Raw genomic sequence first — 68,088 nt, forward strand, 5'->3', positions numbered from 1 at the left:
TATACTAACTAAATTCTAGATGGATCAAAAATTTAAATTCTTGAAAAGAAAACACAAAAATATGAGAAAGAAAACACAAGAAAAAAATGATCACCTCAAGAATGGGGAAAGGCTTTCTGAGCAAGACAAAACCCAGAAGTCATAAAATAAAGAAAACTGATAAATCTGGCTTTGTAAAAATTTAAACATATCTAGAGTGTAAAAGATACCACAAGCATGTGATAAAGCAAGTAGGGTAAAATGTTAGTGGTAGAATCCAGTGGATGGGTATAGAGGTGTTCACTGTAAAACTCTTTCAACTTTGCTGTATGCTTGATAAGTCTGAAATAACCATAAAGCTAAAAGATAATTAATAAATATGGAAAATAAAATGTTTCATTCATTTATTCATTCAACACATATTAATATAACAACGGCTATGTGTCAGGCACTGTTCTAGGCTGTGGGGATACTGCTGTGAATGAAATGAAGTCCCTGTCCTTGTGAACTCAGCTTGGAACCCAGATCGTTTCCTTATGCTAAATGCCTCAGCATGAAGTAGCTGCTGTGAGTATTATTAAGGTTTTTGATATGGACAATGTTTTTTTCATAAATGCTTACTACAGGTATCCCTCAATATTTGAACTCTAGTCATCAGAATTTAAGAACTAAACAGATCTGAATAAATGTTCAGATAAAATCCTGAACTCTCTGATTCTCAGCATCTAAAACCAAATAAATCTGATTATTAAACTCTTACTATCTAAATTCAGGAAAGGAATGGATTTAGATAGTAAGGGATACTTTACATTGTCCACAGAGAACATTGACTAATCACTGTTCAAAGGCAGACACTGCTCATAATATATTTCTAAGAAGCTGGACTGAATTATAATATATGAGGATCTCCACAAAATGAGTAGAAAATGCCAAAATTGGCAGAAGTAGACAAAATGATAATCAAAAAAGTCAGGCCCCTTTAAAGGTGAGTTTTACTAAGCTTTCAAGGGACAGACAACTCTTATGTATGTAAGTTTCTCCAGAAAAGAAAAATTAACAAAAGTTGCCGGATACATGTCATGAGGCTACTTTGATGCAATACCAGATAAATAGTAAAGGATATTATACACCACTTCACTGATAGATACAGATGCAAATATCCTAAATACAGTATCTAATAAAATGTGAATGTTTTAAAACTATATGTAACATTGCCCTGGCTGGTGTAGCTCAATGGATGGAGCAGTTCAATTCCCCAGTCAGGGCACACGCCTAGGTTGTGGGCCAGGTCCCCAGTAGGGGGCGTGCAAGAGACTACCACACTTTGATGTTTCTCTCCCTCTCTCTCCTTCCCTTCCCCCCTCTAAGAATAAATAAACACTCTTTAAAAAAACTCACATTTAAACAATATATATGTAACGTTGGCTAAATAATTCTTCTGCCAAAAATTCATGAGTAAACATTAGAAAAACCCAAATCGAGAAACATCTACAAAGCAACTGACCTGTGTGCTTTTAAATTTATTTTTAAAATCATTTTTAATTATTTAAAAAAAATTTCAGTTAGTGTTTACATTCAGTATCATTTTATATTGGTTTCAGGTGTTCTGTAGTTAGACAATCATATCCGTTACAAAGTGTCCCCTGATGGCTACAGTACCCATCTGCCACCACACATGTCACTGCAATATTATCGACAATATTCCCTGTGCTGCGCTTTATTGACCCATACTCTTGAAACATATCAAGGTCATAAAAGACAAAGACTGAGTTCCAGATTAAAGGAGACTAAAATTTCAAAGTAGCTCAATGCAATGGACTGGATCCCGGATTAGGGACAGCTATACAGGACATTATTGAGACAAACATTAATGACTGAATATGGACTTTATGTAAGACAAAGTATTGCATCAAAGTTAAATTTCTGAATATTGATAAGTGTTCTGTGGTCATGGAGGAAAAAGTCCTTGTTCTTAGGACATACATGCTGTCGTACTTAAGGGTTATGTATGCCACTACTTCAGCTGATTGTCAGGGGGCAAATGTGGGAGCAGGGAGAGGGTAGGGGGAGGAGGAGGAGGGGAAGAGGAGAAGGGGAAGGTGACAAAGATGACAACGCACCCCAAATTAATATATAAATTCAATGCAATCTCAATAAAAATTCTTCAATGTTTTTGAGGAACTTGGTAAACTGTTTATATGAAGCTCCATAGATAGCTCAATCAACTTTGAAAACTAAGAGCAAAGTTGGAGCTATTAAGACATTCTATGAAGCCATAATAATAAAAACAGGAAGGTTCTGGTGTGGGAAAGAACAGTAGACCAATGAAACAAATTAGATCACTCAAGACAGACCCATGTACATAAGGGAACTGGACGTGAGGCGCCACAAATCAATAAGGAAGAATGGACTATTTAGGAGACGGTACTGGGAAAACTGCCCACTATGTGGAAGAAAATAAAACCAGAACCTACCTTATACCATATTCAAAAGTGGACTCTAGATAGATTTAAAGGGGAGGAAGAGAGGGAGAGAAATATCAATGTGTGGTTGCCTCTCACTTGGGCCCCACTGGGGACCTGGCCCACAACCCAGGCATGTGCCCTGACTGGGAATTGAACCGGTGATCCTTTGATTCACAGCCCGTGCTCAATCCACTGAGCTACACCAGCCAGGGCATGTTTCTTGATCTACCAGAGTTTAAAAATAACTGTAGGAGAGTTTTCCATTCCAAGACAAGTATCACACCAACCTCAGCCTACCCTGACCCTGAAATCTCCCACTATCTGACGTGGCTTGCCCCATACTTGTCCCAGCAAATTCCCGACTCTGAAGGCACCACTCTCATCCATCCCTTAAACCCAAAGCCACAGCTCACACCTCTCTCCTGAGAATCCACAGGCATTTACAACCCACTACACATCTCTCCCTTTCGTCCCACAGTGGTTGTCCAGACTGCCAATGGTACCATATACCTATCTTGGTCACCCAAACTGGAAACCTGGGCATCAGTCTCCATTCCTCCCTTTCGTTTGATCCCTTCCTACCCTTACAACCAACCACGGCACCCACCCAACTGTTCTGGAATCACCTGTAAACTGTGTGGTCTCCCTTGTGAGACCCTGAGTAAAGAGAAGCCTGCAATCATGTATGTGTCATTCACCATGGTACTCCCAGAGCCTGGCACATAGGTCCTGGCTCACAACAGGTACCAAGTAAATGCTGAAAAGAAACCAATCACCTGCTATGCTTTTTCCTCTGCCTGGAAGCCTCCTCCTAGCACCTTCCTGGGTCAATTCTCAGGGGTGGGGGGCAAACCTAGGCTGTTTGGTCAAGGTGGAAGCAGGTAACTCACCGTCTTTCATACTCCATGTCCTGATAGGGCCTTCGGGGGCTGCTGGGGCCCCTCCTCAGCCGCTGGCTCCGTTTTACTTCCCAGCCACCCCCACTGCTGCCACCATGATCTGCCAGCCTGGGTGACGCCTCCTGCAGGGACTCTGGGGAGAGAAGGAGGAAGAAAGAGGTCAAGGCAGTTGGGGCAGAGAAGGCCTCCTTGAGAAACCCTTATTGTCAAGGTTTTCTGCTGTCTCTTAGCCCAGGGACATTGTTTCTTAACTCCTAATGTTCCTGTGGACCAGAGCAGGAAGGCAGCCTCTACTTGGCCTGTTCTTTTCCTTTCCCCACAAATGTGAAGTCAGAGCTCACTGCTCTAGAATGAGCAAGGCTTTCAGCAGACAGGGAGCATCTCGCAGAGAGACCTGGTGGTGCCACTCATTCTATGAACAGGGCTTTGCCACCTGAAACTGGTAGACAGGTTCAAGCCTGGAGCTATCTGCCTAGGAAAGCTCTTGGTGCTAAAAGACTTTGTTAGAGATCAGGCAAGACTTCACAACAGGACTCCCAGGCACCTACCAGGCTCCTACCATGGACACCCAGGTGCCATTTCACCCTCCCAACAAGATGTTGGCTGTCCTGTACAAGACAACAGGAGACCATGAAAAGCTTAGGGCGTGAAGGGGCTAACTTGGCAATGAGACAGCTGCCGCCTCCCTGGGCTCCTGGCCAACACAGCTTTGGCCCTCACAGGGCAACTGGCTCAGTCCTGAGTCCTGTCTCATGCGCAGCCAGGTCCCAAGGCAGCTCTCTCCCCAGGGCTCTAGACCCAAGTTATTCAGAGGCAAAGGGAGTCCTTTCACAGGCTGTTCCAAACCACTGTGCAATTCTACTGGCTTAGAAGGGCAGTCATTTTACCCAACCTTCAGGGCTACTGTAAGATCCAAGGAAGTCATGAGAGCCATGTGATCTGGCCAGGAGTCACCAGGTAGTATCCCAGAATCTTCAGGCCCCACCCTTTGAACAGGATTTAGGAAAGGCCAGGTGGTAACAGCACCTGTCTAACACTGGGTTGTCACCACACCTTTCCTCCGTGTGGTGGCAAACACACCAATTTTCTCTTCCTTCTCAAGCCACTGGGAATGAGAGTTACCTGCTCCCAGATGGATAACAGTCAGAATCACAAGCAGAGTCCCCAGTGGATAAGAGTCCATACAAAACCCTCAGTAGCCTCTGACACACACAACAGATAGGGGTTAGTCACAGACATACGCCCTGAACAATTATGGGCCAAAATCACAGACAGGAACCAACAAATATGGGCCATAACCACACACTTAGGCTCCCTTTCAATGGATGAACGTCACAGTCACAGATAGATCACCCCTCAAGAAGGGTCACTAAGTCATGCAAACATTCCTTGCATTCCCTCCTTATCCAGGAAGCAGGTTAGGGCCAGTCGCAAGCAGACTCCCTATGGATAAGGACCTCTCCCAGAATAGTGACCAGAGTTAGAAACACACACTCCAAGGATAAATAAAGACCAGAGTCATACAGAGATTCTCCCTCCCTTCACTCCCAAGGACCTGAGCCACAGAACACTTTCCCACGGACAGATAAGTACCAAAGTCACAGAGCAGACAGCGCACCCCTCCCCTGTAGATAAAAAAAAATCAAAGTCGCAGACATCCGTCTCCCCACGGATAAAGTTCGGTGTCACAGACACCAAAGTAGCCCTCTCCCATCTGTTTTTCCCTTCCCCCAACCCGCGTGCACCCATCCCTGCGTCCCGATCGTGCACGCGCCTCTGCTCTCAAAGGGGTAAAAAAATTTTAAGACAACCCCTCCCAGGATCAGACTGTGCGCGCATCTCTCGGTTGCGATCCGCAGTTCCCCCTCTTGCCTAGTCTATGCACCCCCCGCCTCCGGCCCCTTACCTCCGCCCCCACGACCAGCGTCGACGCTCACCTTCTCGGCTCGGGCTGTCAAGGGAGGGCTCCCAGACATCACATCAGCCCTCTGTCACCTCTGCCAACTCTCCCAGCTCAGCCGGAGCCGGTCCACGCAACAATCAAGTTCAAGGGTGGAGGCAGAAAGGCGGAGGAAGGGGGAGGGAAGAAGCGCCAAGCGCGCTGCCCTCCCCGGGAAACCCACTGCCGCCTACTTCCCACCCGCCGCAATCACCAGCACAAAATGGCGACCAGGAGCAGGGAGCCGGTGCTTCCACTACCATCCACCTACCGAGGGAGCGCGCTCCGGCTGGCCTCGTCTATTGGCCGCCATCCGCCATCGGCCAGCCCCGGGCCGCTCTGATTGGCAAGCGGCTGCCACCTCCCCACGCCCCGTGCCCCGGGCGAGCTCCCCCCGCCGTCGTGGAAAGGAGTAGCTATTAGCCAATCCGGCGAGGCCCACTTTTTAAGCTTGGCTTCCTTCAAAGATGAAAGACAAACGGAAGCTCTGCCCCTTTCCCCAGAGGGCAAGGGAAATTTGTTGTGATTCGTTGGGAACTGAACCCCCCTTCCCCCAAATGTCACTGCTTTCTTCTGAGCAAGTAAAGGAGCAGACCGCTCAGGCGGAACTCCAATAGCTTGACCGAGAGGATCGGGAAATTGTTGCTCCAATGCGGCCGTGACACAGAGAGGAAAGAGGGCTGCTCAGCACCTTAACTCACTTGAAAACAAAATCTAAACAGATCCGAGACCTATTTAGTGCGGTGGGAGTGGAGCGACAATTATCCCGCTCGGGCCAGCTGCAGCTGCGCAGAGTCGCATTTCCGTCCCCGCCCCTGAGAGCCCGCAGAACGAGCAGTCATGGCGGCACGGCTGTTAGGTTTGTGCTCTCGCCGCCTTTTGGCAACAGCGGCGACGCGAGGGCGCTTAGCTGTCCGGGTTCGCTGGGAATCCAGCTCCGCCCGGGCTGTGATAGCCCCGTCCAGTGTGGTGGGAAAGCGGGCACCGGAACCGGCTACGCAGTGGCAGGAGGACCCAGAGCCGGAGGATGAAAACTTGTATGAGAAGGTGAGACAGAGGGGAAACGGGACGCCGGTAGGGTCAATCGGGGGTCGGCTGACGGGGCGCCGTTGAGGACTTTCTTAGGTGATTGAGGATTGCGCAGCTGGTGAAGTCGTTAAAAGACTTGGGTATTTTGTCTAGCGTATTTTCCTCCTTTCTCCCCTGTTATCTTCGGTTCAGAGCCAGAGGCGAGACTAGCTTTATTTTGCAGACAGGTACCAGTGGGCAGTGCTCAAGACACTAGTAGCAATATAGTATAACAATAATACTAAACACCGATAGGATGCTTGTTTGGTGCCAGTGTTCTAAACAGTTTTTATGTACATTAACTTATCCGATCCTCAAAAACAACTCTACATCGTACGTACTATTAGTATACTCATTTTACAAATGAGGAAACTGAAGCACAGAGATGTCAAGTGGCTTGCCCAAGTTCGCATAACTGAATGTGCAGCAGAACAGTATTTGAGTTTAGCAGAGGCTCTGAAATCAGAATGCCTGGGTTGGAATACAGGCCCTGACAGTTACTTACTTGCCTGTGTGACCTTGGGCAATTAACTTAACCCCTTGGTGCCTCAGTTTCTTTGTAAAATGGGGAAAGTATTAGGACATCTTTTAAAAAATAAAACACTACACTGCTTCGTGTAATTAAGCAACTCAAAATGCTCAGAATAACATCTGGCACTTAGTAAGTACACAGTATTAGAGGGTGTTAATTATCATTGCCACTTTCTACCTCACTGGGATATTGTGAAGTTTGTGTATGTGAAAAGACCTGGCACATAAGAGGTACTTCATCAATATTATCCTCATTCATTCATTCATTTTGTAAAATATGTATTGAGAGCCTGCTGTATGCCAGGCACAGTTCAGGGCCCTGGGGGTTCAGCAGTGTGGAAATCAGATAAAGCCCTTGCTCTTGTAGTGCTTATATGATAGTGGAAAACACAGAAAATAGATATGTAAAATATTTGAAAATGATAATTTAGAATAGTAATTGATAATATAAGATAACGTGATATAGAAGATCTGGGGGATGCTACTTTGGTAAATTAATAAATGCTAGAAAGAATGTTAAACAGGATAAGTGGATTGAGAGTGTCTCGGAGATAGGGAGTAATTTTATTGGGTTAAACCGTAGGAAATGGCTGATATGCAACCATTCAGATGTATGAAAATGGCAATTTCCTATAGTTCAATTTAATAGCCAAGGTGACTAGGGAATGCCTCTTACGAGAAGTGATGATGAGGCCAAAACTTTGAATGAGGAAGCAGATCCAGTCATGACGAGATTTGGGGAAAAGGCTTTCCAGGCAGAGGGAGTAGCAAGTGCAAAGGCCCTGTGGTGGGAAGGAGCTTGACAAGTGCTAAGAACAGAAACAGAGGGTTTTGGGGAGGGAGGGAAGATTGGTCCCAGGTGAAATTGGAGACCAGCTCATGCAGAGCCAGCATAAGGCTTTGTGGAGTGGTAGGAAGCCCTCATTGACCTCTTCTTATTCCATAGAACCCAGACTCCCACGGCTACGACAGGGACCCTGTTTTGGATGTCTGGAACATGCGGGTCGTCTTCTTCTTTGGCTTCTCTATCGTCTTGGTCTTTGGCAGCACCTTTGTGGCTTATCTGCCTGACTACAGGTGCATAGGGTGTCCAAGAGAATGGGATGGGTGGGTGCAGAGACAGGGATGCAGGTCAAAACCAGGAATCCTGTCCCACACCATTAAGGAATGGGGAGCTAAGGTAGGGATGGATATCTAGTGAGGCTTCCTCATGTCTTCCCCCCATGCTGCTGTCTCCAGGATGCATGAATGGGCCCGTCGGGAAGCTGAAAGGCTTGTGAAGTACCGAGAGGCCAATGGCCTTCCTGTCATGGAATCCAACTGTTTTGATCCCAGCAAGATCCAGCTGCCAGAGGATGACTGACTGGATGTCCAGTGGGGCTCAAGAAGCACCACCTTCTTTACCCCCTGCCTGCCATTCTGCCCTCCTTTCAGGGCACCTTATTAAAGAGACTGAAATTCTGACTGGCTGGTGTTAATTTTGTTGTGAGGGGAATCTGGGAGAGGGGGTGTCAGGTCTTAAAAGGGCCACTGCCACCTTTTCTGGGTGTTCTGGTTATCTATTGCTGTATAATAAACATCCTAAAACTTAACAGCTTAAAACAACAATTTAATATTACCTTTCATGGTCCCATCATTGACTGGGCTCAGTCAGGTGGTTCTTCTTAGTGCCAAATGGTGGCTGGGGCTGGATTCATTTGAAAGCTCAACTAGGCTGGACGTTCAAGGTGGCTTCTTCACTCACATGTCTGGCACTTCCATGTTCTTCCGGGTGGCCTCTGTCTCCAGAAAGTTTGTAACAATGTAGATGAGTTTTGTCTAGTTTGATACTTCATTGAAGTGCAGTGATACGTTTCTGCATCTGACTTTCATGCAACAGGATGTTTGTGACACAGGCCCACGTTATTACGTTAACAGTAGTTTGTCCATCTTCACTGCTGTGTTCTCTTCCCATTGTGTGAATAGACCACACTCCATCCATTCTTATGTCAGTGGGTATTTGGGTATTTTTCTCTCTGGGGCTATTAAGAATAATTCTTGGAGTGCCTGAGGCTATGAGTGAGATGCCAGTGGCCATAGGTCCCTATGGACAGTCCCAGCTGAGCTGCTTCAACCGCACAAAGGTGGACTTTGTAATGGGTTGCACCATGGGCATGGTGGCCGGCACTTTTTCCTGTCTCGGGATTGGAGTGCATGGTCAAGAGCTGATTGGCAGCACCAGGAAAACCATGATTCAGAGTGGCAGCACCTTTGGCACATTCATGCCCATCAAGGTGGGCTCCTGATTCTAGTCAAGGCAATGGTTGCCCTCATCTACCCGATTTCATAAGTCCCAGCCCATGTACTATAATAAAAAACTGAGTAAAAAAAATTCTATGAGCATTTTTATACACATCTTTTGATGAACATATGCACTCATTCCTCTTGGGCATATATCTAGGAATGGAATTGCTAAGTCATGGGGTAGACAGGTGATCAGCCTTAGTAAAGCATGCCAGTTTTCCCAGCTACACTTTCCCTTGTAAACGCTACATCCTCGCCATCACTCAGCATTCCCCATCGTTTTCATGGTAGCCATTTTGGTGAACAACTGACCTTTTAAGGACCACATTGGGATGAAGCAGTGGGAGTTGAGTTCGTCCTGTGTGTCAAGCCCCAACAGTGTGCCAGGCACTGACAGATAGCAGGGTCTCTGTTCTCAGGAATTTCCCAGGGTGAGTATGGTGGCTGGCGTGAATGGTCAGAGAGCATAAACATAATGCTTTCACCCTACTGTTTGACCACAAGGATATTTGAACCTTGATATTTTAGACTCAGCTTTGCTCCAGCAGCAAAACAGATAACCTTCATCCTTCCATCTAATAGAGCATTTCTTATGTGCAAGGCCCAGTGACCAAGACAGCCCCTGTAACAGACGCTGTCAGTTCCCTGTCCATGTCCAGGTGGCCTTACTGCTGCAGTGTGCCACTGGCCAACTGCCAACTTCCAGGGTCCGCATCTCTTCACTGGAAGGCTTCCTCTCAAGCTGCCTGTGGGCCTGAGTCTGGGAAGGCTAGGAAATGAACATCCCCTGGCAGCCACCCTCAATCAATGACTGATGAGAGTAGTAAGTACCCTTGTCTCCTTACCCCCTATATGTGACGTCTCCATGGTGGGTGTTCTCCACTGGCCCCCAATGGGAACATGCTCCAATTGCCCACAGCACTAAGTCACTTAATGCTCTTCATTGTCTCACTTCCCCACTGTTGACAGGTGCTTCCTGGGTCACGTCTCAAATAAGCTACTTGACTTCAATCATTGTCTGAGGGTCAGCTTCTGGAGGGACCTGAACTAACATATTTTCTGTTCTCGGAATTTACCTTAAGGCGGTGGGTAACACAGAGTACACAAGCACAGAAAAGAGATGACGTAAGTTCTACCAGAATGCCCGTGTGGCTGGAATATTGTGCTTGTTGGAATTACTGGAATCTTCCAGGATAACAGTGGCCGGAGATGAGTTTACAGAGGTGGTCGTAGGTCATAACCCTAAGGCCCCATGGGCCGTGCTTAGGAGGAGTTTAGATTTTACACACTACACCAAGCTGACCAGAAGTTTACTAAAAACCTAGCTTAGCAAAGCCCATCCCAGACAATTCTAGACTGTCTAAGGGGGATTGCTTACAGTTTTTCTCATAGATTACCAAGGAAATAAAAACAAACTATTTTACCAGCTCCACAAATACTACTGGTAGGCATACGCACCACAGAATAAACTGACAAAGGCTAAAACTGTAAACTTTAAAATATGTTGAGGGAGAACTGATGGAAGGATCCTATGTTCTCAACAAAACATGAACCTGCAGTTTTGATCCTGAAAAATTAGACTTGGGGAAAAGTAGCCACAAATAAAGCTCAGAATGGCAGGAAAGCTATTTATTCAGCAAATATTTATTGAGTGCCTACTGGAGTCAGGCACTTCTACAGGCAGTGAGGATACACCAGGGAAAAAAAGATTAAAAACTTCCCGTCCTCATGGAGCTTATATTCTAGCAGATTATAAGTACATGATAAATAAGGCAACAAATCACATTATTTGCATTAAATTACAAATAAAGCCAGTAAGGGGGATCAGAAGTGCAGAGTGGGAGAAGCTTGTATTTAAACAGGGAGTCAATTTAGGCCTTGTCGAAAAGTGATTTTTTAAGGGAAAAAAATGTGAAAAAAAGTGAGAGATTAGCTATATAGATGGAAGAGCATTTCTAGGAGAGGGAACAACCTGTATAGTCCCTGAAGCAAGAATGTGCCTGTGCCTGGCCAGTGTGGCTCAGTTGGTTGGAACGTTGTCCCATTCGCCGAAAGATTGCAGGTTTGATTCCCCATCAGGGCACATACCTAGGTTGTGGGTTTGGTCCTCAGTTGGGGCACATATGAGAGGCAACCAATCAATGTTTCTCTCTCTTTCTCCCTCTCTTCCTCTCCCTTCCTCTATCTCTCTCTGGAATCAATTTTTAAAATGTGCCTGAGCTGTTCAGGGAGCAGCCTGAGGCCAAGGAGATATCTGAGGCAAAGTTATAATTGCTAAAATATGACACAGACAAGGAAACTGATGCATGGATCAAAGCGTCACTGTAAAAATTAACCTGAAAATGATTTGTCCCACTGAAAACAATTTCAGAAAAATGAAAATGGCCAAAATTGGCTTTGGGTGAACTGCACCACTGTATAGCATTGAAGAAGGAATTCAAATAGCTCAGAAGTCACTCCAAGGCAAACTTTCTCAATAGAAATTCATCTGAGTTGGAATAATTACAATTGTAAATGTTAATATTCCTTAGCAGAGCCAATACATCAGAGGTCAATTGCATATGAGTCAGAGAGGCAAATCCAGGGCCAACCAGGATCCAGGCAAGGCAGGTGGGCATCAACCATCCTCAAAAAAGGTTCATTCACTCATTTGTTCATTTATTCATTTGTTCATCCAACAAATATTTACCAAGTGCCTATTGTGAGACGGGGGATAAAGCAGTGAATAAAACAGGCAAAAATCCCTGCCCCTCTTGGAGCCGACTTCTCTTGTAGGAGACAGATAATAAATGTGAAGAATAGCAATTTCGGGTAATGATAATTTATAGATAAATAAGTAAAATGTAGAATATGGTGATGTGTTAAGGAGAAAAATGAAACAGGAAAGGGTATAGCACATGTGTGTGTGTAAATGTTAGCTACAGTGCCCAGAAAAAAGGCCTCAGTGAGATGACATTTGAGAAAGAGCTAGAAGAAAGATCTAAATGAAGAGAGAACTTTGAAACAAGAGCCATGATTGTTAGAGGGCACAGATTCTAGAGCCAGAACACCTGAGTTCAAATCACAGTCCCCTCCATACCGAATGTGTGACCTTACGTTCCCATTTTCCTCCTCTATCAGTCGGAACTAACAACAGTAACAACCTCCTAAGGATACTGAGAAGATTAATCTGAAAGTGCTTATAACATTGCCTGGTTCAGATTAGGTGTTTATAAATATTGGTAGAATGAATCCTCATAAATATTAAAGTAGTGACCATTGAAGTTTTTAAATAAGTGGCCTAAAAATGAAGTTATGGTAATCATGGTTTGGGGGATGTTCAGATTGTGGATTTGGAGTAGAAGGGAGTTTTGGAACCCTAGCAGTCACTACTGAGAGGTTTTGGGTCTGGTATTAAAAGGGGTGGTTTCTGAAGACAAGGTTTGAAAAACTACTTAGGCCAGTTAAAGCCGTAAGTAGTAGTTGTCAGAAAAGCTGCAGGACTTTGGATGTCAGTTGTCTCAAAGGTAGAGAGGCTCTGGGGAACTCTGCCAGGATCAGAATGAGGATCCAGAGTCTCAGCTGAAGTTTAGGAAAAGAGCAGCCATTGGCATGAGGTGTCAGAGATGCACCTCTACAGACCCTGAAAGGCTGTAGCCTTGTCTTCCTATTCTCTTTCCAACTCCTCAACTCCTTCAAGCTTTTGCTAGATATCAGCTTCTCAAGGAGGACTGTCTTATTTGAAATTCCAACCCTGCCTCATTATTCATTCTCTACACTTATTATTGTTGAGTTTTTTCCCTCCATAGCACACACAAACTGCATTGGTCCATTGTCCTTTTAGTTATGGTCGTGCTACCAAGAATTAAACAAAAATAAAACAGGTTGTTATTTTAATGAGGGGGGGAAGAGTGGGAGAGAGAGAGAGAGAGAGAGAGAGATAGAGAGATAGAGAGAGAGAGAGAGAGAGAAGGAGGGAAGGATGGAGGAAGGGGAGGCGGAAAGAAATCTTCAGAACCCCTAAACCAATTGAGATGAGGCATGCATGCATGTGCGTGCGTGTGTCTGTGTAGATTCAAACAGATTCCATCTAATCCAAAAATACTCTCTGCACACACTATCCAGTCCCTGCTGCTACCAAGATTCTAAGTCATATTGACTTCTGGCCACCATTTTTCTCACCTAGAATCTGCTTTCTCCCTTTCCAGAAAATTCCACTCACCCTGCAAAGTGACAAGCTCAGATGGGTCAGTTTCGGATCTGATCCTGGAAAAGATTTTTCATTAATAAAATTTATCATTTTAAGTTTAAAGTCTATTTTGCCTGACATAAACATAGCTGCACCTGCTTTCTCCCCCACCATTTGCTTGAAATACCTTTTCCATCCCTTCACCCTCAGTATATACAGGGGGGGACAAACGTAGGTTTACAGTTGTGAGTATGTGAAACACAGAGTTTATTCTAGCATTGTTATTTATTTATTATTGTATTATTTTCCATATGTAAACCTACTTTTACCCCACCCTGTATGTGCCTTTAAGGCTAAAGTGAGTCTCTTGTAGGCAGCATATTGTTGGGTCTTGTTTTGTTTTTTTTAAATCCATTCAGCCATTCTATGTCTTGATTGGAGAATTTAACTTGTTATGCTTAAGAAAATTATTGATAGATAAGGACTTACTGTTGTTATCTTGTTAATGTTTTCTGGCTGGTTGGTAGATCTGTTGTTCCTTGTTTCTTCTGCGGCTTTTGTGTGTGTGTTGTGACATCTTTTGGTATCAGTATGCTTTGACTTCTTTATCATGCTCTTTCATGTGATTACTACAGGTTTTTCGGTTGTGGTTATCATGAAGCTTAAAGTATCTTAAAATTATAACATCTTATTATAAGTTGGTAACAATTTAACTTCAATAGCATTCCTAAACTCTACACTTTTACTTCTCCTCCTCATAAATTAGGTTATTTTTTAACGATTTTGTTTATTTATTTTTAGAAAGAAGTGAAGGAAGGGAGAGAGGGAAACATCAATGTGCGGTTGCCTCTCCTGCGCCCCCTACTGGGGACCGCCTGAATCCCAGGCATATTCTCTGACTGGGAATGGAACCAGCGACCCTTTGCTTCGCAGTATGGCGCTCAATCCACTAAGCCACACTGTCCAGGGCTAATCTAGGTTACTTTTTAAAGTAGCATTTGTTTTTCTATCAAATCCTTTTTTGAAAAGATTTTATTTATTTTCAGAGAGAAGGGAAGGGAAGGAGAAAAAAAGGGAGAGAAACATTGATCAGTTGGCCCCCAATGGAGGACCTGGCCCGCAGCCCAGGCATGTGACTTGGAATGTAACTGGCGACCTTTCGCTTTGCTGCACGATGCTCAACCCACTTAGCCACGCAGGTCAGGGTGAATTTCGGTTATTGATGTACAGCATATATATCTATATATCAAATTATTAGTTATGGTTATTTATACTATAAATATTTTTTAACTTTTAAACTAGAGATGTAAGTGAATTAATTACACGCCACCGTTACCATATTACAGAATCTTACAGAAAACGCAAAGACAGAAAATTTAAATACATGTATTTTTCTCTTAAAATTTTTATTTTTTCCTGAAAATTTAAAATGCACTTTTAAAAAGTCACACACATGCATACACGCGGGTAAAATTTCCCACAATGAGATTCAACTTGGGCTGTTTGAATGAAAGGCAATACCTAAGGGCGAGATGAGAAAGAAGCCGCGGTTTGACTTCATCTTGAAAGTGTTTTGCACCCGCCCCCAGGTTGTTGTTTTCCCTAATGCGGACCACTTTCCCCCTGCTCACTTGCAGTCAGGGAAATCAACGTTGCTCCCGGCCTCCCTTCCCTTCTTCCTGTGTGAGATTGGGCCCGGAACCGACACCTTAAAAGGATCAGCAGAGAGCAGAGGGGATGGGCTCAGAGCCTTTTTACAGGCCCGCGTGTCTCTGTGCCCTTAGATGTCCGTGAAGAACCAGAGCCAGTTGTGGCAGCTCTTTGGGCCTAGGGTAAATCAGCTGTTCATCAGAGCAGCTCTGACACCTTTAGAGGATGAGCTCTCCAGCGGAAAGGCAGCCAATCAAGAATTCTTGCTCAGGAGGCCCTGACTGTGCTGAGCGAGAGTAAAGGACTGATTGACAAGAGCTGATGGACAAGTCAGCCTGTCAGTGAGTACCCGGCCTGAACCCGCCCACCTGCCAGGATAGGGGTGGGAGTAGGGACTTGACTGATAGCTTTTTGAACCAGTGTGAAAACGTCTGAGCCACTGGGGCTATTAAGTAGCTCCTGTCTTTTGGCAGTTGAAGGTAGGGTCTTGCTTTGACTGACAACTTTATCACCCAATAAGCATGTTCGTTTGAGCTTGGGGGCGGGGCGACTGGTTGCAGAAAAGGAGGGGTCTTGTTTTTGACCCTTGTTTCGCTGAACAAGGAAACCCAAATGTCACGAGTAGTTGCCCCTTATCTGTTTTTAGAAAGGCTTATGATACTTAAAAAATTTGAAAATCACAGTTTGGAGAAATTTCGCTTTCCCATGCTGGATAGAAACGGTGGCCTTACTGCACACCTGAATAAAGAGCCGCCCTTAGAAAAGGTGATCTTGGGGGTGGGGGGCACCAGAAATAGAAGCGGTTCTTAGAAGCAGCTTAACAGCAGTTTGCAAAAAATTGGAACTTTATTTGAAATTTTGGGGTTGAGAGACTTTGATAGAGGGTTTCTGGTGAGAGTGATGGAGTTTTGGGGAACAATGATGGGGACCTGTGGGGATCAGTAAGGATGGTTAGTAGTTGAGGTCAGTTTGGGTGACTCATGTAAACACCTCTGATGAGGTAAGGGCCTGCTCTCTGATGAGACCATCTGGAATTAAGGAGCTGATGGGGCTGACTGCCTTTGCCTCCTGCACAAGGCAATGCTCTATCACAGACTGGACAATGTAAAAAAAAAAAAACCAACTATGTTTCTGATGCAGACCATTTGCATTCTGACAGTGGTGCACCCAACAATGGACCATTAGTCAAAGTATTTGATAGACATTCCATGCTCCCTACCATCACCAGGTATCTAATATTGTTGAACATTGAATAGCTCCCTCAAAAGTGAACTAAAAAGGACTTCAGACTCTACTTCTCTCACTTCCTCTTGATCCACACACCCTAGTAAGGCAGTTTGATCTCTGACTGTGGCTGTCCCCAGAAAGGTCCTATCTCCTGGATAATGAACAGGGCAAAAGAGGTGGATTATAGAGACTATTTTGAAAATTCAGGATTCTGTCCTGCCATTCCTGGACGTGATGTGTCTTTCCTTCCCTCACAGCAATCCCAGGCCAGCTTAGTTGCTAACTCTCCAGGTGGCAGGTCAGCCCAAATGGGGCCCAGGAGATTTGAACTTAATTATGGTTCAGTCACCTAGATTTTCTTGTTGGATGGACACGGTCCTAGATCATAAAGACAATGACCACTTGATTGAGTATATTGCTCACTGAGTTTCCCTCCAGTGGCCCACACTGACCAAGATAGAAGGCATAAAAAAATCTGTAAATTTTATAAAAATGCCTGAGCCTTCTGGATGAAAGGTCTGGGTGCAAGTAGGGGGTTATTGGATAAAAGTGAAGTTATAGGCACTGGGACAGAGCGTACCAATTTCACGGCAGTGAAAGGAGTGTACTTGGGGAAGGAACGCCTTAGACCCTGAGAGGTGCAAGGTGGGAAGATGGTTAATGCTCCTTGTCCCCTAGATTGAGCACCACAGCCTGATAAAACAAACATATGGTCTCCCTGAATCAAGCAGCAAGTGCAGCTGGCAATCTCACCTGCTTCCAGTTGGTTATCACTTCCTTGGAATGACAACAGAAAAACTCATGTGAACGTGGCCAATCTTAAACTATTCTGTTGAGCCCGATGCCATCAGTGTCAGCTCCTGAACACTTACCTCCCTCATGCCTGTACAAACACATGGGCCAGCACAACCTTGTTTAAATCTGACTGATATAAATTTATCTGCTTCTCCTGACACCTAAGTGGCCTCAAATTACGCCATGTTTAGCTATTTGGCTACAGGCCCTTGAAGAGACCACCCATAGGACTTAACCAAACCAATGCAATGCTGATCCCAGTCAAGCTGAACAACCAACTCTGAACTGAAATGAATTGTGACCCTTTGGGTTATATATTTATTTTGTGTTTGTTTTTAAAAATGATTTTATTTATGTATTTTTTAGAGAAAGGGGAAGGGAGGGAGAAAAAGAGGAAGGGAAACATTGATGTGAGAGAGAAACATAGATCAGTTGCCTCTCATACATGCCTCAACTGGGGACCGGGCCTGCAACCTAGGTATGTGCCCTGACTGGGAACAGTACCCAGGGTACTGGTAGGTCATCACACTTCGTAGGTCATCCCACAAAGTGAAAGGTCATCAAACTGGTGACCTTTCACTTTGTGGGACGATGCCCAACCAAGTGAGCAACACCAGTCAGGGCAGGTTATGTATTTGTATATGAGGGAAAGACTGGGGAACACAGTATCTCTCCATTGGGGATACGGTTTGCTTTTGGACCCAGGTATTGCCCTCTTGTTATTATTGACAGTGACACCAAATATCTGCAAGTCAGTGTAAACTCTTTCATGTGGGTTGCAGTGTAGTAGCTCGGCCTAAGACTACTTTCTGACTAAGAATACAGAGCCTTGACCACTTATTACTTTGGCCATTTCTCAGGGTCGTGTGTACAGAGAGCCACCTTGAAAGATGAGGTAATGTTTCCCTCTGGGATAAAGAGCAGGCTGAATTCCTCAGGCTCAACATTTCTTGGCTGTGATGTAAACCCACTGTATGTGTAGCATCCACAATGGCCCCTCTGGGTCATCCCTGTGGGACTTAGAGGACATGGGGTGCCAGCATAATACCCTTGCTGCTTGCTGTGTCATCAGTAATAAAATCCTTTGTCTCTGCTCCAGGAGACTTGTGTCTTCTGTCAGCATCTCTAAAATTTGTTAGCTTGTAAGAGGGTAACATCTCAGACCCTTCATAGACCCAATAATCAAGAATTGAGGAATTGTTCTGCATGTTCTGACAATCCCTATAATTTGGCTATTGGCAGTTTTGGAAGATCAGTAACTGACTGCCAGTGCTGTGGCTCCAAAAATTTGAGTGTTAAGGTAACTAGTGATTGGAGGCTGATGGAAGATTTGTGGCTGTCAATCACTGGGAGAGGGGCTGTGGTGCTAGTGTTTATGTGAACCAAATGATGAGCGACACTCTAATTGGGGTTTCTTTGGCTCCTTAATTGGATTCCTAGAAGATCAGATTTTGAAGAACACTGAGAAATAGAGCTGCCCCATGCCCCAGGTGAGAATGGGTCTTCAGAAAGATAAGGAATTGGATTTTTGTTACATTATAGCCACCTTTTAGATTCAGACGTACCTGCCTTTAGGCACTTGGCTCTGCCACTTACCAACTGTGTTAGAAAAAGCATCCAGTTCTCAATCTTCGGTATAGAAAAACCCAGCCCTCTCCCTCCTATGTGCCCTCTTTATTTTTTTCTTTTCTTTTTAAGTATATTTTATTCATTATGCTATTACAGTTGTCCCAATTTTCCATCTTTGCCCCCTTCTTCCCAGTACCTTCCTTCCCTCCAGCAATCCCCCCTCTTTGTTCATGTCCATGGGTTGTGTATATAAGTTCTTTGGTTTCTCCATTTCCTCTACTATTCTTAACCTCCCCCTGTCTATTTTGATATTTTATTTATTTATTTTTAGATAAAGGGTAAGGAAGAGAGAAGGAGAGGGAGAGAAGCATCAAAGTGCGGTTGACTCTCGTGCACCCCCTGCAGGGGACCTGGCCTGCAACCCAGGTGATGTGCCCTGACTGGGAATCAAACTGGCAACCCCTTGCTTCTCAGGCCAGCACTCAATCCGCTGAGTCACACCAGTCAGGGCTCCCCCTGTCTATTTTGTACCTACCAATTATGCTTCTTAATCTCTGTACCTTTTCTCTCATTCTGCCCCTTCCCCCACCCACCTGATTACCCTCCAGATGATCTCCATATCTATGATTCTGTTCTTGTTTTAGTTGTTTGCTTAGTTCATTTTTGTTTTTTAGATTCAGTTGTTGATAGTTGTGACTTTGTTGCCATTTTAATATTCATAGTTTTGATCTTCTATTTCTTAGATAAGTCCCTTTAACATTTCATATAATAAGGGCTTGGTGATGATGAACTCCTTTAACTTGACCTTATCTGGGAAGCACTTTATCTGCCCTTCCATTCTAAATGATAGCTTTGCTGGATAGAGTCATCTTGGATGTAGGTCCTTGCCTTTCATGACTTTGAATACTTCTTGCCAGTCCTTTCTTGCCTGCAAAGTTTCTTTTCAGAAATCAGCTGACGGTCTTATGGGAACTCCTTTGTAGGTAACTCTCTGCTTTTCTCTTGCTGCTTTTAAGGTTCTTTCTTTATCTTAAAAAAAAAAAATCAGTGGCCAGGGGGGAGTGAGGTGGGGACAGTGGGAAGAGGGGATTGCAGGAACTATTATAAAGGACACATGGACAAAATCGGGGGGGATGGTGGGGGTGGGGGAGGGAGGTGGGTTCAGCCGGGGTGGGGGGAGGGAAGGGGAGAAAAGGCATACAACTGTAATTGAATAACAATAAAAAATAAATTAAAAAAAATCTTTCTTTATCTGTTGTTTTAAGCCACCCAGTTTTTGGTATTCTTATGTTGTCTTAGGAAATGAATACACTATTTTCACAAAATGAATTAGGGATCTTACCCTCTTTTCTCTACTGTTTGTAAGAGTTTATATAGTGTGAAATGATCTGTGCCTTGAATATTTCATAGAACTTGACTGTAAAGCCACCTGGGCTTACTGTTTTCTTTGAAGATATTTCTTGAATGAGAAATAAACTTTTAATACCCTGCTATGTATATCAAGTACTGAAGATACAGGTGTGAATAAGATAGAGTCCTTACCCTCTTGGAGTTCCCAAAGACAGAAAAAGAAAAAGAAAAAAATATATAATATTCGACTGGTAATATCCACTAGGTAAATATATATATAAAATGATTACCACAGTCAAGCTGATTAACATATCTATCCCCTCACTGAGTTTCCTTTTTTTGTGTGTTAAGAGCCCTTGATATACTGTCTTAATGAATTTACAGTACACGGTAGAGTATTATTAGCTATAGTCACTATGATGTACATTAGATCTTTAGAACTTATTCATCCTACAAAACTACAAATTTGTGCCCTTTGACCAACATTTCCTCATCTCCCTCACCTCCCCAACCTTGGTAACCACCATTCTACTCTTTACTTCTATGCATTTGACTTTTTTAGATTCCATACAAAAGTAAGATCACGCTGTATTTTTCTTTGTGTGTCTGACTTATTTTACTTAGCAGAGTGTTCTGTAGGTTCATCCATGTTGTCATAAATGGCAGGATCTCCTTCTTAAAGGCTAAATAATATTCCATTGAATATATGCACACTACAATTTCTTTATTCATTCTTCTGTCAACAGATACTTGTTTCCATGTCTTGGCTATTGTGAGTAATGCTACAGTGAACATGAGACTGCAGATTTCTCTTCCAGGTACTGATTTCATTCCCTTAGGGTATATACGGAGAAGTAGTATTGCTGGATTATGTGGTGGTTTTATTTTTAATTTTTTGAGGACTCTCCATAGTGTTTTCCATAGTGGCTGTACCAGTTTACATTTTCACCAACAATGAACAGTGTTCCCTTTTCTCCACATCCTTGTCAACACATTTCTTGTCTTTTTGATAATAGCCACTTTAACAAGTATGAGGTGATATCTCATCGTGGTTTTGATCTACATTTCTCTGATGATTACCGATGACTTTCTCAAGGCAGTAAACTGGAAGAATAATAAGTATTCACCTTGTTTGTTTCCCACCTCTCAGTTCTTGGTTGGTTGCTTAAAACCTGCTGTTTTATCCCTGGCTCGTGTGGCTCAGTGGATTGAGTGCCAGCCTGCGAACCAAAGACTCACCAGTTCAATTCCCCATCAGGGCACATGCCTGGGTTGAGGGCCAGGTCCCCAGTAGGGGGCAGGCAAGGGATAACTACCAACATAGCATCAACAATGGCAAATCATTACCCTCAGGCAATATACAAGCAAGCTTCTGGCCAGTCAATAAGACAGTGGCTGGCAGAGGGGGCCTTCCTGGGCATGAATATCATACCTTTCATGTCTCAACTGGGGGTTCAGCATCTATTTGCAACAATAGTGGAGAACCCAAATGGCCTACAAGGATACCACAAAGGTGCCACAGAGAATCATTTTGTGGTTTACTGGCCCTGGATATGTCACCTTTAAGATTGGGGGCCATGCCTCAGTCACCCAGGGCACTATTTGCAAGTTTCTCTCCAACCCTTCAAGTGGTGACAAGAGCCATCCAATTCATGAGAGGGGATTTTATTTCCCAAGGCCACATCCAAGTGGCTGTTTGCTCTTGCTCCAGGCCCTCAGGTGCAGGCAAGAGAATATTTCCTTGTTTTCCCAGGCCTGGTTTCAGCAAGGCATCATTAGTCTGTACCTGCAGCTGAGTTGGAGCTGCAGTCTGGTGGAGCAAGGCTTCCACTGGAGCTGGGTGCCCCCAGCTAGGCCCCCCCTCCCACTACTCTCATTTAGACTCTGGAGGACAGTCCATAAGCATTTTGTCCAACCCCTCAGTGTAGGGGTGGCAGCTGCAGCTTGCAGGCCCTGCTTTAAGAGACCAGTGTACCATTCAATCATCACAGCAGCTTGGGGGTGATGAGCTACATGGAATTTCCAGTCAACCTGCAGGTCTCAAGCCCATTGGTGTACCAAGGCCCTAGTAAAATGTGTCCCCTGATCACTTTCCATGACTAAGGGTTGCCCATAAGCAGCCAGCACGTAACTGCTTCAGCACAGCAATTACTGCTTTCTGATCTGGGTGCCATGCAGGATAAGCAGCTAAAACTCCACTAGCCATATCCACACATGTGATGGCATACTTATATCCCTCTGAACTAGGCAGGTTCCTGATTACATTCACCTGCCACCGGGTCAGTGGTACCCGTCCCTGCACCACCTGTCCAGTAGTTCCCACAGGCCTGTGGGGATGCTCTTGAGAGCAGACAACACAGGTCCCACAAACTTTCTGTACCTCTGCTAAGGTGACAAATAACCCCCAAGTTTTTATAATAGACAACATGGTCTTCTGTGCAGCATGTACGAGTTGATGGTGTAGCCACTGGGCGATTTCTTTTCCTGAAGGGCCAGCAGGCACCGTTTCCAGCCACTGCCCCTCATCATTCCCAAGGGAAGCAAGGGGTGCATGCCTGGTCACATGATATACAGTGATTTGTTTCTGGTGGCCTAGTTCCCATAGATCTTGCCATAAGGCCTGCCCCCATAATGGCCTATGCATAACCATCCATTTATTTGCATGCCATGTAGAGATCCATAATGTGAGCCCCCGGTGCACCGCCTGACCACCTGTGCAAATATTCAGGGCAGGGCTCCATTGGCAGCCACAAGCCACACAGCTCGCAGTTCTGCCCACTGGCTGTTTTGACCTGCTCCAGTGTCAAACCAGATTGTGTCTGTTTCTGGCTGAATTGCTATGGCAGTCCACACGGCAGGCTGGCCCCTGCTGGACCTATCTGTGTACCATGTATCTGAGGGAATAGGCACCCGCCCTTCCTGGAAGGGGCTATTTTCCATTTCTTCTATAGGGGCAAGAGCAGATTTTTTATCTTCATAGGTAATAGGGCCCAACACTTCCTGCAACTCAGCCTGTAAGAGGCTAGTGGACAGAGCACTCCTTTGTTGCAGATAAGCCCCCCACTTAGCCAATGTGGGCATCTTGAGCCATCCCACTACGAGGTTTGGCCATCCAGTCCCAGACCCACCCTGCCATGGGATACATGGGCCTTATTATCATGGGGGCAGTTCCTGTTATAGCCTCCGTGGCCAACAGGGCAGCATATACTGCAGCCAGTTGTTTTTCAAAAGTAGTATCATACCTCTGCTCCCTTCTGTAGTTGGGACCAGAAATCCAGGGGTTGACATAGCCATTCCAATCACTGCCACAAACCCCACTCAAAGCCTTTTTGTGTCACATGCACATCTGGCTCACAGGGTCCAGAGCATGCAGTCTTCAGCAGGATCCTGAGTGCACTTAATGATGTGCTTTGCTTCTTGGGATGCTAGTTCCAATGTCGAGGTCCAGTTCCAGTTCACTCCCTTTTTCACCAACAGATACAAGGGATGAACAACCTGTGCAAGGTGGGGCACAAACACTCCAGTACTCCAACAGACCCAAAAATGTCTGGAGCTGTTTCACAGTGGTAGGGGTAGGATACGCCTGAATTTTATCTATTACCACATCAGGGATGACTTTTGTTTTACACAACCAGACAACCCCCAAGAATTTGACAGACAATCCAGGCCCTTGCAGATTGGCCTCCTTGACTGGCCAGCCACATGACTTCAGGTGTGACAGCACTGGCGGCACTGCTTTCTCTAACTCTGTAAGAGCATCACTGGTGAGCAAAATGTCATCTATGTAATGGAAGAGGTACACTTCTGCAGGCCATGGCCACTTAGCCAAGTCCTCTGCCACAAGACTGTGACAGATAGTTGGGCTGTGCAAGTACCCATGAGGGAACACTGTAAAGGCCCATTGTTGGCCCTCCCATGTGAAGGCAAACTGATCTTGACTCTCTGGAGCAATAGCAATGGAGCATAAGGCATTTGCTAGATCAGCTACAAAGTGGTAAGTTCCCAGCTCATTGGTTAACCAGTCCATCAAGTCCACCACAGAAGGACCACTGCATGTAGTGGAGGAATGACCTTATTGAGCTCCCAGTAATTGACTATCATTCTTCATGTACAATCTGGCTTTTTCACTGGCCACATGGGAGAGTTAAAAGGGCTGTGGACAGCCCTAATTTTCACCACCTTTTCCAACTCTCCTATAGTCACAGTATTTTCCACATGTCCCTTGGGCAACCAGTATTGTTTCACCACTGTTACCCACTGTGGGTGTGGCAAATGAAGAGGGCAATGGTCAGCATGTTCCCATAGAATGGCTTTTGCCATTTGCACCTGCAGGCAAAACTCTCCTATGGTCATGTGTAGCCACAGTCCCTGGAGTACATCAATACCCAGGATATACTGAGGAATGGGGGATACATAAACAGTGTACTCACGGTGGAGGGGGAGACAAATGCCCAATACCCAGAGAAAGCTGCATAGCCTTCACCCTCACACTCTGTCCCCCATAGCCATCAATAGAGGTGTCAGATCCCAGAAACTTCTCAGGGTTTCCATATAAGAGGGTACACTTGGCTCCTCTGTCTATGAGAGCCAAAACCCAATGGACATTTGCAGGGGACCAATGAATAACCAATTTGACATGTGGCCTCCGGTCCCTGCCTTTCCCCTGTAGATGGGTTCCTCCACCTCCCCCTTAGTCAAAAGTCCAAAGGATAGCTTCCCCCTTGTTGCGGGAGGTTGACACAGTCAGATGATCTTCCAGCCAGACAGAATGGGCTTCTCATGGCACACCCCTGAATTCCCCATCAGTTTCTTCTTCTTCTGGGGATGCAGGAAGGGTTGGGCAGCTTGCAGCTGCTTCCACAGCTCTAATAGGTAAGCGTTCAGCTTCCTGTCAATCTTAATGCAATAGAATCCAGCCCCTAAAAGGTCAGACCACATCTGTGTTCTGGTCACCCTCACAGGAGCACTATTTGACCAAGAAGCAGAGGAACTCTAAAAGACTGCATGAACAGCTTTTTGTTGACTGCGAGACTCTGCCTCTCCCAGACTGGCCACCATCATCTTGATGTCATTTATGTGATGGCCAACATAGGGAGCTAGAATCACCTTTAGCAACCCATATGAGGTGGGGGGAGCATGCTGGAGTACAAGATCCAGCATTCCAGCTGTAAAACAGTCATCATCAGGGCCCTGTTCAACTGGGATTGAACATAGGCTGGCACATGCCCAAATCCCTCAGGATTTTCACTAAATCTGTGAAGGACTGCCACTTGCTCACAGTGTCTGGCACACTCCCACATTCACCCAGACTGTACAGATAGCCACCATTACCCACTCCATCAAAGAATGTGAGCCTTGCCCCCCACTGGGCCTCTGGCTATTCTGCAGCTATTGGTACAGGGAGGGGTGAGTCATGATGGAAGCTAAATTGTCTATCTCATTCTCAGTGCATATGATGCTATCCACCCCTAAATCCCACAGGCACAAGAACCATGTGGCTAAGGGCTCACTTACCCAGGTCGCTGGCAAAACTGATTCACAAGATAGACCAGTGTGGCCTGGGTATAGGAACGGTAGGTGGTATGTTCCATCATCTGAGTGGGACCTGCCAGAGTTCCCCTGGGCTCCAGGGTCTGCTGGGATTTCATTTTTATAACACTATAGGACAGGCCTTCTGGGGATGCAGTTCTGCATCAACGTCATCTTCCTCCAACTCCAGCTCATCTGTTACATCCAGGGATATTGGAGCTGTTTTGCTGCTTGCAGCTCTTTTTCCAGGGCACTGATTCTGGCTTCCAGGTCTTCTTCTTGTCCTTGGAGTTCACATAGTTTCACTGCATTGTGAAGCGCGGTCTCTGTCTCAGCTCACAAAGCTGAAAGAAACACTCAGCCACATGGGCACTGAGCCATGATAGGGTCTCCCCAACCACATGCAGGGCTTTCTCTAGTGTATGGGGTGTGCTGCTGACATCAGGCCACTCCCTAGGTGGGGCCCAGAATGTCAGGAGGCTCACCACCAGGTACCACATTCCGGTGACAAGCCACCCATCAAGGATCTCCTCAGGGGATCCTAGGGGCTCCTCCATTTCCCTACAGTACAAATTCTGTCAACAGCACCAATTGTCTTGTGGCCTATCAAGGCCTGGCAGGTTCTGGGATTCAGGAAGATAGAATAAAATGCACAGAGCTGTGGGGATGCTTGACATGCCTCTATTCATCCTTTCAATCCTTTCAAGGTGGGGTGATCCACACACACTGCAAGCTGCGTGTCCCCCAGCAGGGAGCCCCTATACCCTTATATACTAAATACAGACAAAGTCAGCAGGAAGCCAGAATATTGTATATAATAGTGTGATTCTGCACATACAAGCACACTCAATATTATGGGAACCATTTTTTGCACCCAGTCTCAAGGATATGAGAATACACCTTATCTTAGTTCCCCAGACATCTGGGTAAGGGAGCCAGACTGCCTCCATCTACCCTACAAGGCCACACTACCAAGACACAGAGTCAAAGCAGCTCTACCTAATACAAAGGAACAAACACAGGGAGGCTGCCAAAATGAGGACGCAAAGAAACATGGCCCAAATGAAAGAACAGATAAAAACTCCAGAAAAAGAACTAAACAAAATGGAGATAAGCAATCTATCAGATGAAGAGTTCAAAACACTGGTTATAAGGATGCTCAAGGAACTTAGTGAGGACCTCAACAGCATAAAAAAGATCCAGCCAGAAACAAAGGATACACTAATCAAAATAAAGAACAAGTTACAGGGAAACAACAATAGAGTGAATGAAGCTCATAATCAAATCAATGATTTGGAACATAAGGAAGCAAAAAATAGCCCATCGGAACAAGAAGGAGAAAGAATCCAAAATAATGAGGATAGTGTAAGCAGCCTCTGGCACAACTTCTGGTGGTCCAATGTTTGCATCATAAGGCTGACACAGGAAGAGAAAGACCAAGAAATTGGAAATCTATTTGAAAAAATACTGAAATTAAACTTCCTTAATTTGGTGAAGGGAATAGACATGCAAGTCCAGGAAGCACAGAGAGTCCCAAACAAGATGGATGCAAAGAGGCCCACTCCAAGATACATCATAATTAAACTGCCAAGGGTTAAATATAAAGAAAGAATCTTAAAAGCACCAAGAGAAGAGAAGTTAGTTACCTACAAAGGAATTCCTATAAGACGGTCAGCTGATTTCTCAAAAGAATCTTTGCAGGCCAGAAGGGACTGGCAAGAAATATTCAAAGTCATGAAAAGCAGGGACCTACAGCCAAGATTGCTCTATCCAGCAAAGCTATCATTTAGAATGGAAGGGCAAATAAAGAGCTTCCTAGACAAGAACAAATTAAAGCAGTTCATCACCAAACCATTATTATATGAAATGTTAAAGGGCCTTATTTAAGAAAAAGGTCAAAGCTATGAACAATAAAATGTCAATAAATACATACATATCAACATTTTAACTTAAAAAACAAACTAAGCAAACAAGAAGAACAGAGATAGAATCATGGATACAGAGAGTGTTTTGATGGTTGCTAGATGAGAGGGGGTCTGGGGGAATATGTGAATAGGTGAGGAGATTAAGAAGTACAAATAGGTAGTTCAGAATAGCCTTGGGGATGTAAAGTACAGTATAGGAAATGCAGTATCCAAAGAACCTATAGCATGACCCATCAACATGAACAATGGTGTGGGGAATGCCTGAGGGAGTAGGGGGGTGCTGGGTGGAGGAGGGCAAAGGGGGAAAATTTGGGACAATAGTAATACTATAATCGATAAAATATAATTTAAAAAAATCAACCAAAAGAAGGACAACAACCAACTTAAAAAACAAAAACAACCACAACTGCCAGAAAATCAAACTGTATGGAAGTCCAACAACCAAGGAGTTAAAGAAGAAACATTCACTGGTGGAGACAGGCAGCTGGGGCAGAGAGGACACATGGCAAGGTGATACACCAGGCCAGGCAAGGCGATGGCTGGCAGACTAAGCAGTCCCACATTTGTGTGTAGACGAGCCAGGAGGAACAACTGGGGAAGGAGACAGACAACACAACCCAGGGTTCCAGCATGGAAACTAAAGCCTCAAAACTTTCAGCTGTAAAAACCTGTGAGGGTTATGGTGGAGGGCAAAACTCCCAGCCTCACAGGAGAGTTCATTGGAGAAATCCACAGGGTCTTAGAATGTACACAAGCCCACCCACTTGGGAATCAGCACCAGAAGGGCCCAATTTGTGAGTAATGGGGGAAGTAGTGGGGGAAAGTGGGGTGAGAACAGAGCAAGCAGCATTGTTCCCTCTCTGAACTCTCCCCCATATACAGCACACAACACAGCAACTTGGGTTGCCCCACCCTGCCGAATAGTTAACGTCCCACCCCTTAAAATGTAACAGGTGTGCCAAGGCAAAAAAAAATATGGCCCAAATGAAAGAACAGATCAAAACTCCAGAAAAAGAACTAAGTGATGAGGAAACAGCCAACCTATCAGATGCAGAGTTCAAAACACTGGTAATCCAGATGCTCACAGAAGTACAGATGCAAAATAGAGGAAGAAGTGAAGGCTATGCAAAGCAAAATAAAGAAAAATATACAGGGAACCAACAGTGAAGTGAAGGAAACTGAGACTCAAATAAACAATTTGGCACAGAAGGAAGAAATAAACATTCAACCGGAACAGAATGAAGAAACAATAATTCTGTATCTTCAATAAATGTCTTCATTTTTCATATTACACAGCTGGATACTTTTTGGACAGGCCTCCAATACATACTTTTCAAGTGCACATGGAACGTTTTCTAGGGTAGACCTCGTGTTAGGACACAAACAAGTCTCAATAAATTTAAGATGATTGAAGTAACAAGCATCTTCTCTTACAACCATGCTATGAAACTAGAAGTCAGTTGCAAGAAAAATACTGAAAAACACACAAAGACACGGAAGCTAAATAACATGTTATTAAACAATTATACCCAGGATCAAATAAAAAAAATACCTTGAAACAAAAGAAAATGATTAACAGAACAACCCAAAATCTGTGGGGCACAGGGAAAGCATCCTCAGAGGTAAATTTATAGCATTACAGGCCTATCTCAAAAACAAACAAACAAACAAACAAAAGCTCAAATAAACAATCTAACTTTACACTTACAGAAACCTGAATAAGATTAAAAAACAAAAACTAATGTGAGTAGAAGGAAGGAAACAATAAAGATCAGAACAGAAATAAACAAAATAGAGTCTAAAAAACAGTATAAAAGATCAATGAATCCAAGAGCTGGTTCTTTGAAAAGATAAACAAGACTGACAAACCTTTTCCAAACTTATCAAGAAAAAAACAGAAAACCCAAATAAAATCAGAAATGAAAGAGGACAAGTAACAACTGACACCAAAGAAATACAAAGAATTGAGAAGAACCAAGATGGTGGCGTAGGTAGACACACTGCGCCTCCTCGCACAACCAGAACTGACAGAAAATCGAATGGCAAGTAAGTCCGACACCAAGGATATAAAAAATAAACATTCATCCAGACCGGTAGGAGGGGCGGAGACGGGCAGCGGGGGTGGAGAGGACTTGCGTGGCTGTGGCGGGACCAAGACTGGCGGAGTGTGGGACAAACAGGGCAGGCAGTCTGACCACTAGCAGACCCTGCAGCCCCACATTCTCGCAGATAAACTGAGAGGGCCGGACTCAGAGTGGCAAAGAACGGGTCAGGCAGAACGGCGGGTAGCACCCCACGGCCCCACATTCGCCCACAGATAAACCAGACAAACGGCGGGGAGCAAAGCAGATCGCGCAACCCAGGGCTCCAGCATGGGGAAATAAAGCCTCAAACCTCTGATTGAAAACGCCCATGGGGGTTGGGGTGGCAGCAGGAGAAACTCCCAGCCTCACAGGAAAGGTCGTTGGAGAGACCCACAGGGACCTAGGGCGTGCACAAGCCCACCCACTCGGGAACCAGCACAAGAGGGGCCCAGTTTGATTGTGGGTAGTGGAGGGAGTGACTGAAATCTGGCAGAGAGTGGAGCAAGTTGCCATTGCTCCCTCTCGGCCCCTCCCCCACATACAGCATCACAGCGCAGTGACCAGCATTACCCCGCCCCGTGAACAGCTAAGGCTCCGCCCCTTTATGTAACAGATGCTCCAAGACAAAAAAAAAAAAAAATGGCCCAAATGACAGAACACATCAAAGCTCCAGAAAAAATACAACTAAGTGACGAAGAGATAGCCAACCTATCGGATGCACAGTTCAAAACACTGGTTATCAAGATGCTCACAGAATTGGTTGAATCTGTTCGAAAACCAGATGAAAAAATGAAGCCTATGCTAAGAGAAACAAAGGAAAATGTACAGGGAACCAATAGTGATGTGAAGGAAACTGGGACTCAAATCAACAGTATGGACCAGAAGGAAGAAAGAAACATCCAACCAGAAAAGAATGAAGAAACAAGAATTCAGAAAAATGAGGAGAGGCTTAGGAACCTCCAGGACATCTTGAAATGTTCCAACATCCGAATTATAGGGGTACCAGAAAGAGAAGAGGAAGAACAAAAAATTGAAAACTTATTTGAACAAATAATGAAGGAGAACTTCCCTAATCTGGCAAAGGAAATAGACTTCGAGGAAGTCCAGGAAGCTCAGAGAGTCCCAAAGAAGCTGGACCCAAGGAGGAACACACCAAGGCACATCATAATTACATTACCTAAGATGAAACAGAAGGAGAGAATCTTAGAAGCAGCAAGAGAAAAGGACACAGTTACCTACAAAGGACTTCCCATAAGACTGTCAGCTGATTTCTCCAAAGAGACCTTACAGGCAAGAAGGGGCTGGCAAGAAGTATTCAAAGTCATGAAAGGCAAGGACCTACATCCAAGATTACTGTATCCAGCAAAACTATCATTTAGAATGGAAGGGCAGATAAAGTGCTTCTCAGATAAGGTCAAGTTAAAGAAGTTCATCATCACCAAGCCCTTATTATATGAAATGTTAAAGGGACTTACCTAAGAAAAAGAAGATAAAAAATATGAACAGAAAAAATGACAGCAAACTCACAGTTATTAACAACCACACCTAAAACAAAAACAAGAGCAAACTAGGCAAACAACTAGAACAGGAACAGAACCATAGAGATGGAGATCACATGGAGGGTTGTCAATAGGGGAGTGGGAGGGGGAGAGGGGGGGAAAGGTACAGAGAATAAGTAGCATAGATGATAGGTGGAAAATAGACAGGGGGAGGGTAAGAATAGTGTAGGAAATGTAGAAGCCAAAGAACTTATAAGTATGACCCATGAACATGAACTATAGGGGGGGGAATGTGGGAGGGAGGGGGTGGGCAGGATGGAGTGGAGTTGGGGGGGGAATGGGACAACTGTAATAGCATAATCAATAAATATATTTAAAAAAAAGAAATACAAAGAATTGTAAGAAAATATGAACAACTATATGCCAACAAACTGGACAACTTGGATGAAATGGATAAATTCCTAGAAACATACAATCTTCCAAAACTAAATCAGGAATAATCAGAGAATCTGAATAGACAGATTACACTTAGTGAAATTGAAACAGTAATCAAAAAACTCCCAACAAACAAAAGCCCTGGATCAGTTTTACAGATGAATTTTACCAAACATTCCAAGAAGAACTAACACCTCACCTTCTCAAACTATTTCACAAAATTCAAGAGAAAGGAAGGCTCCTAAGCTCATTTTATGAAGCCAGCATTATCCTAATTCCAAACCAGATAAAGACATTACAAAAAAAGAAAACTATAGGCCAACATCCCTGATGAACATAGACGCTAAACTCCTCAACAAAATATTAGCAAACCGAATATGGCAATACATCAGAAAGATCATAAACCATAATCAAGTGACATTTATTCTGGGAGTTTCCTACAACACTTGTAAATCAATAAATGTGATTCACCACATAAACAAAATGAAAGAAAAAAACCCACATGACTATATCAACAGATGCAGGAAAAGCATTTAATAAAATTCTGCACCCATTTATGATAAAACTTTCAGCAAAGTGGGAATAGAGGGAACACACTTAAATATAATATAGGCCATATATGACAAACCCACTGCCAGCATTATACTCAACAAGCAAAAACTACAAGTGTCCCTCTTAAGATCAGGAACAAGGCAGGGATGCCTACTTTCACCTGTCTCTCTTTTGTTTAAAGATTTTATTCAGTTTTAGAGAGAGGGAAGGGGAGGGCGAAAGAGAGGGAGAGAAACATAAATTGGTGGCCTCTCACACACTCCCAACTCGGGACCTGGCTTGCAACCCAGGCATGTGCCCTAACTGGGAATTATACTGGTGACCTTTTGATTCTCAGGCCAGAGCTATGTCCACTGAGCCACATTAGCCAAGGCTTCTTTCACCTCTCTTATTCAACATAGTACTGGAAGTCCTAGCCACAGCAATCAGACAAGAAGAAGTAATAAAAGGCATCCAAATTAGAAAGGAAGTAGTAAAACTGTCTTTATTTGCAGATGACATGACATTGTACCTAGAGAACCCCAAAGATTCCACCAATAAACTACTAGAACTGTTAAATGAATTCAGCAAAGTAGCGGGATACAAATATCCATAAATCAGTTGTCTTTTTATATGAACTAACAGGGAAATTAAGAAAACAATCTAATTCACAATTGCTTCAAAAATAATGAAATACATAGGAATAAACATAACCAAGGATATAAAAGATCTATACTTGGAAAATTATAAGACACTGAAGAAAGAAATTGAAGAAGATGCAAATAATTGGAACCACATACCATGTTCATGGATAGGAAGAATTAACATAATTAAAATGTCCACATCGTACAAAGAAATCTATAGATTCAATGCAATTCCTCTTAAAATTCCTATGATGTATTTAATAGAACTAGAACAAATATTTAAAAAATGTATATGGAACCACAAAAGGCCCTGAATAGCAACAGCGATCCTGAGAAAGAAGAACAAAGTTGGAGGAATCACGCTACCTAATTTTGAACTATACTACAAGGCCATAGTAATCAAAACAACATGGTACGAGCATAAAAAGATACACATAGATAAGTGGAACAGAATAGGGAACCCAGAAATAAACCCATAATTTTATAGTCAATTAATATTTGACAGAGGAAGCAAGCACATACTCGTACAATGGGCTAAGATAATTTATTCAATAAATGGTGTTGGGAAAAATTGGAAAGATACATACAGAAATATGAAACTAGACCACCTTCTTATGCCACACACAATAATAAATTAAAAATGGATTAAAGACTTAAATGTTATACCCCAAACCATAAAAACTGTAGAAGAAAACATAGTCAGCAAAATCTCAGACATTTCTTATAGCAATATTTTATCAGATATATCTCTCCAGGCAAGGGAAACAAAAGAAAAAATAAATGGGACTACATCAAACTAAAACGTTTTTGCACCGCAAAGGGAAACATCAACCAAATAAAAAGACAACCCACAGAATGGGAGAATATATTCACTGATATATCTGATCAGGGGTTAATATCCAAAATTTATAAAGAACTTACAAATTCAACACCACAACTCAACACCAAAAAAACCAAACAACCCAATTAAAAAATGGGCAGAGGAACTGAATAGACACTTCTTCAAAGAGCACATACAGATGACCGATAGATACATGAAAAGATGCTCAACATCACTAATCATCAGAGAAATGCAAATTAAAACCACAATGAGAGACCATCTTGATGCGGACTCTGTCCAGCGGGGCCCGTATGTTGTGGATGCAATGAACAAATTCACACGGACTACATAAGTCCTGTGAAGAAAAAGGGACAGCACAGCCACTCTCTCAAGGGGAAAGCACCTTGACAGGCTTTTATTGCTTTCTAATAGCATACATCAAATAAGGTTCTCATTCATTATGCTCAGGTTTGCTTTAAGTGATTACTTTTACAGATAACAAAGGAAAGGATGTTACTGATTACTTCTTACAGATTAACAAGGAAAAAATGTTGCAAATGCAAGGAAATAATCAGAGTAATTGGTCTGATTACACTTCAGTCCTTGGGAGAATTAGCACAGACTTCAGGAAGTTACTTTAAAGATATACAGTAAGCATTTGCTGCTTCAACTCAGGGTGAGGGAGTTCTAGCAACAGCAAGCCTCAAAGCAGTCTAGGTATAATGCAGGCCTGGTTTCCCACAGGAGAGCCCATCCATGGGTTTTGTGTCCTGTGTGCCGACATGCACCTATGGGCTTTCCAATAGGGCTGGGTTACATTTGCCATTGCCAGGCAGATTGATTCCCTATACCATCTCATATCTGTCAGAATGGCTATCATCAGTAAATCACAAACAACAAGTGCTGGTAAGGAAGCAGAGGAAGGGGAACCCATTGTTGTTGGGAATGCAGATTGGTGTAGCTACTGTGGAAAGCTGTATGGAGATACCTCAAAAAATTTAAAATGGATCTGCTTTTGACCCAGGGATCCCACTTCTGGGGATATATCCTAAAGAACCCAAAACACTAACTCAAAAGAACATAAGCATCCCTATGTTCACTGCAGCATTATTTACAATTGCCAAGGTATGGAAGCAGCTTAAGTGTCCATCAGTAGGTGAGTGGATAAAACAACTATGGGACATTTACACAATGGAATACTACTCAGCCATAAAAAAGAAGAAAATTTCACCCTTTGTGACAGTATGGATGGACCTGGAGAACATCATGCTAAGTGAAATAAGCCAGTCAGAGAAAAACAAATACCGTATGATTTCACTTACATTTGGAATCTAATGAACAAAATGAACTAACAAGCAAAATACCGATAGAGTCTTGGATAGAGAGCAGGATATGACAGTTAAGGAGGGAGGGAGATTAGCAGGTGGAGAAAAAGGAAAAAGGACTTATAGACAGGGATAACAGTGTCGTGATTGCGGGGGGGAGTGGGTATAAGGGGACTAAATGGTAATGGAAAAATGCAATAAAAAATTCAACATTCAGAAAAAAATACATATAGGAAAAATAATATGAATGTAGGTTACCATTGTAGCACATTTTACGATCATGAGGAAAATAACAAGGAAAATATTATAATTAGACTTTACCAGATTATTATTTATTAGTTTGTTTGAAGGTTTAGGTATAGTAAGTATGGAATGCAGAATATAGAACAGATACAGTCTCTTCCCTCTCCCCCTGTCCACCAGCAATTTTCAGAGTCAAGAGGCTGGCTGACAGTAGAACAATTCTTGACATTTATGTAGTACATTTGCAGAAGGCCTTATAATATGTTATCAAATCCACCTGCCACCCCTTGTTAAAAAAAATCTACATTTTAAAAAGAGAAAATAAAAATTTAATTGTATTATATCATTGCCTCATTTTTTGGTAACTAGATTGAAACTTCAGCTCCAGAATTTTTTAGTTGTCTTCAAAGTTTCCTCCAGTAGGAAAGGCCTGTCACTTACCCTACGTAAGGATAGGGAGGAATTCCTTTGACCCCCAGGCCAGTTATCTGTTAAAAAAAAGAGAAACTGTGACAAGAAGTAATTCACAAATATTCTTCAAAAGCATTTTCATGATTTATATTATATATTTAGCCACCTATTATTCTTGTTTTATTTCCTATCATACAAAGGAATTACTTGATTAGGTATTTATGATTTAATTGTTCACACAGGTAATAATCATTTACAACTAACTTGGAGTTAAAACTGAATTTATTTCTATTATCTTCCCAGCTGTTGAAAAAGGGATTTGAATCAAATGATTTCTACATTTCTTTTCAGCTCAAAAGATCTATAATTTTTATAGGTGTTTGTTTCACTGCAGAAAGTTAAAAAACCCAATAATATTCCTGTGACATTAAAACAATCAACTAATCTTATAAACATGTCTCCAGTACTGGTTTTCCAAGCCCATTCTACTGATTTATAGAATTTTAGCAAATGCTACCGAAGTAAAAAATATTTTTAATAACTGTATAAAGGAGTCTAAAAATATTGTCCTGAACTTCAGATAATTTTCAGTCTAGAAAATTTAAAATGTTTTTAAAGCTAGAATGATGAGATTACAATGCTAAATGGAATTGTGTTTTGGAAGTATGAAAAAGCACTGATCACTCAATTACTTATCCAAGGATCTCCCGCTTCACCCTTAAAAGAAGTAGCCAGATCACCTTGAAAATTCCACCAGCTTTAGGTTGCCGCAAAAGACCCTCAGGATCCATTCCATCCCGGGCACAGGTCACATACATTTCAGAGTAAAACTTCCCTCCGAAGCAGCATGAGGTTGTTTTATCAACAGGCAGCATCACAGTTTGGAGTCTTTTCCCTAGATCACCAAATATTTTATTTAAAGTCTACTTCTAGCAAATTTCCAACCTGTGAAAGCTTTTGGGACCCCTCGCAGAGCAATAGTGAAGCTTAAAGAAGATGGTGGAGGTCTTGTATTTAACCTACCTTCCCTGATAATTTATTTATTTTTGAGCAAAAGGACTTACATGCACAGGAAAAGGAGTTCTGACTATAAATTTGGGCCTATATCTTTAGCCTTTATTTCTAAAATCATACAATTGAGGCCTTTGAATATATTGCTGTCTAACTTTATTAGTAGTGAAGTTTCTGCAGTCCCTAGTGTCTGGTGTTTTCTAGACATGACAGTGATTTCCCATTGTGCTGTGGGCCTACCTGTCTGAGGATCTAAACGAATCACTCTTCCTCCATTGTAACAGGCCACCCAGAGCTTCCCCTCAGCATCGATACACATTCCATCTGGGATTTGTTCTTCTTTCTCCAGCTTGTAAACACTTCTTCGGTTGGCTATGGTTAAAAACAAAAACAAAAACAAACACACACAAAAAAACAGCCCTGACCAGTGTGACTCAGTTGGTGGGGTGTCATTCCAGTCCGACTCCCGGTCAGAACACATGCCTGGGTTGTGGGTTTGGTCCCTGGTCAGGACATATATGAGAGGCAACAGATCGATGTTTCTCTCTCACATTGATGTTTCTTCCCCTCTCTTTCTCCCTCCCTCCCCCTCTCTCTAAAAATAAATAAAATCTTTAAATACACTCACATGCTCCAAAACAACAGGTCACTCAATACTGAGCATCAAACAATGAGCAATCAAGCTGATTATAAATACTGATCGCTTCTGCTTATCCAAGGTCTGGTGTATGGGCACCGCAGGCAGGATGGTTGAGAAGGATTCTTAACTCTAAACAATGTCCAGAAATATGAATGGGCACCCCTCAACAAAGGATGTTTACCACATGATTTGGGGTAGATTCATTCCCTTTAGTTTGGGTACAGACATGTCTGTTTGAGCTTTCAGAGGAGGAGAGAAAAAAAGAAGCAGAATTCTTAATAAAATACCAATAGATCTTTTTGATGCTGACCTGAACTGAAGCCCTAAGTGCCCGCCTCAAATATACTTCAGTCTGCAATTAGACCTCTGCTATTTTATGAGTTCTGTTTCTACCCGACTGAATGCTCCAAAATCACCTTATGAAAACTAAATATTGGAAGTGTTTCTTATGAAAGGATGAGTGTTCTGAAACCAACTAACTGACCTTAAAGGGAGAATCATAGTATACACAAAACAAACATCAAAACCCAGAGGAGCTTTACACTATAAAATGCAGGTCACTACAGTAATAAAATTGATGTGTAATAGAAAACATGTTAAAACCATGTGTAAGTAAAATGGGTAAAAACAGTAGTAAAAAAGAGCACTACTTATTTCTTTTTTAAAAATTATATTCTATTGATTATGTGATTACAGTTGTCCAAATGTTTCCCTGTTTCCCCCTCCCTCCACTCAGCACCCTCCACTCCCTCAGGCAATCCCCACACCATTGTTAATGTCCATGGGTCATGCACATAAGTTCTTTGGCTTCTCCATTTCTTATACTGTACTTTACATCTCCATGCCTATTCTGTAACTACCTATTTGTTCTTCCTAATCCACTAACTTCTTCTCCCATTCTCCCCCACACCCTTCTCATCTGACAACCATCAAAGTGTTCTCCATATCCATGACTCTGTTTCTGTCCTTCTTGTTTGCTTGGTTTGATTTTTAAATTCAATTGTTGATAGATATGTATTTTTGCCATTTTATTGTTCATAGTTTTGGTCTTCCTTTTCTTAAATAAGTCCCTTTAACATTTCACATAATAATGGTTTGGTGGTGATGAACTGCTTTAGTGTTTTCATGTCTGGGAAGCACTTTATCTGCCCTTCCATTCTAAATGATAGTTTTGCTGGGTAAAGCAATCTTGGCTGTAGGTCCCTGCTTTTCATGATTTTGAATATTTCTTGCCAATCCCTTCTGGCCTACAAAGTTTCTTTTGAGAAATCAGCTGACAATCTTATGGGAATTCCTTTGTAGGTAACTAACTACTTTTCTCCTACTGCTTTTAAGATTCTCCCATTATTCTTTAACATCTGGCATTTTAATTATGAATGTGTCTTGGAGTAGGCCTCTTTGCATCCATCTTGTTTGGGACTCTCTGTGCTTCCTGGACTTGCATGTCTATTCCCTTCACCAAATTAAGGAAGTTTAATTTCATTATTTTTTCAGATAGATTTCCAATTTCTTGCTTTTTCTCTTCTCCTTCTGGCAGCCCTATGGTGCAAACATTGGACCACCAGAAGTTGTGCCAGAGGCTGCTTACACTATCGTCATTTGTTTGGGTTCTTACTCCTTCTTGTTGTTCCGGTGGGTTGTTTTTTGCTTCCTTATATTCCAAATCATTGATTTGATTCTTGGCTTCATCCATTTAACTGTTGTTGATGGGGGACTCAAAAGTTGGAAAATTTTAGTTTAAGTAACAGCTAATAAGCTCAGTAATCAATGCAAGTAAAAGTTATTTTTCCAGGAACTGAAGGTATGACCCACCCTGACTCCCAGAGACCATAAGCAGTTACACCTTTGTGCCTCAGGAAGTCTGCAAGCAATTCAAGATGGTATCTGGGCCATCGTGCTCCAGAGTGAGATGATGACCACCCAGGACACAGCTAAAGATCACCGCCCAGGACGAAAATGCTGCATATTTTTTAATCCAATTAATTTTTCCCAGAATTCTAAACCCCTTACCTACACTTTGTCCTCCTTATAAAAAGAGCCATTTAAAAAAAAATTATTGTTATTCAATTACAGTTGTATGCCTTTTCTCCCCATCCCTCCACCCCACCCCAGCTGAACCCACCTCCCTCCCCCACCTCCACCCTCCCCCTTGGTTTTGTCCATGTGTCCTTTATAGTAGTTCCTGTAATCCCCTCTTCCCACTGTCCACCCCCCCGCCCTGGCTATTGTTAGATTGTTCTTAACTTCAATGTCTCTGGTTATATTTTGTTTGCTTTTTCCTTCTATTGCTTATGTTCCAGTTAAAGGTGAGATCATATGGTATTTGTCCCTCACCGCCTGGCTTATTTCACTTAGCATAATGCTCTCCAGTTCCATCCATGCTGTTGCAAAGGGTATAAGCTCCTTCTTTCTCTCTGCTGCGTAGAATTCCATGGTGTAAATATACCATAGTTTTTGGATCCACTCATTTGCTGAGGGGCACTTTGGTTGCTTCCAGTACTTGGCTATTGTAAATTGTGCTGCTATGAACACTGGGGTGCACAGGTTCTTTTGGATTGGTGTTTCAGGGTTCTTAGGGTATAATCCCAGCAGCGGAATTGCTGGGTCAAAGGGCAGTTCCATTTTTAGTTTTCTGAGGAAATTCCATATTGTTTTCCACAGTGGCCTCACCAGTCTGCATTCCCACCAACAGTGCACTAGAGTTCCCTTTTCTCCACATCCTCTCCAACATTTATTTGTGGATTTGTTTATGTTGGCCACTCTGACTGGTGTGAGATGGTACCTCATTGTGGTTTTAATTTGCATCTCTCTGATGGTTAGTGATGCTGAGCATCTTTTCATATGTCTCTGGGCCCTCTGTATGTCTTCCTTGGAGAAGTGTCTGTTCAAGTCCTTTGCCCATTTTTTAATTGGGTTGTTTGTCTTCCTGGAGTGGAGTCATGTGAGTTCTTTATATATTTGGGAGATCAGGCCCTTGTCTGAGGTATCATTAGCAAATATGTTTTCCCATACTGTTGGTTCTCTTTGTAATTTGGTGCTGTTTTCTTTAGCCATGCAGAAGCTTTTTATTTTGATAAGGTCCAATTTGTTTATTCTTTCCTAAAAAGAGCCATTTTAAAATGGAATTAAGATGATCTGTTAGGGTACAAACCCGCCGTCTTCTCAGATCGCTAACCATCTGAATAAAATGCCCATAAAGATTCAGCCGTGGCTGGTGTAGCTCAGTGGACTGAGTGGGGGCCTGTGGACCAGGGGGTTGCTGGTTCGGTTCCCAGTCAAGGCACATGCCTGGGTTGTGGACTGGGTCCTCAGCTGGCGGTGTGAGGGAGGCAACTGATGGATGTATCTCTCACAGATTGATATTTCTCTCCCTCTCTTTCTCCTTCCCTTCCCCTCTTTCTAAAAATAAATAAATAAAATCTTTAAAACAAAGATTCAATCCCTGTAACTGCTTATTGGGTCTGGTAGGTGACAGACAGTATGAACACCAGCTTTTCCATTTTTTTCCCCTGTAAATCACTCTTTTAATGCTGCAGAGGTCCTCACTAAGTTCCTTGAACATCCTTATAACCAGTGTTTTGAACTCTTCATCTGATAGATTTCTTATTTCCATTTCATTTAACTCTTTTTCTGTAGTTTTTATCCGTTTTTTCATTTGGGTCGTGTTTCTTTGTCTCCTCATTTTGGCAACCTCCTTGTGTGTGTTTCTATGTGTTAGGTAGAGCTGCTTTGACTCTGTGTTCTTGGTAGCATGTCCTAATGTAGTAGGTGTCCTGTAGGGTCCAGTGGTACAGCCTCCCCTATCACCCAAGCTGTATACTTGAGGTACTCCCTCCATGTGGGCTGAGTACACCTTCCTCTTGTAATTGAGCCTTGGTTGCTGTTGGCAGATGAATGGGAGGGATTTACCCAGGCCAGTCAGCTGCAAGGATTGGCTGTGACCACTGACCACCAACCTCCACCCCCCATGGAGTATCAGCTGTGCAGGGGCAGGGTGCTGGTGCTCCGATGTGGTCTGTGGTTGTCCACTGGTTGTGCAGGCTCTGGAGTTTCCCGGGTGGTGCTGGTCAAGGTCAGCCTCCCTCCTCATGTTTTGCCCAGGGCCACGTTGCCTGAGCTGTAGAGCAATCTGAGAGGGCCACTACTTGTGCTCAACTTGGAGATTCTCAGGTGAAGCTAGGCTGTAAACCTAGGCTGACTGCTTTTAGTGCTATACCTGGGACCACTTAGCAAGAGGTACAGGGGCTGGGGGCTCACTGAGGCTGGCTGTTGCTTGTTTGAAAGGATTTAGGAAGTTGTGAAGCATGAGCCAGGACCAGTCATTCATATGGAAAAGCCACTGTTAACAGCTGTAACTTGGGCAGGATGGTGTCTCAGGGGATCTCCATGGTGGGGCAAACAGTGTTAGCCAGGTTGATGGAGTCTCATAATGGCACCTGCCTGCTAGCTCTGTGGCCCTGCCTGACTTTCTATGTGAGAGAAAGCTGGCCCCCAGTTCTTGCCTTGATGCCAAACACTTCAGATTCTCCCTATATCCCACTGGTGCCTTTCAAGCTACTACCCTGGTTCTGGAGCTCAGAGGGAGTACATCTGAGCAAGTTCATGTGTGGGTTCTTTAAGAACTACTTGGGACTATAGAAGTTTCTTCCACCGACTCAATCCCTGTTGGTCTTTGCAGCCAGAAGTTACGGGGACTTATCTTCCTGGCTCTGGAACCCTGGGCCGGGGGACCTGGTGTGGGGCTGGGACTCCTCGCCCCCGAGGTATCCCTCCCGAATTTTTATCCACCCCAAGTGGATGTGGGACTAGTTCGTTCAACATTTCCACCCTCTCCTACTAGTCTAGATGGATGTGATTTCTTTAAACCTGTAGTTGTCAGACTTCCATTCAGCTCAATTTCTGATAGTTCTGAATCAAGAGCACTACATATTTTAAAGCAAAACAGCTGTACCGGAATGTTTTTATCTGTGATTAAATCTACACGAGAGTCTTGTGATATTTTTCAAGTCATTTAATTATTGGTTTTGCACTTGTGGTTTGGCACCTTTCATGAAACAGTTTCAAGTACTCCCTTCTTAAATCCTTCTCAATGATTCCTTCCCTTGCAGTTTCCAACTACAGGTCATTTAGAGCCCACTGATGGACTTGAATAATCTGTAAGTACTTTTTTTTTTTACTTTTCCATTTTGAAAATTGTTAATTTGTCTCTGAGCACTTGCCCATAGTTAACTTATTTGCCAAAGTGCAAATAAGAAATATCAACCCAAAATTCTAACTTTCTGTTCCTCTACCCCATTCTACTGTATGTTATTTGCCTTTAGGCACCTCCTGGTAGAACAGGATACATTTATAGTGAGCCTCTTTCTAGTGATAGTGGCAAGAAAGGGGATTAAAGATCTATCAATATTATGCCAACTGTGGCCACTTTTAGCTGTGTCAAGAGCCATGGTTTGACTGGCATCATAGTTAAGTCTGTGTAATCATTACCATACTGGGATAGTAACATTGGAAAGCTCTCTATTTAACAAATTTGACCTTTTCACATGAATGGAGAAACAGGCAACTTACTAAGGAGATACATATGAAAAACATGAGCAGTATTAAGAAAAATAATGAAAAAGTACATACAGATCTTTCCTGTTTGCAGGTCATAGTCAAAGGCATCCACTGAATAGGACAGGCTGTCGATGTAATAGAAGATTTTGTGGTCCAGGGACCAATCCAAACCATTGGAGATGTCCACCTGGTCAAAGTACTTTTCCACATGGTGGTCAGGAAAGAGGGAGTACAGGGACCCTTGGTGCCGTTCTAGAACTGCCGGGGCTGTTTCTTCAGCCATGGTGCCTACAAAAACCAAAGAGCACTGAGCTCAGCCCCACAGCATCTTGCCCATGGCAATATCACCTTTTCTCACCAGGGTTCCTTTCCATGATTAAATTAAGGAATTTATACAATCCCAATCTGGGTCCTATATGTTTTTTAATTTAATCTTTATTGTATTTTTCCATTACCATTTAGTCCCCTTATACGTCACTCCCCCCAGCAATCACCACACTGCTGTCCATGTCCATGAGTCCTTTTTCCTTTTTGCTCAATCCCTCCACCCCATAACTTACCTGCCCCCCCGGTCCTATATTTTTTAAAAATGACAACTACCTTGCTTATAATGCAAATCAAAACTACACATGTTCTAGTTCCAGATAAGAAGGAGTACATATGCACCAACCTCATTTTCTTCCATTGAGCACAACTACACAACTATACAACCTGGACAAAATGTATCACATAACTGTTTGAGAACTTTGAAAAGCAAATATTAGGAAGCTCAGGGAAGAACACCAGAAATTGAACTACCACCTAGTTGGTGATGAGTTCTCCATTTTATCCTCCAGTATGTCCCAGCCTGAACTCAGTACAGCCTGAAAATTGCAAGTGAATACTGTGGTGCAGATAGACAGAGATCCAAGAGAAACCCTCTAGATCTGGTTCAAGGAGCAGAAAAGGAAACTCCTGAGGTTCCCAAAGAGTAGAAGAAATCCCCTGGTTATTTTCCACTCCTTTTTCTCCATTCTGTCATACATCAGTCCTGAGGCAATTCTGCAGCAAGGGGTAGCAACAGCAGAGTGTCCAGCAACAGGAAACTACAGGAATCAAAAGTCTCAGGGAAGGGGATATTCCTCTTCATTTGGTGAAGCTACAGCTCCAAAAGGGCAGAGCCAAATACTGCTGCTTTTATGTTCTGTCTCTCTCTGTCCTGCTGCCACTTGGTCCTGGAGGCAGCACAATCATAGGGATGGGTGGTTTCTGGCTGGAGGAATGAAAGGAGAGCTCAAGCAAACTGGAAAGTACCTGGAGATAGTGAAGACGGATGCTGCACAGGAGTGCAACCCCACAAAATTGTCTGTGATCTCCTGGGCTCATCTTCTATTTGTACATGCATGGGTCTGATTCTAATCAGCATACTGAGGACTGAGAGTTGTGCTGTGGATAGAATTCCTTCTATGTCTCAGACTGACCACTGAGTGGCATGCATGTGGGACAAATCCTAATGGCACCTAACAGAAAGCAGGTTGGAACTTGTGGTCTGAACCTAAACATACAGACTACTTACTAAACTAAATATATAAACATTCTCCATAGGATTTAAACAAGACTCAAGGTCTCATAATATAACAGTCAAAATGTCCAGGATACCATCCAAAAATTACTTGGCAACACAAAGAAGCATGAAAATTTCAACTCATATAGAAAACAATCACCAGATACAGAAAACAAAATGGTACAGATGTTGGAATTATTTGACAAAGATTAAAGCAGCTCTTATGAGCAATTTGTAAACAGTCTTGAAACAACACTCAAAATAGAAAATATCGCCAAAGAAATAAAAGATATAAAGAGTAATCAAATGAAAATTTTAGAACTAAAAAATAAAATAACTGAACTAAAAAATCTCACTGGATGGACCCAATAGCAGAAAAGAGATGACAAAGGAAAGAGTCAGTGTACCTGATGGTAGATCAATAGAAATTGTCCAATCTGGACAAAAGAGATAATAAATACTGAAAAAAATGAACAGAAGTTTAGGGACTTGTGGGACGACAACAAAAAGGGTTAACATATATGCCACTGGACTCCTAGAGAAGAGGAGAAAGAACAGAGGACCAAGAAATATTTGAAGAAATAATGGCTCAAAATTCCTCAAGTTTGGTGAAAAGCACAAAACTATAGATCCAAGAAGCTGAGCAAACCCAAAACAAGATAAACCCAAAGAAACCTATACACATATACATCATAATCAAATTTCTGAAAACTAAACTAGAAATCCTTGAGATCAATGAAAGAAAAATGACATAATAAAATATAGAGGTATAATGATTTCAATGACAAGTTTTTCATGAGAAAACATGGAGGTCAGAAGGAAGTGACACATTTTTAATTTGCTCAAAGAAAAAAGTGTCAACCTAAAGTTCTATATTCAGTGAAAATATCCTTCAAGAATGAGGGTGAAATAAAGACATCCTTTAATATAAAGTACAACTGAGAGAATTCATAGCCAGTAGACTTGCTTTAAAAGAATTGCTAAAGGAAGTTCTTCAGACAGATGGGAAATACTAAAAGGAAGCATGGAATATAAGTGATGAAAGAAGAGCAATAGAAATAGTAAACATATGAGTAAATATAATAGACTATTTTTATCTTTAGTTCTTTAAAATATTTCTGATTGTGAAAGTGAAAACTACATTTTTGGCAAAAACTACATTTTCTGATGGGATTTTCAATGTATGTATATAAAGACAACTATAGTGTAAAGAGGTGATTACCAACTGAAGTGGTAAAATATTGGTTCTAGATAGACTGAAAAGTTAACTATATATTTTGCAGTCCCTCCAGCAACCCTTAAAAAAACTATACAAAGAGATATAGTGACAAATTAAAATATATAAATAAAAATTGGATTTTAAAAAGTGTTCAAATAACCCAAAAGAAGGAAGGAAAGGGGAAACAGAGGAACATAAAATACAGAGTGAAAGAAAACAAATAATAAAATGGTAGATCTAAGTCAAAGCATATCAATAATTACATTAAATGTAAATGATATAAATACACCAATTAAGATAGAGACTGTCAGAAGGAATTAAAAAAAATTAATCTTCACCTGAGTATATGTTTATTGATCTTAGAGAGAGAGGAAGGGAAAGAGAGAGAAACATTAATTGGTTGCATACTATACATGCTCTGACTGGGGATTGAACCTGTAACCTTTCGGTGTATAGGACGATGCTCTAATCAACTGAGCCACCCGGCCAAAGCCAGAAGGAATGTTTTGAAAAATCCAACTATATTGTCTACAAGAAACTCACTTCAAATACAATGATATAGGTAGCTTAAAGGTAAAAGGGATGGAAAAATATATACCATGCAAATACCAATCAAAACTGGAAAGGCTATGTTTTTTTTTTTTTTTGGAAAGGCTATGTTAATATTAGAAAGGTTATGTTAATATCAGACAAAATATATTTACAGCCAAGAAAATTACCAGAGATAAACTACACACTGAAAATTCACTAAGGAGGCATAGTAATCCTGAATGTTTGTGCTTAACAACAGAGTTTCAAATACACAAAGCAAAAGTTAGAACTGAAAGGAGAAATAGACAAATCCACAATACTAGTTGATGTCAGCATCCCTCTCTCAGTAATAAATACAAGTAGAGAATCAACGAAGAAATAGAAGAACTGAATAGCATCAACCAACTGGATCTAAGGACATTTATAGAACACTCCACTCAACAACAGTGGAATCCAAATTCTTCTCAAGTGCACATGGGATATTCACTTAGATAGACTTGAGTGTGCAGAGCGAAGTTTGACTCTAAGGAAGAAATTGGAAAGCTCATTTACTTTACCAAGCTCCTTCAGAAAGAAGAGTGAGTTAGAGGATAATGGACTAAAACTGGAAAGCCTGAATAGCAAGACATGATAAATTCTCCCTGCTGGAAAGAAGGATGCTCACGTGGCAGTTTCTTGCTATAGGGCAGTTGGGTTTGTTTCATTAATTCTTCCCCATTATCTGCCTCAGAAGCTCTTTCTTAGTGGGAAGGAACAACCTGGGGCCTTGGTTTATACACTGATAACCAGCAGTGAGCACAGACAGGTCAGACTTTGGGTGTGGTGACATCTCCAGAGTACTACCTACTCTCTTGAGACTCCATCTAGACTATCAGATGATCCTACCCTTTTCTGGTCCAGGGACACCTCTCAGCACCTGCTTAAAGCTATGAACTCTCTAGAAAAAGTTCTCAGGTGTTTCTGGCGGAGGCACACAACCAGTATATATCTCACAATGATGCCTACAATTTTGAGGGGTCTCCTGAGGGCACAGGTTAAGAACTGGGAGCCCCAGGCTAAAAACCCAGGCCTCTGAGGGCATCTTTATTTTGCCTCACAAAGTACCACAGAACTGTAAACTTCTAGCCATAATGGAGCGAGAAAATCTATTTCAACAGGAGGTAAAGTATCCAATTATATTTCTTTATTCAGCAGAAATTACTGGCAGAAGGGCTTCCACCAAATTTTTATCTTTAATCTGTCAACTTGTCCAGGACTAAGAAGATGGGGAGCAAATGTCAGCCAGCTGCTCAGATCTCACCTACCTTTCCATGCTGAAAGTGAACAGAGCCAGGACAGCATGATGGATAATGGGAGAGGGCAGTGTGGGGAGGTGAAAGCAGCAGGGATTTATAATCAACTTCAGCTAACTTATAGGGTTGTTATGATGGGAAGTAAATGAGAAATAGGTACGAAATGCATTATTTAAGTTCAAACTGCAGTTAAAATTCATTTAAAGTTATATATAAGCCATTCTGCAACCATCACAGTAAAGATTGGTTCAAGCAAGAATCATCAAAGAATGTAAAACCTAAGTGAGAAATTTTAATGAGGACCAGGGTATTTGCTTGGACATAAAGTATCTCCCCATTTTGTAGCCAGCACCAAGATGTCCTGTAATAGTCCCTGACTCTCAGTATTCATACCCTTGTACAGATCCCTCCACCATTGCCTGAGTGACCTACAGCACATGGTAGAAGTGATGCTATGCCACTTTCAACATTGGTCGTAATAAAACTAGCCTCCATCTTGGTCCCTCCCTCCCTCCTCTCTCTCTGTTCACCAGCTTTGGGAAAAGCCATGTTCTAAGCAGTCTTATGAAAAGGCCCACTTGGTAAGGGACAGAAGCCAATCCCCCACATGAATGAGTTTAGAAGCAAATCCTCCAGGTTCCTTCAGAGACTCAAGTCTCTTCTGAGGCTGTAGCCCCAACCAACAGCTCACCTGCAACTTCATGACATAACCTTGAACTAGAACCACCCAGATTCTAGACCTTCAGAAAGGGCGTGAGGTAATAAATGTTTGATATTTTAAGCTATTATATTTCAGGGTACATGGCAGTAAATAACAAACCCTACAAAATGTTTATAAATTGCAATGAAATAATAACTGTGCAGTAGGGAAATTAAAGAAGACTTTGATTGGGTAATCAAAACTAACATTAGCAATTAGAGACAGATGGTGTCCAGAAGGGATATCCCAAGAAGGGAAGAATATCACCTATGCAGTGTTCTAACCATGAATGTATAGCACCAATCCAACCACAAGGAAACATTAGAAAAAGATAAAAACATGAGGAACATGAGGACTATTCTATTGAAAAAATGGGAGAGTTGGTTTGGGACTGTATTCTTGAAAAATGGCAATGCTGCCCTGGCTGGTGTAGCTCAGTGGATTGAGCACTGGCCTGCGAACCAAAGGGTCATCAGTTTGATTCCCAGTCAGAGCACATGCCTTGGTTGCAGAGCAGGTCCCCAGAACAGGACACATGAGAGGTGACCACATATTGATGTTTCTCTCCCTCTCTTCCCTTCTATCTAAAAATAAATAAATAGCCCTGGCTGGTGTGGCTCAGTGGATTGAGTGAGCACCTGCCTGTGATCCAAAGGGTTGCTGGTTCGATCCCCAGTCAGAGCACATGCCTAGGTTGCAGGCCAGGCCTCTGGTGGAGGGGCACATGAGAGGCAACCACACATTGATGTTTCTCTCCCTTTCTCTCTCTCTCCCCCTTCCCTTCTTTCTAAAAAATAAACCAATAAAATCTTTTTTAAAAATGGCAATGCTACATAGCCCTGACTGGGTGGCTCATTTGGTGGAGCACTATCCCATAACACTGAAAGGTTCCAGTCAGGGGACATACCTAGGTTGTGGGTTTGATCCATGGTCAGGATGCATACGTGAGGCAACTGATTAATGCTTCTCACATCAATGATTATTTCTCACATTGATGTTTCTCTCTCTCTCTCTGTGTCTCTCTCTCAAATCAATAAACATATCCTTGAGTGAGGATTTAAAAAAATGGCAATGCCACAAAAAACAAAGGCTATATTCTGTTTCAGATTAAGGAAGATTAAAGAGACATGACAATTAAATGCAGTACATGAATCTAGATTGGATCCTGTACTGGAAGGTAAAATGCTGTAAAGGACATTAAAAATTAACCAAATTGTCAATTGACAAAACTAGCTGGGGTTGGGAGGAGTGCTGGGGGGAAAATGCAGACAACTGTAATTGAACAACAATGAAATAATTAAATTTAAAAAAAACCCCACTAAATTCAAGTTTAAAAAAGAAACAACTGGAGCTTCTGGCCAAGATGGAGGTGTAGGTAGACATACTGTGCATCCTCGCACAACCAAAAGAAGGACAACAACAATTAAAAAAAACAACAACAACAACCAGAACTGACAGAAAATCAAACTGTATCGAAGTCCAACAACCAAGGAGATAAAGAAGAAACATTCATCCAGACCGGTAGGAGGAGTGGAGACGGGCAGCCAAGGCGGAGAGGACTAGCGGCAAGACGGCAGCCTGCGGGGAATGGGCAGGCAGTGTGACCACTGGCAGACCCCGCAGCCCCACTTTCGCGCATAGATAAACTGGGAGGAATGGCGGGGGAGTGAAACAGACCTTGCAACTCAGGGCTCCAGCGCGGGGAAATGAAGCCTCAAACCTCTGATTGAAAACACCTTGGGGGTTGAGGCAGCAGCAGGAGAAACTCCCAGCCTCACAGGAGAGTTTGTTGGAGAGACTCACAAAGGCCTAGAGTGTGCACAAGCCCACCCACTCGGGAATCAGCACCAGAGGGGCCCAGTTTGATTGTGGGTAATGGAGGGAGTGACTGAAATCTGGCAGAGAGTGGAGCAAGCTGCCATTGCTCCCTCTCGGCCCCTCCCCCACGTACAGCATCACAGTGCAGCGACCAGCGTTACCCCGCCCGGTGAACACCTAAGGCTCTGCCCCTTAACTTAACAGCCGCTCCAAGACCAAAAAAAAAAAAAAAAAAAAAAAAAAAGGCCCAAATGAAAGAACAGATCAAAGCTCCAGAAAAAATACAACAAAGCAATGAAGAGATAGCCAACCTATCAGATGCACAGTTCAAAACACTGGTAATCAGGATTGGTTGAATTTGGTTGCAAATTAGATGAAAAAATGAAGCCTATGCTAAGAGAAACAAAGGAAAATGTACAGCGAACCAATAGTGATGAGAAGGAAACTGGGACTCAAATCAACGGTGTGGACCAGAAGGAACAAAGAAACATCCAACCAGAAAAGAATGAAGAAACAAGAATTCAAAAAAATGAGGAGAGGCTTAGGAACCTCCAGGACGTCTTGAAACGTCCCAACATCCGAATTATAGGGGTGCCAGAAGGAGAAGAGGAAGAATAAAAAATTGAAAACTTATTTGAACAAATAATGAAGGAGAACTTCCCTCATCTGGCAAAGGAAATAGACTTCCAGGAAGTTCAGGAAGCTCAGAGAGTCCCAAAGAAGCTGGACCCAAGGAGGAACACACCAAGGCATATCATAATTACATTACCTAAGATTAAAGAGAAGGAGAGAATCTTAGAAGCAGCAAGAGAAAAGGAGACAGTTACCTACAAAGGACTTCCCATAAGACCGTCAGCTGATTTCTCCAAAGAGACCTTACAGGCAAGAAGGGGCTGGCAAGAAGTATTCAAAGTCATGAAAGGCAAGGACCTACATCCAAGATTACTGTGTCCAGCAAAACTATCATTTAGAATGGAAGGGCAGATAAAGTGCTTCTCAGATAAGGTCAAGTTAAAGGAGTTCATCATCACCAAGCCCTTATTATATGAAATGTTAAAGGGATTTATCTAAGAAAAAGAAGATAAAAAATAGGAACAGCAAAAATGACAGCAAACTCACAGTTATTAATGACCACACCTAAAACAAAAGCAAACTAGGCAAACAACTAGAACAGGAACAGAACCACAGAAATGGAGATCACATAGAGGGTTATCAACAGGGGAGTGGGAGGGGGAGAGAGGGGGGAAAGGTACAGAGAATAAGTAGCATAAATGGTAGGTAGAAAATAGACAGGGGGAGGGTAAGAATAGTGTAGGAAATGTAGAAGCCAAAGAACTTATAAGTATGACCCATGGACATGAACTATAGAGGGGGGGGGAATGTAGGAGGGAGGGGTTTGGCAGGATGGAGTGGAGTGAAGGGGGGGAAATGGGACAACTGTAATAGCATAATCAATAAATATATTAAAAAAACAACTGGAATACAGATAGCATGTCAGATAAAATATTGTATCAATGTTAAATTTCTTTAAGTTGATAACTGTACTGCAGTCATGTAAGATTATGTCATTTTTCTTGGGAAACTCACACTGAAATATTTTAGTAGCAAACACACATGATATATGCAACTTTCAAATTATTCTGGAGAAAAATTTATATATGTAGAGAGAGCAAATGGAACACAATCTTGACAATAGGTGAATTCAAGTAAAGGGTATACAAGGTGTTTGTACGAATCCTAATTTTTCTGTAAATTTGAAATTATTCCCATTTTAAACATCAACAACAATACTTCTGTGTTTAAAGTTATTTAAACAAAACAAAAAACCCTTATTTAAATCACAAAACTACCATACAAATTTTAGTCTCTGTTAGAGACAGAAACTGAAAGGAATATCTATGAAGTTTTTCTCAAGAGATTTTTTAAAGTGATACAAATTACCCAAGTAATAATAAAATAATCCAGGATCAATTACATACAACACTTTTACCACTGAAGCAGTAAGACTTTCTCCCAGCTCAGTAAGTAGGTGCTGAAGATAAACCCTACCAGCAAAGTATCTCCCAGAGGGATCCACCTTCCCGTCATTGAATCGATTGTTTTTCTTGTCTTTCTCTACTGTGGCCAGGACAGTGACTGACTGATCTTCCCAGTTCAAAGCACAAAACTTTGTTCCAATTGTGGCTACATAGCCTCCCGACTGGCGGAGGGCCACAGAGCTGACTGGGGCATCTGCAGAGGCAAAAGCAACAGTCAGGATGCAGCAAGCAGCCCAGAGTCAGAGAGCAGGCTGAGACTATCACGCCACCTGGCGTCTCTAAGAGGATTGCAGTTCTTTTGACAACGGGAGTGCTCTCTTCGTTCTGTAGAATAGTGAAGACTACATAACCAAGTGTATTTCTTGATAATAAACTCCATGCGCTGTTCCTGGACCACATCAAGTTCAGAGGTGAGGTTCCTAATGGCGGGGGGTGCGGCAGCACCAGAGCAATTGTCACAGAACAAGAGATGCTCAATTTGCCTGACCTCCAGGAAATTCAGAGACAAACTGTGTTTAGTTCTAGCAATGAGGTTTTGTGACAGCCTTCTCTCTCTCCAGTAAAGGACTTTCTTTTTTAAGGGACCCTATTTAATTAAAAATTAAATAATTTAAAGTAAATATTTATTTAATGTAGTTAATTAAATAAAGGTCATTTGATTAAAATATTTTATTGGAATGTAATTAAATGTAATTAAAATTTGTGTAATTAAAAATTGTTTCTCAAATCCTTTTTGGAAGTAGGCTGGATAAAAGTAATAAACAGAAATGGAGATGCAGTGATAAAATAGTCACATGTCTTCATTATATTACTATATTTCGTAAATTTAAGTTTTCTGGGTTTAATATTTTTTCTGTGTATAAGAAAACTTTTTTCTTAAGTGGAGAGATTGATTACCATGGTGAGCAGTCATGTGAAACAAATCCTATTCAGTGCAAGGTGCTGGGTGCCCGAGTGCTCTGGTAGCAGCTCCCAGCTAAAAGCCCCGTTCAGAAGATTTTGAGGCATTGAGGATCCCAGAGAATGTGCAGGACACTATTAGGCAGGTGACATTCTCATTAGGGGTCCCAGCCTGTGTCTTGAGGCTTCTTTAAAAAAAAAAATTTACTTATTTTTAGAGAGAAAAGAAGAGAGGGAGAGAGGGAGAGAAACACCAATGTGTGCTTGTCTCTCGCACACCCCCAACTGGGGACCTGGCCTGCAACCCAGGCATGTGCGCTGACTGGGAATCAAACCAGTGACCCTTTGGTTCCCAGGTGGGTCCTCAATCCAGTGAGCCACACTAGCCAAGGCATGAGGCTTTTGTTAGCTTTCTAGGTTACTGCTGACACCACAAACCCTTTCCATGCTTTAGGGAGGGGGCTGCAGATTAGGGTAAGAATATACTGATAATGTGTGCATGCTGGGAAACAGACTAGGAAAGGCATGGGTCCGTCTCCTCACTCTGACCTCAGCAGTGAGTAACTTTGTCTCCAGCCATAGAAATATTTCTGAGTGAGTTAAAAGAAAACAACAACTACTCCCTCTCATTAAAAAAAGTTTGAGGTTCCCAGCTCTGGGTTGAGAGAGAGTGTCCGTATGCCACATAAATGTCTGGTATCTCTTCTCGGGAACACAATAATGAAAACAAGAAACTTCTTCCTCTATGGCTAATCAATCAAGCCCATCCTCTTGGGCCACAGAGTGTCATACACCCTTCCCCTGGCAATCACATAGCCATAAACAGAATCACACTCAAAGGCACTGGAAATTCTGTTGTGAATCCTACTTTGCAGAGTGAATACATAGTCCTGGTTGATGCTTTGTAAATCCAAAAGCTCTTTTTTTGACATTCAACGAAGGGATATACCTGTTATTTTTTTTTTTTAAATGAAGCCCTTGGTTTGACCCAAGGTAGATAGCAGTCCCCAGCTTTCAATGCTGTTATCTGAAGGTGTTAAGGAAAGATACTGCGGTGCCTCATTATCAGAACAAAATGAGGAATGCTGTTCCTCACCCACAGAGGAAGAGGGAAGTGTTGATCCTCCAGAATTTACTCCTGGGTTAAAGTGGGAGGACACAGACAGCAAGACAATCCAGAAGTTTTACAGCATATTCAGCACACTTGAACAAGAAGGTCTCAGGGGAATGGCACTCTAGGTGACTGCCCCTCCCGAGGGAAAAGACGGCTGGCTGGGTGGATCTGAGTCTGGCCTTCATTCTTACCCACGGTCACTCGATGAACTTGCTTGCTGAGTGAATCCCACCGGCAAACCTTTCTGGCAGGAATATCTACGAAGAGCAGAGAGTTGGATGCTTCTTCCCACACTGGAGACTCACCACACCGGCAGTTCTCAGGCAGGACACACTCAATCTTAATGGAAGACATTGTCATGGGGGAGATCTACTGAAGGTGATAGAGACAAAATGAAATGTAATCTCACGGAGCAAATTCAGCATATCTGTCTTGAGACTCTGGTAAACTCTTAGTACAGACTGAGTTGTTTTTATTAGAACTGGAAAGGCTGGGCACATTTGCCCCAAATCAGAACAAAATATGCAATGTGGCGGGAAGAGATGTGTCTGAAAAATAACAGGGTTGATAGGTGACAGCATGAGACATCTTCAATCAGCTTACCAGAGCATTTTTTCCAAGCTGTGAGAGAGAGTCAGAGTCCACACCTTGGTGCTGGTGACCCTCAGAGAGCCAGCTGCTCAGAGCAGGAGGCGAGGTTGCTCTTTGTGTCAGCACACACCCTAGCCCCTAAGGTGGTTGAGGAGGTGGGCAGCTCCCTCACTGGTGGCCCCTCTGGGAGTCTGCAGGTCACCTTCTTCTGCTGCCCTCCCCATCTGTTGATGTTGATTTACTTCCTTGACTGCTAAAAGGCCAGAGCCTTCCCACTTTGCATCTTTTCTGAGCTGCATTTTAAAATATATGTTCATCAGTGATAATACACCAAATTGGAATTAACATCCATTCTCAAATTCAGACAATGGAAGGGGTGGAAAATAGGACATCATCTGGGCACCCTTGTAGGAACTGACAGCCCCTCAGCTATTTGTTGCTGCCTAGGAAGGCACTGTGCCAGTTTGGCAAGAAGTCTTATACTCCGTGGGCAAGAACATTCTATGCTGGGACTTTACGCCAGAGACTTTAACCAACAAACAGGGAGATGCAAAAGAAAAATTATCAAAAGAGTAAAATCATTACGTAAAAACCCATGTGGGAGAGGAAAAAACAGGCAACTCCAAGAGCCTTCCCTTTCCCAAACTCTGCCGGGGTGATTACTAAAATCTCCCAAGTGTTCATCCTTCTCCCCCGTATCTATCTGATTAGAAGTAAGTGGCCCCACATATGGATATGCAAATTAATGAGGGTGTGGGGAGGAAAATAATCTATGGTTTAATATTTCCCTCAATAAACCGCATTTTTAAATAAGAAACACACAGTTCTAATTGGCCTCGTGCCAATTGCCGGCGTCATAGCATTTGCAATCTTCATTTACTGTTAAAAATGGGCACAGGCTCTAAAGGTCTTCATGCTATAAAGACCAAGATCAGACAGGGGGCTTTCACAATAGCAGCTTTTAACCCCACACTCAGCCCTGGCTTTTGTGGCCCAGTGGATTGAGTATGGGCCTGCCAACCAAAAGGTCACTGGTTTGATTCCCAGTCAGGTCACATGCCTCGGTTGCAGGTTAGGTCCCCAGTAGGGGGTATGGAGAAGCAACCACACATTGATGTTTCTCTCCCTCTCTTTCTCCTTTCCCCTCCCCTGTCTAAAAATAAATAAATAAATAAATAATCTTAAAAAATAAATAACCTATCACACTCACCCATGCTGCAAGTCCTGACAAATGTCCCCTTTCTGCCTGGGCTGTCTGTGGCCCCTTGCCCCAAGGAGGGGGCTGTGACTGAAAATGGGTAGTAGGGTAGGGCGGGGGTGGGGAGCGGGACGCGGCTCCCGCTATACCTGGGTACCTGTACCGGGTGAGGGACCACCGCGCGTGCCTTCTGGTAGCTCCCGCTACAGTCTCAGGTCACAGCGAAGCCCTGGGAGGCTGAAGGCGGTCTGAGGGCTGTCGGTGTCCTTCCGGCTGCTGTCGTCAGAAAACCAGACTGAGCACGTTCAGCTTGGGTGTCACCTGACCTTTCTTTTCTAGTGAGGGAGCAGGGAGGCCGGGCTGGTGGCTCAAAGGTCAAACAGTGGAGCTGGAGGGGGCCTGGGCTTGGGCGGGAACGCCGCGAATGGGAGGAGGTGTGTGGTGGGGGTGGGGGGGCCTGTAAGCCGCAACACTGTCCTCCAGGGCAGGGAAGTGGGGCGGCGTGAACCTAAGCTTTGGAGTTTGGACGGATAGCTACCGTTTCTCTCTGGGACAAAAGTTCTTAAAATGCCTAACAAAGAGATTGGGTGGAGGGTCAGATGAAACGAACAGGTCAATCAGTAAGGAAAAAGAAAGCAGTTAAACAAATCCTCTCTTCCCAGTGGAGAAGACTCTGATGGCTGGTGGAGAAGAGGAAAGGCTTGATTTGATTTGATTTAAAAATCAGGCAAAATGCCCCTGGCTGGTGTGCTTCAGTGGGTTGAGCGCCCACCTGCGAACTGAAAGGTTACTGGTTGGATTCCCAGTCAGGGCAAATGCCTGGGTTGCGGGCCAGGTCCCCAGTTGGGGGCATGTGAGAGGCAACCAATCGATGTTTCTCTCCCTCCCTTCCCCTCTCTCTGGAAATAAATACATAAAATCTTTAAAAAAAATCATGCAGAATAAACTATCCTAAATGGCCCTCAGTTTCCCATTCTCCATGGAGAGCCTCAATGTAGTCCTGGTCCTGCCACTTCACCATTCACACTTTCTCTAAATAACCCACAAGTTGAAAACATTTTTTAAAAAGTAAGAGAAGGGTGTAAATAGAATGGTAGTTGCCCTTCGGGAATGGGAGCCAGGGATTTACTGTGAATGGGAGTTTAGGGAATTTTCTGGGATGATGGAGCTGTTCTGTATCCTTGATGGAGCTTTGAGTTGCATAGGTGTACGTCCTCTCAAACGTCATCCAGTAGTACATTTGAGATGTGTGCATTTTATTGAATGTATTGAATCCGAGGTCAGTATTCCTCATTACTTATATCTCTCAATCTACTGTTCTATTCCTTGCCATCTGCACTAACCTGAAACCCCTTAGTACACTCAAACCACAATCAATCATTATAATTCCCTTTAATTCACCAAGGAGGAAGGGCCAGAAACCAACATCCAAAGGCGCAAGGCTATAGGCAGGCAGGTGATGGTTGGAGCAATCTCAGCTCGAAGTTTAGGTTAATAACTTAGATTAACTGGCACTTACAGCCTCAAGTATTTTCCCTTCACTCTGGAAGGTACTTAAGATAACCACTCTCCCATGTCTCCATTTACAGATGGGAAAACACAAGTCTACAAAATGAAGAGACTTCCAAAGCCACATATCCAGCTGGGAAAAAATCTGGTAAATAGCCCAAACCATTAGTGGAAAAATAAAAACTTGAAGGACACTTTCTTGGGTGGGACAAAGAGTGGGACTGTGATCTCCAAGTGTCAGAAACAGATTTCGGACCACCTTTTTCACCATTGTGGAAACTGCTGCTCACAGAGTATGGATGAAAAGTCAGCTGTCTTTCTTCGGAGTTACAAAATTCATCTGTGCTTGCCTCTTCTTTTCAGGAAAACAGGTTTCACAGGAGAGGTGGTGGTTTTAAAAATCTGAAAGTCCCTAACAATTACTTCAAATATACTGGAAAAGTTAGTGTGTTGCAGGTGGATGAAAGTCTGATGTCCACATAAGAAATGGTATCCTAATGGGGCACAGAATCTACTAGATGTATAAATATTATTTTGTATGAGCTAATGTACGCCCCTTGAAATGGGCAGATATCATGAGTGGAATTCAACAGTTCTCACAAGGAGTGTCTCTGGAGAGAACAAACAATTATAGACAGGTATAACCCCAATATTAGTTTTCATTCCTTATGGACTTGGTTTTTTAAAAAAGATTTTATTTATTTTTAGAGATGGGGAAAAGAGGGAGAAAGAGAGGGAGAGAAACCTCATGTGCGAGAGAAACATCGATCAGTTGTCTCTTGCATGCCCCCAAATGGGGACCTGGCCTGCAGTCCAGGCAAGTGCCCTGACCAGTAGTCCAACCAGATACCTTCAGTTTGCAGGCCAGCACTCAATCCACTGAGCCACATCAGTCTGGGCTATGCACTAGGTTTTGCTGATAGGATTGTAATGACCTCAGTAAAAGCATTTTTTTGATGTGAGGTTAATTTCAAAATAACCAAAGTTTGGGATTAATAATGTGAGGGAAACAAGAACCAGAAGGGGCCTATAAAAGGAACTGTACCTTGTAGAGCAGCGATTTTCAACTGGTGTGCTGCAAGAATTTTTAAAATGCGCAATACCCGACTAGTCAGGGGCACTGACTTCTTTTCCCTTAGATTGTCAAATTTAAAAAATGACAATAGCCAACACAACAATAGCTGTACAGTGTGAATGGGTCAAAAATTATACCTATATTTTTTGTTGGACCAGCAAAAAATATATTATTTGGTCTGCCTCAGAATTTTAGTAATTAGTTTGTGTGTGCCATGAGATGAAAAGGGTTGAAAATTGCTGTTCTACAGTGTTTAAAGGAAAATTGATTAATTTTAACATCAGTTAAATTCAGAGCAGTAGCTATAATCTCAGAAAAACCTATCAGAACCTATCAGATTTTGTTTTCTCTTAAGTGAGACAAGATCATAGAGGGTCAAAAGTCACGGGATATATTGAAAAACCTTTTAGTTGGTTACTGGAGAGTATAAAGTACAATGATAGGCAAGATGAGTGGTGGAGAAAGAAAAAGGCTGCTGAAGAATCAGAAAATTAACTTTGGGCAGAAGCTGTCTACTTCTGTAGTCAGCAGTTTTGGGAGGGTTCCTAAGAATCCTGCTTAGTGTCTTAATGGAATGGCTGTCCAGGAGTCAGGATAAAGTGATGTGTATCTTTTCAGTTGGGAAACATGAACTTGAGTATTGGTACCTTGGAGTTTTATTGCTATGTCAGTTGCTAACAGTACCTAATGTCTTCTCCATGAAGACTCAAGGGTGTTTGTTTTTTTTTTTTCTGATGTCTTTTCAGAAAACCAAACCTTCAGATTTGAGATCATACAGAAGCAGCTTAGGTCAGTGTTTTAAAAATGCAAATTGTACCTGTTGGTGATAAAGCTGGAGGTATTGTATGAGTTCCCTGTGGTAGTTAGTCACATTAGCTTGTAATAGGGGTAGAGTCTAGGGTTGGAGGTACTTTCCAAACATGTCAGGTAACTCATTTTTAACTCAGAAGGAGGTAACTTAGGTATCCTAAAGAGGACAGATCTTGTTGCCATCAGGGAAAATACTTTAGGCCATGGACGTTGAAGGGGTTTCTGAGAGCATGGATAATTTGGTTTTAGAATGCCATTAGTTCTCTCCACTTTCCTGAATTTATGGATAATAAGAACAGTGCCATTCTAAGAAGTAAGAATAAAAAATTATGTTCAGTGACAGTGTTTTGTATCTTCTCTTTTACTTAGAACTGTCCAGGCATTCACAGAATGCCTGAATCATTTATATAAGGTTTTAAGGTTACTCTAGTTATTAGAAAAGAAGAAAAAAGCTTAATTCCAAGATAAAGAGCTTTTGATATGAGAATCTTTAAAAATTAATTTACCATTCGGATTTGGAAATTTCAATTTTAGCTAACATGTTAAATACTTGTGATTTGTAGCAATTTTAGAATTTCATAAAATTAAACTCTTTAAAAAAGACATCTGTTATTATTCCATTTGTTCATATATATTCACATATATGTTCATACACACACATGAAGTTATGGAAACAATGGTGACTTACTTAACTCATAAAACCAGCATGGGAAATTCAGGCAGTTGAATTAATTTAACCTTGGTTTTGTACAAATCAAAATATTGTGCTGACATTATTTTTAAATGGTAAACTAATTCTTAAAGACTCTCAGTCATATTAAAAGATTTTACTTGGAATTAAGCTCTTCTTTTCTCATAACTAGAATAGCAAAAGCTATTATGTGAATACACTTTTCAGTGTCCACAAAAGGAAACATCATTTAATAACATTTCTTTTCCTCTTTAACACATTTTTAACAGTTTCCTGGACTAGATATTCCTATGTACACATAACAAGTGAATGTTTCTGTGATCGGTTAATCTTTAAAATTTGGCAAGGGAGTAAAGAGAGGGAGAGAAACAAAACAATTAACAGGGAGCCAACTTCAGACAAATACGAAATTATCATTGTAAAAGGCTAATGATGTTTCTTTTTGGAGGACAGGGAAAAATATATATAGAAAACCCATTTTGACACACATGAGAAAGACAGACATAGATAGGTGAAAGGTAGATATTGAGATTACAGCTGGTTTAGACAATTGGGGCCACTGACAATTTTACCAACCTAAATAATTTTAAAGCTACCATTCATTAATCCTTGAAATATAGAAACAAAGCTAACATAGTCTCCTATGTTAAAAAAAGAAGGATTTCTACTTTAGACAAAAACAACCTCCTCATGCACGTTTCTTCCCTTTTTGTTCTAATGGACCTCTTAAATTAACAATCTTGTTCATGTCAAAAATTCCCCAGTGCGGTCATGATAATTTCAAGTTGACCCTAGAGAAATCATGCCAGGTAGAGAATATGAGGACAGGAAAATGTGAAGGAAGCAGGTGTTTAGTAGAGGAGAGTTGCGGGTTTAGATTCGGAAGAGTCCACGAGAACTTCCATGGGCCTTACGGATGGTGCTTGTGCAATCCTGTGTCTCTAGAGCCTGGCCGAAGGCCCACCATTACCCATCAGAGGCTGCATAAAACCTCCTGGTTCTGGGTTGATGAAACAAAGTTCTTAGGGACACTAAGACATAACTGATGGAGTCCTTTTAAGGTTTTGTTTTAATGGCTTTATTGATACATAATAGACATAAAACAAACTGACATATATAGAGTATAATTTAGTAGTTTTGACATATGTACACATGCCCGAAACCATGACAACCACCAATATAATGAATATATCCATCGGTTCCCAAAGTTTCCTCCTGCCCTTTTATTATCCCTCCCTTCAGCCCTCTACACTAACTCCCGGGCAACTATTGATCTGTTACTCTAAATTATTTTTATTTCCTAGATTTTTATATACATGGAATTGTACAGTATGTATTCTGTTTTGTCTGGCTTTCACTCAGCATAATTATTTTGAGATTCTCTATGTTGCTGTGTATTGTTTATTACTTTTTATTACTAAAAGGTATTCTACTTATGGTATGTAAATACCACAACTTGGAAACAAATGTTCATATGAAGACTAGTACATGAATATTCATAATAGCTTTGTTTGTGATAGATGAAATTGAAAACAACTCAAATGTCCATCAACACTTCGATGTGATAAACAAGTTATGGTATGGTCTTTTTAGTTTTAGGTCTTCTAACAGGTGTGTAGTGTTGTCTCACTGAGATTTTAATTTGCATTTTTCTAATGACTAATGGTGTCGAGCATCTTTTCATGTATTTGCCGTTCATGTCTTTACCAAAGCGCCTATTGAAATTGTTTGCTCATTTTAAAAGTTATTTTCCTGGTAAGTTGTGGGTCTTGACTTACCCTGGATACCCTTTATCCGATAAATGATTTGTGAATCTTTTCTCCCATTCTGTGACTTCTCTTCTCATCCCAATAGTAAAGTCTTTCAAAAAGTAGCATTTTTAAAATTTTGATGAAATCCCATTTATCAATATGTGCTTTTATGGAAAGTGCTTTTGGTATCATATCTAAGAAATCTTTGCCTAACCAAGATCCTAACAATTTTCTTCTAGAATATTTATAGTTTTGGGTTTTAAATTTAGGTCTTTGATCCATTTTTTATTAATTTTATATATGGTATGATGTATGAATTGTAGTTGTTTTCTTTTTTTAAAGATTTTATTTATTTTAGAGAAGGGAAGGAGAGAAACATCAATATGTGGTTGGCCTCTCACATTCCCCTTACTGGGGACCTGACCTGGTCTGTAACCCAGGCATGTGCCCTGACTGGAAATCGAGCAGCAACCCTTTGGTTCACAGGCTGGCACTCAATCCACTGAGCCACACCAGAAAGGGCTGTAGTTTTTTTATTTTTTATACATGGGTATCCAATTGTTTCACTACACTTTTTGGGAGACAATCCTCTTTTCACTAAATTGTGTGCACCTTTGTTGAAAATCAGTTGCCTATATATGTGAGTCTACTTCTAAATTCATTTAGTTCCATTGATCTATATGTTTGTCTTTACGCCAACACACCAGTTTGATTACTGACTATAGCTTTATAGTAAGTCTTGAAATCAGGTATTGTGAATCCTCTAACTTTGTTCTCTTCATTCTAAGCAGATTTTGCCCACCTTAGGTCCTTTGCACTTTCATATGAATTTTAAAATCAGTTTGTCAATCATTTCCCCAAACCTGGTGTGACTAGAACTGCATTGAATCTGCAGACCAATTTGGAGATAATTGACTTCTTAATAATATTGAGTCTTCTGATCCATGAACATGGTATATTTCTCCACTTATTTAAGTCTTCTATTTCCCTCAGCAATGTTTCGTAAAGGTCACTATACAGGTCTTTCACATAAGAATTTTACATGTTTTGGTGCCATACCAAGTAGTATTTTTAAATTTTCAATTTGATTGCGATTTCCCAGTATATAAAATACAACATAGTTTTTTAAAAAATATATTTATTTTTAGAGAGAGGGGAAGAGAAGGAAAGAGAGAAACATCAGTTGCCTCTCATGGGACCCCCACTGGGAGCCTGACCTGGACCACCACCCAGGCATGTGCCCTGACTGGGAATCAAACCAGTGAGCCTGTGGTTTGCAGGCCCAATTCACTGAGCCACACCAGCCAGGGCAAAATACAACACATTTTGGTAAATTGATCTGTTATCCTGCAGCCTTGTTAGACTCATTTATTAGCTCTGGTAGCTTTTTTTGTGGATTCCATATGATTTTCTACATTGACAATCATGTCATCTGAGAATAAATTTTATTTCTTTTTCTGCCTATTGGACCGGTTAGAAATTCCAGTACAATGTTGAAGGGAAGTAGGTAGTGAGTGTGGATATTATTCTTATTCCTGATCTTAGGGGGAAAATACTGTGTCTTTCACTATTAAATATAATGTTGGCTGCAGGTTTTCCATAGACATCCTTTATTTAGTTCAGGAAGTTCTCTTCTAAGTTTGCTGATCATTGTTATCAGGAATGGATATTGAATTTTGTCAAATGATTTTATTTATCTCTTGAGATATGGTGAATTACACTGATTGTTTTTGAATGTTAAATCAACCTTGCACTTCTGGAGTAAATCTCACTTGGTCATTGTTATGGAGTGAATGTTTGTGTCCCTTTCAAAGTTAATATTGAAGCCCTAGCCTTCAATATGATGGTATTTGGAGATGGGGCCTTTGGGAGGTAATTAGGTTTCAATTAGGCCATGAAAGTGGGACCTTCAGGATGGGATTAGTGCCCTTATAAGAGGGAAGGATCTCTCTGAATATACACCTAGAAAAGGCCATGTGAGCATACAGCAAGAAAGTGGCTGTTTATATAGCCAAGAAGTGGACCCTTAACAGATATGGAAACTGCCAGTACCTTGACCTTGGACTTTTCAGATTCCAGACTGAGAAATAAATTTGTGTTTAAGCCACCCAATCTAGTTTTGTTGTTGTTGTTATAGCAGCCTAAGCTATGGCATCATGATATATTATCATTTTGATATATTGTTGATATTCAATTTGCTAAAGTTTGAATAATTTTTGTATCTACTTTTATGAAAGATATTGGTCTATAAATTTTCTTATCAGATCTTTGTCTAGTTTTGGTGTCAGGGTAATGCTGGCTTGATAGAATGAGTTGAGAACACCTCTCTTGTTCAATTTTTTGAAGTTTGGGTAGCATTGAGATAATTTGCTACTTAAATGTTAGAATCTTTCAGTGAAGTCACTTGGGCCTGGAATTTTCTTCATAAGAAAGTTTTTAACTGCAGATTCAATTTATTTAATAAAATAGGTTTTCAGGTTACCTATTTCTTTTTAAAAAGATTTTATGTATTTATTTTCAGAGAGAGGGGAAAGGAAGGAGAAAGGAGGAGAGAAACATCAATGTGTGAGAAATGTGCCCTCACTAGGAACTGAACTGGCCACCTTTTGGTTTGCAGGCTGGCACTCAATGCGCTGAGCCACACCAGCCAGGGCTATTTATTTCTTCTGGAATGTGCTTTGGTGGTATATGTCTCTGAGGCAATTTATCCATTTCATCTTTATTGTCAAATTTACTGGCACGAGGTTGTTCATAATATTCCCTTGTCTTTTTAAATATTTGTAGAATCTGTAGCACTGTCACTTCTCTCGTTTTTAATATTGGTAATTTGACTTTCCTTTTTTTTCCTGACTAGCTCACTAGACACTTATCGTTTTTATTTTCTGAAAGATCTAGCTTTTGGTTTCAATGAGTTTCTTTCCTATTTCACTGATTCCATCTTCGACCTTTATTATTTCCTTTTTTCTACTTACTTTAGATTTCATTTCTTCTTTTTAGAATTTCTTAAGATGGAAGGTGAGGTCATTGATTTGAGACTCTTTTCTAATATAGGCATTTAGTGCTACAGAATCTCCCTAGGGTACTGCTTTAGCACCCCACAAATTATGTTGTATTATCTTAAAAAATTACTTTTATTAATTATTTATAATTAAATTTATATTATACTATTATTTGTAGAAGTTTTTGAATTTTATATTTTACATTGTCAATGTAAGAAAAATCCAAAAAAAAAAAAAAAACCCCAAAGAAAAGTCCAAACCTGTAGAGAATTTTTATAAGATTTTAAGCCACACTGACAACGCATGCTGGGGAGCAAGATCTCAAATGCTCCTCTATTATGTTTTCTTTTCAACTGGCTATAAAATATTTTCTAATTTCCTTTTTGAATTCTTCTTTGACTCATGTGTTAGTTAGAGGTGTGTGTAGTTTCCAATAATTGGATTTTCCAGAGATGTTTCTGTTGTTGATTTCTAATTTCATTCCATTGTGGTCAGAGAATATACTTTGTTTGATTTGAATCCTCTTAAATTTATTAAGACTTGTTTAATGGCACAGAATTCTATCTTGGTAAATGTTTCATTTGTGTTTGAAAAGAACGCATATTTTGCTGTTGTTGGGTGGAATAGTGAATGTCAATTTAAATTTAGGTGGTTGAGAAAAATCCAAGATGACAGAAGAGTGAATGGAAGTCACAACTAACCTCCTCCCAGGGCCAATTTGGAATTACAACTCAATATGGAGAACCCACCTAGAACAAACAACTGAGCAATAGTGGGAGAGAAGCCTTATAACCATGGACATACAGAAGAAACAGCTTTAGCACGTGACTGGTAGGGAGTATGGAGGAGACACGAGAGGGCTGGCTGGGCACCCATGGGCAGCAGGTGAAGCACTGGAAGGATATTTAAGTGGCTAGTTGGATCCCCCTGAGAAGTGTGGGGTCTAAACCCCAGGCTTGGCTCCCCAGCCTAGAGCACCGGAGCCCGAAAAGCCCACAGATGACATTCAGCTGTGAAAAGCGGCAGGGTTGCTCTCTGCCAGATGGACGACTGGAGACACAAAGAGCCATTTAAAGGGCCAATGCATATAATCTTCATTTGCAGCCACTTACCCTGGGCTCTAGAAAAGGTGGGGGGCAGAGTGGACTACAGACACTTGAGGAGACACTGAGGATGGTGGCTTTGGGGAGAGAACTGAGAGAGCAGCCACCAGGATCCCAGTGCTGAGTCATCTCCCATACTGCAGGAGCCATCCTGCTCAGGCAGACCACCGGCCTCCAAGTGGCAGTAGCCTGAGGGGAAGCAATATCCCCGCCCTTAGGAGGGATTCTGCCACACCTTGTGTTGCTTAAGCCTGACTGCTGAGTGCGGAGTGACTATATTAACAAATGAAGGAGTCCACCACAGATGGTAGATCCTTGGAAGTCTCGAACAGGCTGTCTAAGGCCAGGCAGGGTCTCCATCTGACACCACCAGAGGCAGATCCAGAAAGAAAAAACAGTGAGACAAATTCCACTTCAATCTTCTCAATGATTTTCAATATATTCTTTCCTGCACAGTTTTTAAAAATATTGATTTCTGTCCTTCAAGTTTGTACATATTAAGTCACTAGACATTATATTATACTTTACTTCAATTCTCATATTTTGCTCCTCCCTTCTCTTACCCCATTTTACCTTCTTCTTTCCTCTTATTATTTTCATTTTAAATTTTCCTTTCTCTCGCTACAACTTGTTTCCATTCTGCACTCTTACTATTTCTCCCCTGTGTAGCCTCTCAAAACCAATTTTCTTGTCAATGGTCATCTCACATTCTTTTTCCCACTCTTAAAACATCACGTTCTCTCTCCACCTTTATCAATCTTTGCTCATTACTTTTGGATGCAGTAGTTGTTGTTGCATTTTTTCAATTGTCTCTAGAACTTCATTATTTTTGTATTTTTAAAAAGATTTTAGCCCTGGCTGGTGTGGCTCAGTGGACTGAGCACTGGCCTGTAAACCAGAGAGTCGCTGGTTCAATTCCTGGTTGGGGCGCATGCCTGGGTTGCAGGCTGGGTTCCTGGGGGGGGGGGGGGGAATGTGGGAGGCAGCCACACATGGACTTTTCTCTCACTCTCTTTCTCCCACCCTTCCCCTTTCTAGAAAATAAATAAAATATTAAAAAAAGATTTTATTTATTTATTTTTAGAGAGAGGGGAAGGGAGGGAAAAAGAGAGAGAGAAACATCCATGTGTGGTTGTCTCTCACACACCCCAAACTGTGGACCCGGCTTGCAACCCAGGCATGTGCCCCGACCAGGAATCAAACTGGCAACCCTTTAATTTGCAGGCTGGTACTCAATTCACTGAGCCACACCAGCCAGGGCCTATTTTTGTATTTCAAATCTCAAATTTTACCATTCCACTCTCTTACCCCATTCTGCCTTCATCCAGCCTGTTTTTTCTTTTTTTGTCTCAAATTTTAGTTTTCCCCCATCTTAACCTGTTTCTTTTCCTCTTTCATCATGCCCTTTTTTATCCTGTTCTTTCATCTCAAATTTTAATTTTTCCCTGTCTTAGCCTGGTTTTTGTTCCTCACTCTTAGTATTCCCTCTCCTTCTATCATCTCAATTTCACTTCCCTTTCCTCTAGATATCTCTTAAGCTTTTCTTTCTTTTTCCCCCTCATGTCACCATCTCACCTATATTAATTTTAGCTCATTTGTTGTTGATAGTGCTGTGGTGGATCTTTTTCTCCAATTTGGTTCCTATTTTATTATATATTTCCTTTTTTTCCTTTTTTCTTTCTCTCTCTTACCTTTCCTTTTTTTTTTTTTTTACATTTCTGTTTAAACCTAATACTATATGCCTCCCTTCTTTTACTTCATTATGCCTTCATTCCCATTTTTATTTATGATGTAAATTTTACTTTCTCTCTTCACATTGCTCCAATTCCCTACTCTTATTAGTGCTCCTCCCTCAACCCTCACAAAATCATTTTTCTTTCAGTAGGTAATTTGATATTTGCCCTCATTTCTTATAACAGTCTTACTCTCTTTACACCCTTATTAATACTGGTTAATTTGCTGTTTATAGTGGGATGGTGGGTGGGAGTTATTTTTGTGGGTTTGTTTCCTGGGCTTTGTGATTTTGTTCTGGCAGCACCTGCACAACAGCATACTTGATGCAGTGGGTGGAGTGACCCTCAGTCAGCCAGCTGGAGGGAAGGATCCAATGAAGAACAAACCCAAAACAATCAAAACCCAAGAACACCCAGAGAACCAACATAAATGGCATAAACGGCATCAAAAGAGCATCAAGTTCAGGAGATCAAGGAGACTGCACCACTTAATCGCACAGGTCTCCTACCACAGAAGTTCACACCACAAAGACAGGGAGTCAAAGCAGATCAATTTAAGAAGCAGAAGCAAACAAGAAGAGTCTCTCCTAAAATGGGGAGACAAAGAAACAACCTCCCATTGAAAGGATGAATCCCCAGAAAGTGTGTTAAATGAAATAGAGGCAAATATTTCATTAAACTATCAGACATTAAGTTCAAAACAATGGTTATAAAGAAGCTCAATGAGCTTAGTGAGAGTTATAAAGAACTACAGGGAAGTTACAAGGAATTTACTGTGGACTACATCAGCACGAAAAAGGACACAGAAACTATCAATAAGAGCCAGGAGGAAATGAAGAATATAATTTCTGAATTGAAGAACACAGTAGAAGGAATCAAAAGCAGGCTACATAAAG

The 68,088-nt window shown here is 42.0% G+C and overlaps 3 protein-coding genes and 1 pseudogene across 20 annotated transcripts in view; 2 read left to right on the forward strand and 2 right to left on the reverse strand.

Moving 5' to 3' along the window:
- RBM10 (RNA binding motif protein 10) overlaps positions 1–5,553 on the reverse strand; it is a 25,043-nt gene extending 19,490 nt beyond the window's left edge. For 4 of the 9 annotated variants that reach the window (XM_071220309.1, XM_071220308.1, XM_071220307.1 and 1 more), the window contains exons 1-2: positions 5,281–5,553; positions 3,335–3,476 (exon numbers count right to left, since the gene is read on the reverse strand). In XM_071220309.1, the coding sequence (XP_071076410.1) occupies positions 3,335–3,351 (17 nt within the window). In that variant the 5' untranslated portion in view covers positions 3,352–3,476; positions 5,281–5,553. Of the gene's footprint in view, positions 1–3,334; positions 3,477–5,249 lie in introns of all 9 variants that reach the window. The other 5 variants (XM_053917030.2, XM_053917029.2, XM_053917026.2 and 2 more) reach the window with 2 other exon arrangements.
- Positions 5,554–5,875: 322 nt separating this feature from the next.
- On the forward strand, positions 5,876–8,345 carry NDUFB11 (NADH:ubiquinone oxidoreductase subunit B11). The gene is made up of 3 exons (XM_024580030.4): positions 5,876–6,329; positions 7,828–7,958; positions 8,121–8,345. Exons 1-3 carry the CDS (start codon positions 6,123–6,125, stop codon positions 8,242–8,244), a joined length of 462 nt encoding a protein of 153 aa, XP_024435798.1. The 5' UTR covers positions 5,876–6,122; the 3' UTR covers positions 8,245–8,345.
- A 599-nt stretch (positions 8,346–8,944) lies between these two features.
- On the forward strand, positions 8,945–9,922 carry LOC112322407 (reactive oxygen species modulator 1 pseudogene; annotated as a pseudogene).
- Positions 9,923–19,508: 9,586 nt separating this feature from the next.
- On the reverse strand, positions 19,509–55,828 carry RGN (regucalcin). 10 transcript variants are annotated; one of them, XM_053917580.2, is made up of 9 exons: positions 55,679–55,826; positions 54,336–54,616; positions 53,924–54,104; positions 51,729–51,911; positions 42,649–42,864; positions 36,621–36,752; positions 36,110–36,264; positions 35,400–35,446; positions 19,509–19,602 (listed from the first exon to the last, which is right to left on the reverse strand). In XM_053917580.2, exons 3-9 carry the CDS (start codon positions 54,090–54,092, stop codon positions 19,599–19,601), a joined length of 906 nt encoding a protein of 301 aa, XP_053773555.1. In that variant the 5' UTR covers positions 54,093–54,104; positions 54,336–54,616; positions 55,679–55,826; the 3' UTR covers positions 19,509–19,598. The 10 variants fall into 10 exon arrangements, with proteins under 10 accessions (XP_053773555.1, XP_045043551.2, XP_053773553.1 ...); XM_045187616.2 differs by lacking the exon at positions 19,509–19,602 and adding an exon at positions 25,772–25,796 and having other exon boundaries at positions 53,924–54,101; XM_053917578.1 differs by lacking the exon at positions 19,509–19,602 and adding an exon at positions 25,772–25,796.
- Between the last annotated feature and the right edge of the window lie 12,260 nt (positions 55,829–68,088).

The sequence above is a fragment of the Desmodus rotundus genome, chromosome X (assembly GCF_022682495.2).
Source record: "Desmodus rotundus isolate HL8 chromosome X, HLdesRot8A.1, whole genome shotgun sequence".
Lineage (NCBI taxonomy): Eukaryota > Metazoa > Chordata > Mammalia > Chiroptera > Phyllostomidae > Desmodus > Desmodus rotundus.

Excerpts from the sequence above, each read along its gene's own strand:
- NDUFB11 (XM_024580030.4), top strand. The coding sequence starts at position 6,123 with ATGGCGGCACGGCTGTTAGGTTTGTGCTCTCGCCGCCTTTTGGCAACA. Across the intron at positions 6,330-7,827 it reads ATGAAAACTTGTATGAGAAG|AACCCAGACTCCCACGGCTA; the intron begins GTGAGACAGAGG and ends CTTATTCCATAG. Across the intron at positions 7,959-8,120 it reads GCTTATCTGCCTGACTACAG|GATGCATGAATGGGCCCGTC; the intron begins GTGCATAGGGTG and ends TGCTGTCTCCAG.
- RGN (XM_045187618.2), bottom strand. The coding sequence starts at position 54,092 with ATGACAATGTCTTCCATTAAGATTGAGTGTGTCCTGCCTGAGAACTGC. Across the intron at positions 42,865-51,728 it reads CTCTGGGAGATACTTTGCTG|GCACCATGGCTGAAGAAACA; the intron begins GTAGGGTTTATC and ends TGGTTTTTGTAG. Across the intron at positions 35,447-36,109 it reads AAGCTGGTGGAATTTTCAAG|ATAACTGGCCTGGGGGTCAA; the intron begins GTGATCTGGCTA and ends TTTTTTTAACAG.